At 47.3% G+C, this 55,219-nt stretch overlaps 1 protein-coding gene across 1 annotated transcript; it reads right to left on the reverse strand.

Moving 5' to 3' along the window:
- Positions 1-84: 84 nt before the first annotated feature.
- On the reverse strand, positions 85-28,580 carry GARS1 (glycyl-tRNA synthetase 1). The gene is made up of 17 exons (XM_075727372.1): positions 28,407-28,580; positions 24,670-24,771; positions 21,644-21,746; positions 20,388-20,529; positions 19,285-19,373; positions 17,771-17,847; positions 15,865-16,010; positions 14,687-14,836; positions 12,937-13,099; positions 12,046-12,210; positions 9,273-9,380; positions 8,585-8,730; positions 6,629-6,714; positions 4,288-4,397; positions 2,797-2,890; positions 1,682-1,872; positions 85-307 (listed from the first exon to the last, which is right to left on the reverse strand). Exons 1-17 carry the CDS (start codon positions 28,578-28,580, stop codon positions 182-184), a joined length of 2,172 nt encoding a protein of 723 aa, XP_075583487.1. The 3' UTR covers positions 85-181.
- Positions 28,581-55,219: the final 26,639 nt, after the last annotated feature.

Consider the following 55,219-nt stretch of genomic DNA (forward strand, 5'->3'; position numbering starts at 1 on the left):
TGGACTGCAATTATTTCAGTTTTTAAAGTTAAATTCGGGCAGCAACTGAGGAAAAAAAAACCAAATAGTCCCTGTGTGCACAAACAATGCAGCTTTGAATAATACACGATAAGTTTATTTCATATTAACATGAACAGTAAAAAGTGGACATTTGATGGGATTTTACTTCAGGTCCTTTTCTTTATTCCTCTATCGTGTCCTTTTTGCCAGTCTCTTGTCCCTCAAATTGTGGATACTTTGCCTCAACGTCAGCCCAAGTTAGATGACCGTTCGCCAGGTCACGAATGATGGCCGGAAGCTCAGAGATCTGCAGGCAAAGCCACAAAGACATATGAAACACGAAGCCATCAGAATCAAGTTGCTCTGCTGGATACTTGGGGAACATAGGTAATCTTTACATCTGCAACAGAACAGATCCTGCAGGATCATTTTTGGGGAGAAAAATTATTAACTAGGAGGACATCTTAAATCACAGTCTGTGTCATCTCAGCAGACTCCTCAGTTACTCAGGGTGGCCCATGAGGGAAATGCAACTGTCACGGTGGGCGACCACAGCAAGGTTCGTCCCTGGTAGCGTTACGTTACAGTTTTGGAAGGGAAAGAGAAATAAACAGGCATCCAAAAGATGCTGTACGCCAGGATTTAGCCAGGCCCTACTTACTGTAAGACCAGCATAAAAGAAGCTACCAATTGCCTTTTCTTCCCTCCTCATAGCGCACTGTCATGGTGCAAAGGATCAGCTAGAGAAACCAGAAAATTTGCAGAAATTGAAGGGTAATGAAGTCTCGTCTCTGCTGCTCAGCAGTGGGAGGTCATCCGGGTGATACAGGACAGACAGGTGCCCCGAGGAGCTGCCCCTGCCTGTTACACTGAACCAACCCACAGCCAGCTCAGCAGCCCCACGCAGTACAGGTGCTTTTGTACAGCGCGGAGCTGGAACAACTCAGCCTCGCAGATCAGCACTGACTCCTCCTCCTCCTTCTACAGGAGCCAAACCGTGCTCCTGGTGGGGCCAGGGAAAGAAGGGCACGACAGAGGTGCCGAGACCACGCTCCCACAGCGCTGAGCAGGTTTTGCTCACAGGCGATGAGACCGCCATGGGGAGGTTTGCTATTCCGGTCTCTGTACTGTGCCCATACTAGCAGAGCATGCTTAGGGCAGGTGTGGCTTTTGGGCAATGGTTCACCAGCTTCACTGGTGCTGCACAGGAAATACCGGCAAGACGCAAGTTTTGAGGAGTTATGTCTGCGCTGTGCTCTGCCAGCCAGCCTGTAGTAAGCAAAGATCTTCTGCCTTTTGGTGCCTGTTGGTTCAGAGGAGCCCTGCCTCTGAAACCCAGACACAATCCAGCAAATGCATTTACTCAGCAGCCTTCTCTCAGAAAGAGGCACTCTAAAGAGCAATGCAATCAGCACAAGGCATGGCTTTCAAGTAAGATCAACACCTCTGCATCCCAGGAAAACAAAAGCCTCTCCTCACTTTAGCAGCAGGACCAGCATCTTCTGTTTGACCAGTATCCCTTCCCTGGGGATTTCTCAGAATAGCTGAATTGCCTGTGAGAGCTGGAGGCGGCTCCTGCATAGAGCAGAGTCACTGCTGGATCACAAAGAGCAGCTAATGCTCTCCCCTAGCCTGGAAGAAACAGACTTGGCTCTGTCTGCAGCCAAACCCTGCCCTTTACCTCGGCTCGGATCTGACGCATCGAGTCGCGGTCTCTCAGGGTGGCAGTGTGAGGTGTCCGGTTAACGGTGTCAAAGTCGATCGTGATCCCAAAGGCCACGCCAATCTCATCAGTCCTGGCGTAGCGCCGGCCGATGGACCCGGAGGAATCATCCACCTTGTGAGAGATGCTGTTCCTGGTGAGTGCTTCAGCTGCAAGAAGCAGAGAAGGGGGGGGATCACCAGGACTCGTTACATACTCAGCAGGCAACGTGATCCTAGCAGTGCCCTCCCACATCCTCATGGCACTACCTGGAGTGAGGCACCATGCGTCCTGGTTTCAAGCAGCATCTGGAGACCCTCATTTTGACAGAAGATCCAGTGTTCCAGTCCCTGCCAAGACTACAAGCTCAAACCCACCCCACAGGTACACCGCTACTCTCACAGCTCTCCACATTGCATCACTCGATTCTCACCCGAAGAGCAAAGTCACCGACTTCAACCCATCAATACAGTCCCACAACTCTGCTCTAACTCAAAACCACGCCAGCCTTACACACGTGCAGGGGCACGTCCAGCATGGGGAGGTGAGGTCCGGAGCAGAACTGATGCCGACAGCAAAAACCACTGTCTGACATGCAGTCTGTGTTCCTGTCCTTCATGAATTCACTTTTAGATGGTACCAGTGGGCATTTTGACAGAATGCTTGGAGGCTCAGCAGCTCTGGGACCAATTCAATAAATTAGCTGGCCAACAAGAGCAAAGAAAAAACTTTATTCAAAATAACAACCCCCCCACCAAAAAAAACCCAAAAGCCACACTGCTCCTGACAGCTTCTCCTAAGCAGTGGGAAAGATTTATTTTTGACAGAGAAGGAAAAAAAAAGAAATGTCTTTTACACTGCAAACCAACACAGGGGAGTGCAGGGAGTTGGGTGTTTTGAGGCTAGACTGAAGAGTCTGATAGATACCCAAAGCTGGCTGATACCAACCAACTCAGCTGGTTTAGCTCTATGGCTCTCCCTTTGCACATGACAGCCAGGTGATTCCAATGCTATTTTCTCCCTATAGCACTGAGGAAGAAACCTCTCCTCCCAGTGCACATCCCCACTGGAGCCACAGTGCTTAATACACTTACATAATTCCTTGACAAAAGGCATGAATTCCTGATTCTGGCTTAGAGGAAGAACAGAGCACTTGAACGGTGCTACCACAGCTGGGAAGCTGAAGAACTAAGGAAAAAAAGAAAAAGCACAAATAAGTAACAAGTTTAATGGTTAGGCCAGATTCTTAGAAGGTGAGAATAAGCTCTGACTGAGGTTGGAGGCAGGGTGAGTGTTCCAGGGGAGTAGCTGGCCTTCTGTAAGACATCAGCATTCAGGGCTCCAGCAGTAACACCTCACACCGCTGAAGCAAGATTGATTTTCTCCAGCTGTCCTCCACTCCCCCTTCCCTCCTGACAGCTAAATGTTACCTCCCCCCAAAAGCGGTCTACCAGAGCCCTCCCTGAAGAAAGTGAGCCTCATTTGAATTAAAGAAAAATGAAGGGTAGAGGGCTCTTTCCAGGAGATTCAGTCTTATGCATAGTCTAAAGGGAAGAGTGCTCACAATCATCTCACTCCGTTTGATTCCCATAGAGAGGCCACACACACAGAGCATATGCAGCTCAAAGGTTTTCAGATCCCTCCACAGACACCCTCAGAAAACACAAATGTGCCAAAAGTGGGGGTGGGGAGAGTGGGGGGAATCTTTCCTGGCAATCAGCAAGGCCTGTAAGGGTACAGACATAGTGCAATTGAGACGTACCACAATACAGAGCAGCCCAGGCTACACAGAAAGTAAATGGGTACCAGGAGGATGATAAGTCCAATATTTTAGACTTCATGAGCAGTTTGTGATTGAAAGGCAACTGTGTCCTAACTCTGGGCTCCTCAATCCTGTTCCCCCCTACTCGTAACTGTATCACATCCTGTGGCAACCAGAGCCACTAAGGACCACTGTTATTTTTCTTTTCTATAAACACAGTCTAGCAGCCAGAAACGATGAACAGGAACCAGCATCAAGCTTACAGCCAGCTTCCCACAGGCCACCTGCAATGGTGCAGAGCATCACAGTTTGGGTACTGGCTGGAACAGGCTGGCGGTCTGTATGTAACACACGCTTCCTCCTGGCCCCTGCTACAGCAAAGTTTCAGGCCAAGTTTTTAGGGATGCCCAGAATCAGAGAAGGTTGAATTTCATGGGGGACTGAGGAAACAGTTAGCCTACTGTCTATCTCGCTGCATAGAGCTACGATTCTAGGAAAAGCAAAGAGACGAAATAAAACACTGAAGAGACGCCTTTCTCTGAGTGATGGGACATTGCAAAGTGTGAATCCAGAAGGAGGAATTCCTCACCCCCTTGCCAGTAATACAGCGAGAGCCTCATAAACACACAGCCCCAGAACGCTCTCAATGCACATGTATAAACGACACGTATGCTGGCAAAACCAGCAATTCAACAGCCCACCTGGGTTCTCCCATCTCTGCTGCGTATTGTGCAGTCTTATTTTAGCCCCTCCCCTGGATGTTAGGGAAAGGCAAATGCTTGCAGCTGGTTTTAAGCTGAGGCCCAGCCACAGGAAAGCTCACCGTTCTCTGCTCGTCTCCTTCCCGGATGTGGAATGTGTGTTCAAATACTGTGTACATGATCCTCCCAATACCAAATGAGGGTTCAATTACATTTGGGATGATTTCTTCCACTGGAATACAAAAGAACCCATGTCATCATTAAAGAAGAATTTACACACACACACACACACAAAAAAAAAAAAAAAAAAAAAAAAGAGATGTGTTTGCTGAAGTTGCCTTTCTGCTCAGAAGTTATGATTACATGTTGCTGAGCACATGGAAATAAAAGGTTAAATATTTCTGCTCTAAATACAAATACCTGAAGTAGAGATTTGGACTTAGTCCACGTACAGAATGTATTTAGGCTGTAAATAACAAGTCAGGGCCCCTTCTCTGGCCCTGAGAGCAAACAGCACAGCACAACTTGCATCCACGCAGATAAACCCTCTTCCACTTCACAACAGCGAAGCCTCATCCAAACCGTTCACTGGGAACGGTCCCTGTTCCACACCAAGCCACAAACTATGTCCAGGCATTGTCTGGGAGAGTGCTACTTGGCATGGACCAAAACCGTGCCAGGGAATATGCTAACAATTAAACAGCCTGGATGATGGCAGGGTAATGTTCATTCCCTGTCCCACTTTGGTTTAACATACAGACACAGCCTCAGTATCCAGCATTCTGAGCAGAGAAGCATGGAGCTTCAGATCCGATTCAAATTCCAGCAAAGACTCCCTCTGTATTCTTGAGTCGTTCAGCTGCCTGCTTCAATGCTGCCACCCTCTTTATTGTCCATCCCCCTGCAACGTATCACGAGAGTGGCAAAGAATGAGAGTCAACTAGTTAGTGTTTGCAAAAATCCTCAGAAGACGTGATGTGCTATGCTATTATATACCCATCATTCTCTCCAATCCTTGCCACACGTCTGTCAAAGAGGCTTTTCCCTCCCTCTCCCCTCTGTGTGTGAAAGGAGCTCAGTGGACAGCTGCCCTGCTCAGACAATGCAGCTTTTTAGAAAAAGCTCAGATAGCAACTGGAGAAGAAACAACAATTATAGGCATCAGCTGCTTTTGAAAATCAAGGGTAGAATCCAGCTCTCCAGCACTGCACCCTGATTTGCCTCCCACTCTATGTCTAGAGAGCCAATCCTCCTCAATGAAGCACCTAACCCGGGGTGGGACTTTACCTTCCAAAAGGATGGTCTTGTTTTATTTGTGCACTGACCAACCAGTTTTCAAGACAAGAGAGGGAAACCATAAGCTTTGCCTCCTGCTTGCAGACAGCAGCCGAACTGCCAAATGTACAAACTTAAAGGAAAACCAGCAACTGGGGTTCTACTTGCTGGCCCCCAGCAATACTACAGTCACCAAGTTACAACTCTGATTCCTTCTTTGAAGTTGTGACAAAGCAAAGCCTGGCACAGCAGCAGCATGTGCTGAGTGAAAGACACATGGACATCTCAAAGGCTCAGAGGCTGCAAGAACAAATATATTCTGCACGTGCTACAAGTTGCTCTACTCCTTCCTAGGAGCATTTATCACATTTCCAACCTAGGGCAGGACGATCCACTAGTTAGAGTATGAACTGGGGAAAAATCTACCTCAGTCTCCAGCTCTGTCAAAGACTTCCCAAACGACCTTGGGTGAGGCGCTTACAGAGCTGGCTGGAAAGACAAGACTTCTTTGAGGAACTAAATCCATGCATTTTGGCAAGTTACCTTCTAGCCCCATTTCCCACATCAGGACAAAAGCTCTGTTGGAGACGCAGTCGCTGACCAAAGCTGATGTGATTATCAACTACCAGAGGAACTGACTGGACCTGTCAGCTTAAAGAGTCTGGTCAGCAGGGCAGCCTGGCGAGCTGGCAGATGCCGGAAGACTTGACACCAGGCAGTGGAGTGACATCAGGAGCTCTGAGCACAGAGATCTGCCTGTAGCCCTACCAACAGACTGCCACGACCCATCTGCTGCATTGCAACGGACTTGAAGATGAGAGCTCCCAAAGCTGGTGCACTCTCCCCAGCTCCTCCATCGCTACAGCAGCTGATTCTTAGCACCACGTGGGACCTTACAGATCCTAGAATATGCAACTGAAGCATCATGAATATAATATGCCACCCAAAATCTCTTAAATGGGTTACTGAACAGACAGACGAAAAGCATCAATGGTCACTGAAATCCCACTGCTACGCAAAAGCTTTCCAACTCTCTTACTGTCGAATTTCAAGGAAATAACATTTGGTATTTTTCCTGTGCCACTGTACTATACTAACAGGATAATGCAACTAATAAAGTTCACATTTAAAATGTATCCTGATGTGCCTCTTGTTTTTGATGATCAAACAACAAAGATACAAATTTACCATGTAATGTTTTCTGAAATCTCTTCACAGTAACCATGTCCTTTGTTAATTTAAAAGTTTTCCCTTCAGTTTCCACAGTGAATTCCCTGCAAAGGAAAAAAAAGTCACTTAAAAGCTACAGCAATAAATAAACAAGTTATATTTCCTTAATTGCATTGATTGGTTGACTTTAAGAGTGGGACGACAGAAGCCAGGGCAAATCCCAGAGATCAAAGAAACGTGCCATACCCATTAAAAGAAATTTACGTTAATAATAAAATTACTACAGCTACATTAAAAGCAACCATCTTCATAATCACAGTGAACTTCGTTGTGGTTAGCAGCCTGAAGCAAACTCAATTAGGAAATGGAAGGATCTCAGGATGAAGCATATACACTAAAAGAAAGAAAACGTAGGCACACAAAACAGGCGTTTGCTGCAGACTGTACCTCTTGTCAAGTGCACGGACTTCTCATGAAAACCAAGTTGTGTCAGAAGGTACCGTGCGTTTTGACAGATACCAAACAAAAGGGAAGATACAGCACAGTTATTTTATTGTTTATTTCTAAAGCTTTTGGTATTACGGTCTTCTAAGTACTTTCTCTTGCTCCTTGCTAACCTGCAACCAGCACACGCTCCTTGACGAGGAGAACTCAGGCTGTATTGACCTATCCCACTTACAGGAAGCAAATGTCTCCATTATTATGCATCCTAACAGAAAACTGCTGCTGTAAACCTGAGGGCTTCACATCATGGATTTATCCAAACATGGTCATATGAAAGGCAGGTCTAACCTACTGACACTGTCAATGTGTACTCAAGCAATGGCACCCTCCTTGTTGAAGCATTCAGATCGGCATAATACAAAACCCAACGTGTTTAAGAGACGTGTGTGCTAATCACCTGCATTTAGACCCGATACCAAATGGGCTGAAGTTTATAAAGGCTTTGCTCTGAACACAGCTACAACTGGATGCCGAGTTTCAACACAGTCATGATTTGCAGTCCACTATCAATTCAAACCCGGGATACTGCTTATAACTCATCTATTGAATCATTTCAGTGGGATTCTGGATGAACTAAGTTCACTTTCTTCTGGTTTTGACGTGTGTAAACATCACCATATTCTGCAACAGTCTCTCTCCCCATTTTGAGTGCTACTGTTTTTTCTACACTTTCACATTCCTAGAAATGTAAAAGAAATAAATCTTAGCTCAGGGGGAAAAAAACCAACCAAACAAAAAAGATGTAAGTGTTACCACTCTGGAATGTATTCTTTGCTCCTACACCTTGTACCATGTCAAGCAGGAAATAAGGTTTATTTTTTATTATTGCACCATTAGCCTTCTCATAACATATACAGCTGTTGGCCTGCTTCAACCAAATTTGACAACTGCAGAGATCTCCTACATTTTCAGTTCCTGCTTGTGTTACGAATACAGGCAGACAGGTCGAGGAAAAACATACAATTTGCTGCCCCAGTAAGTCAAAGGCTGTAACAGGTCCTAAAGCGTATCATAAAACACTGGAGGATACTCACACAAGTTTTGATTCTCATTTAACTATTCTGTTCCATCACTCACAAAATTATTTGATTAATTTTAAAATAAGGTTCAAAAACATCTGCCAGCCCTGGTCAACTCTCAAACCAGAGTAGGGAAGCTGGTAAACACTTCCCATGTCACTGAGGCGTCTCTCTTATGGGATGATCCTACTAAAGCCAGAAGCTCATTCCCAGGCAAATAAACAAATATTTGAATACCGTGGTTACAAGTTTATGTGCATATATCAGAGATGTGTTGATGGATGACCAGCAATGACTTGGCAGAAGGCACAGCACTAAAACATTTCTGATGATCCACTCAGCCTACTCTCACGAGGAAGCTGGTTTCAGGCAGCTCAAATTAATCCAGAGGCACGTTGGGAACCCTCATCAGAGGTGTCGGAGAAGGGTACCACACACACAGCCAGCTCACCCTTTCTCACTGAGCAGCTGCTCCATCTCGGTGATGTAACACTCATCACACATGGAAAGGTATTCCATCACCACCTTTGCATCCTTCTTATAAGCTTTGCCAATGGCTCCCTTATTTGCCTCAAACTGAACAATGTTGACTGTTCTGTACGAGGCAGTTAAGGAGTTTGAGACGACAGAATGCAGGGCCTGGTTCTTTTGCTATGTCAAAGCTAATTGCTACACAACACAAAGAATCTCCTCTGCTACTAGATTAAGGAACTTCAAGAGAGGGAAGGAACGATGAAAAATACTGAAGGGCAGAATGTCACAAATTTTGAAAGAATACAACTTTTTTTTTTTTTTTTAAACAAGTACAGCTAGCAGCAGAACCATGCCATGACATGGAGTAACTGGGATAGTAGCCCCACATTCACATTTAAACCATGCTTCACAGTCAAAACAGAACCTAGCATTAAGCTAGGAAAAAAACAAGCACAACAGTAAATCCCCTTTGCCCACCTGAGTAAAGTCACCCACATGCTCAGTTCTTTGCAGGTTACTTCCCAAAGTCATGCTGGTCTGTAGCTCTAAGTTTCCCTCTTTAATTTACAGATGTAACTTAAAACAGAGCTGCACAGCTCTCCAAGACATCTCACCGTCAAATCACTTTAAGTGAAAAGAGAATCTGCTTTATTCTGAAAGGATATAGGTTCTTTGAGAGGCTTCTCAGCTATAAGAGGAACTTTGGTGGCACGAGCATGGCAGGAGAGGTCATAGCAGGAACGATCAGCACAGCCAACAATCTCAATCCAACCCTGAAAAAACAAAAGTGGAAGCTTTCACCAACTCTTTTTTGTCCACTTAACCATCAAATATGTTTATTCACCCTTAAGCCCTCCCTGCTCCCATGACTGTTTCTTCTACATAATTAGCTCTGTTACAATAAGCAGCCCTCACTCACTAGCTGCTCCTTCATTTGAATGATTCCGTTTGTTTCCAGCGGAAGCGATCAGTTACCTAACCAGCGCCTGTGTTCAGGGCCACGTTTTCCACATGGCTTGGCAGAACGCAGCACTGTGCCAATAGCTTGGGGCTGGGGCCAGAGCACACAGTCCTATCACTCACATGCTATAGGCACACGAAGATACCATGCCTTCAGGGCTTTCCTGCTCTGCAAGTATAGAACAGACAGCGGGCAGCCAGCCACATTAGAATGGCCAAAAGCCTGGCTTATGAGCTAGTAAGACACAGATCATATGCAAGGGAAGCACTTCTTTCAACATTTCGGCATGTATGGCGAGGAGGAATCTCAAAACACCATTCAGGCACACGGAATTGATGAAGCCTTCCAACACTTGTAGCAAATACAACCACCACCTGGATTTTCTAAAAGACAATCCCATATAAGAACAGGCACATCAGCTGCTTTCCATTTGCTCTGCCGTATCAGGATGGACATACAGGCAGCCAGATGCTGTGTGCTTTTCCAGCCTGCAGCGATATTGCAAGGTGTCAGGAAAGGTATGTGAACAGAAAGGTATGTGCCGGAAAAACCGTGGTGTTCTAGAACACCTTGGGGAATTTTTACACAAATTAAACCATTAAGGTACTACAGGTACTTCTCAGAAGGTTTGTGTAATAACTTTATAGAATAGATTTTAAACCATTCAGCGCAGTTAACTTCTTACTACCGAGTGCTGCAAGTTGGTACAAACATTTTTGGTCAGAGTTAAGTGACAAACCAAAGCGTGAGTCTTAGCTCACAAGGTGGTTTTGTCATGCCCCTGGGATTGCCGTCTTCACCTCTGGGTTAGGCTGTTGGACATACTGCTCTGTGAGTGTTGTCCTGATCCATGACAAGGTTTGCAAAATTTATTAATCTTATTTACACGGTACGACCCACACACGTCCAGCCTGTTTTGAGTTGGCTGGGAAGAGAGGCTGTGAACTTATGGAAGTCAGCTAGCTACATCGAGAGGAAGCCAGCCACTCCCTTCAATCATTTCTACAGGTCTTTTCTATATGAAGACAAATCACTCATCCAAGCTGCAGGAATTTTTTTTTTTCTCATCTGAAGTTTGGTGGAATTTTACTGGCTGCTGTTGCTCTAACTAGCTGTAATGAAACGTCACTAGTCATAAGCCTGTTTCAGCTCCTTAAAAGAAAAGAAACAGAGAGAGAAAAAAAATAAACCAAAACAAAAAAAAGCCCCACATGGACACAAACCACCAACCACATACAACCTCCTCAGCCCTAGGCTGTAGGAGGTTCTTCCTGCCCATAACTAAGGCTGGCTGAACCATCTGAAGCCTTGACCCGTTCCCTGTGTGGTCACCTTTGGGCTGAGCATGCTACCAGTTTGGCTGTCAAACTGGTCAGGAGCATGGATGGGGTCTACTCATATAAGGGTCACGGCAATGTCAGAGACTAACCCCATAGACCTCAGCAAAATCCCTTCAATCTTTTGATCCTTTATTGGAACTAGACCACACAGAGTTCTCTAGATATTTTCAGGAATCTGCACATACCCTAGACTCCTTGGAAAGGCTAACCAGGCAGAAGAACATGTGCTTCACTACATGAGGGAAAAATAATGAAATAACTTTTTTTTTAAACTCAGATTTGACCTAAAAAGTAGATTCTGTACCCTTAAAGAGGGGAATAACTTCATAATCAATACAGTCTAGTTACTATGCCTTCTAATACATTTTTTTTTTTAAACTATCATTCCAACTCATAAACTTGGCTGAGACTTAACTGAGGAGGCTGAAAGCTCTCCAAGAGAATCTAAAATGAGTCTAAAAGCCTCACCCCTACCTACCTACTGCTGGTTTACCTGAAAGAAAAAACCCACACATTTTTCAAAATTCAGCCAACAATATAAGAGAAAAACAAAGCACCCAACAAGGCGTGAACTGAAAAGCTCTTAGTGACTCAACAGGAAGATAAAAAATCCTTGGGAAATTTTTCTCCCAGCACGAGCTGTCTAAACTGGCGGGAGGGAACTCTCATTTCTCACAGCTTGGAAGTAGGAAAGGAAGAGCAAGCATTCTAGCAGGAAGGAATCTGCCCTGTAATAATGCCTCCAGCAAAACAAATCCTTCCCCACTGCTGTTACAGGGGTTACAGTCTTTGGAAAGCACCAGGACCTTTCCTTTAATTCCAGATGAAATTCAACCAGCACCATGTCCACAGGCAGCTTCAGGCTCCACCAAAGGAGTCTGAAGCATGGACCTACAAACAAGCACAAACAGTTCATAAACTTTGTGCAAGCCCGCTGCAGGGAGCTGACCTGTCCCCTTAGTCCTGGGTTCAGAGTATTTCCACTGCAGTAAGTGTGTTCATAACAACGTGGGGCTGGACAGAAACATCAGACTCATAGCCCTAGTTTTAAAAAACAAGGAATAAAACGGAGCCCCTTCCCGCACTATCAACAGATCCAATAGGGAGTGCCACTTGCTGTTCCACTTTGCCACTTACATACGATGTTTTGGACTCTGCATCCCAGCAGTCACAGGCATAATGAGCCATCTCATTCTCCATATGCTGTCGGAAGCGCAGCTTCTCTGGGGATACACCGACCTTTGTAAGGAAGAGGTAGATTCTGCCAATGAAGTAACCAAGAACGGAGTTATTGATCACACCCTGGAAAAGGAAAAAGCAGGAAGAAAGAAGAAAAACATACAGATATTAATTCCTAAGGAAGCAACATCATGACTTATACTTCTGCAGACAACCAGACATGTTACAGACAGAACTTCTTGCAGCTGCCTGTGATGAAGTACTGTGTCTCCCCTGAAACTACTACATCTTTTTAAATTCACCTAGTGCCACTGGCAGTGTCTCCATCTGAACAAAACAGTAAGTTGTTATTACTCTAGGACTCATCACTGTCTCTGAAGATTACCTACTGGAAAATACCCCGCTGCATCCAACAGCGCAGTCACTGGTATTACAACAGTGCACGGGAATTGCAGTTACGGCTCAGGACCCCACAACAGCTGTACCCTACAGTTCACAGCTGCAATACAACAGGGGGGTGGTGTTCCCATATACTGATGGGGTCAGCAGCTGAATATTAGATTCCCAGTCACTCCCGAGCTTTTGGCAGATATTAGTATTCCTTACTGTTCCTCTCCCATTAGCTAAGTGTGAAGCTCAAACTCTAATCACTGTCCCAGCACCACCTGCAGCCTTTCAATACTGACAACAAGGCCAAGCTTGGAGCTCAGTCACACCGATTCACTGAAGAGAACCAATTCTTAAATCTGGGAGCAAACCCCAGCTGGCACCAACACAACAGTTTGTAATTTAGCCTTGAGAGCAATGTTCGAAAGAGCAAGCTCCACGTGCTTGCAAGAGGAACGTTACCTGCTGGACGGCATCTCCCAGCCGCATTACATGGGCAGACTGCCCGCTGACCTGGGCCTTGGAAGAGTACAGGAGGATGTTGAGATCAGCCACGTTCTGAAATTTAGGGTGATTTTTCTCACTGGGATCCACAAAGTGCTCAATTTCTGCCATGGTGAATTCCCTAACAGAAACACAACCAACCATCTGTATTAAATATTTTCTGTGCTAGCCACAGCCCCTCTAATAAATGATTCCGCTTCAGCCTCTCACAAGCAAGTCAGTAGCTTAAAACCATATGCAAGCCCAGAGCCAAGACAATGTATAGGCTGGAACATGAACCAGTCTCGACACTGGATTTAGTTTCATCTTCCAATTCCTAATGAAACTTTCTACAAATTCATCTAGAGATCTCCAGCCCATGGTTATCACTACTGTGATCCAGAGCACAGACTACTACCTTTGGAAATACTTCCAAAAGTTCTCTGGAGTTTCTCCAGACTGATGTGATGCCCATATGAGAAGTACACATTTCCTACAGGGTCAGTGAAGACTAATCCACTGATTAACTCAGTAGCCTTAACTGGTATTAGAGGTGCCCAAAATAGCTACATGAGGTGATAATTTCATGAAGATAATGATACAGCTACACTGACCAATGGCATACATTCTGTTTTAAGAACTTGTCTTTAATACATCTATACTCACACACTGATTCGCAGCCTTCTTGCTCAAAATCACTTTACATTGAATTAGCTTATTACCAAGAACCTTTAAAAAAGCTCTAGGTAATGATTAACCTTAAATCACAGGCATCAGGATGTAATTCGCTATGATAGCATAATAACAGAGTCTCCAATAGATGTGCCACAAGCGTATAATTTATATTTGACTGAAAATGCATTTCAATGAGAAAAGTTCTCGTTTCCAGACATGCAAGAGAGAACAGGAGGACTGAGAAAATTCCGAAGAGTTCCCTTAGTGTTAACAATGTCATTGCCTCTCAGTGACATTTATGGCACCGTATTAATCAATTGCCAAGTTTACAACGTGTACTGCCTGTGTGTATGACAGAACCACACTGACTGTGCACGGGAGCTCTTGTTCCAAATTAGACAGAAGAGACTTCTGTTCAGAATAGTTCAGTTAAAATACAGATACTATCCTTAATGAAATGCAATAATCACTTTTATCCCGAGACAGAAAGCTTTGAAAGTAATTTTCAGTAACCCTGAGCTTTTCTACTTGACTGATCTTGGGACCCAAACACATGTCCTAGATCAGGTTCTCTCCCAACTTCCTCTCTGTAGTAAGTTGCAGAACCGCAGAATCTGCAGAACTGAGGCAAGGAAATACTGCTGCAAGGTCAGTCACATTTTGATTCCAGATTTCAGTTTTAAAGTAAATCGCATGAACATAATTAAACAAGCAAAGCTGTATGTCCTGTAGACAACGCAGCTACCTTTAATATGATTCATTTAGATTATGATGGAAGCCAAATTTTTTTAGTAAAACTGAGTTTAATCTAGGTGTTTCTAATACAACAGCTATTTCAGAGATCCTACTTCTCACCAGCCAGGCTTAGACAGAATTCCACAGTTAAAACATTAACCGAGTTCTTTGCCTGCAAACCCTCAGACTCACTAGGCACATTATCAAGTCCTCTGGAAGAAAGCACTAACGTGAAACAATCATGTACAAACACTGGAATAAAAAGGAGGTGCTACCTGCTCCCAGGTACCCTTCTGCTGAAAGAGGAAATTTGCAGTACCTCACTCTGATAAGGCCGGAGCGGGGTGAGATTTCATTTCTGAAGGAATTTCCAATCTGGGCAGCAGCAAAAGGCAGTTTGCCTTGGTTAAACTCCAGAAGACGTTTGAAGTTGAGGAATATTCCCTGTGCAGTCTCTGGCCTCAGATAGCTGAAAGGAGAGGGGGGAGAGGAAAATTCAGCAAGATAAAAAGGTGGGGAAAGCAGCAAGAAAAGAAAAATACAGTTACTACAAAGCTTAAAGGTGGTACTTTTTCCTCTCGAGTCTTTTAACTCCAGACACAAAACAATGAAGCAACAGACTGAGGGGAAAAAACACAAACAAAAATCAGCTGCAGCCCGAACACAGCACTCCACAGTTACTCCCCAAAGTAAACTGGATAACTTGGCTGCTTTTGAGATGCAAGCATGGAATGGAAAGAGGTGTCCGAATGAAATACAGAAGCCAGTTACATCACGGAGGTCAGAACATACCCTCCTTGCCTTTCCTATGTAGGCCTGAGCTATAGCAGGCTGGTTACAAATGAGGATTTTGCAGGCAAACCATGACTACACCTCTGCTGTTACACAAACTGTGAAGTGGCTTTAGTGTAAGGCCACTACAACTCCTACAGTGATTTGAGACTTCCACAGAGAATACCACCTACACAGATTATTTCATATACTACACTGGAGAACACATACGACATGTATCTCCGATCCCATCCCAGAACGTATGCAAGAATCATATTCTCTTCAATAGGGGTTTCAGTTTTAGTTTTGGAGACCCCAACTCGAGACAATAGCCTCCACATTCCCATACACTAACTACCAACCCCTAGTAAATGATGCTACCACTGCATCACCCTGCTAAGTAACTTCATCCTGAAACAGGTACACTGAAGCAGGTTCTCTACAGCCATGAAGTCGCTGACAACTGGGGACCCAGCGTTGACTGGCTTTATGGAAACAACTCCAACCAGCAAGGGCATAGACATGATCCACATAGTCTGCAGTTCCTTGTTCCTACCTCTCACAAGAGTACAAGGAATGCCAAGCTGCCAGAGCAGACTGGGACTGAAAGGCAGGGGAAGGCCACTCAAGAAGAAATTGCCTATTTCAATCAAGACTTCATTTTTATTCCAAGCAATGCAGAATATGAAGAAGAGAGAGTGTAAGCAGAATGAGATTAGTACTTACCCAGGCATGTTTCCTCCAGGCCCAATGGAGGTCTTGAACATGAGATTGAAAGAAACAGGAGGGGACAGGTCATTCCCAGTGATAGGTGATTTCACGTTGTAGTTCACAAAAAGATCTGAGAGTTCTTGCTGGCCGTAATTGTCCAACTGATATTAAAACAGAGGAGAATTATTTTAATTACTAGACAAGATAACAGCAATGAATTATGCCATTTTCATCTTTTACTGAGCATGACCCACAGCTCTGAATCACCTGCCCAAAGTATTCCCTTTTAACCTAGATTTTCAAGCAAGCTAAAGTTTAAACCAATGATAGAAGCATACACTGCACATCTGCAAACTCATTTTAGTAATAAAGGTCCACGACTCATACATACCACAGGAAGTCTGAAGTCTAGATAGAAATGAAAGCACTGAGCATAAGAGTGGGTGTAAAGCAGAAGAAAAGTCATTGGGACTGCATCACCACCCACCAGTAGCTTCTTTTGAACAGTTTCAGCTAAAACATGGGGAGCAGTGTGTTGGGAAGGAAAAAAAAAAACCCAGCAATGTGAGAGAAGAAAGCTAAAATTTCTGCAGTGCTTTGTCTGCATTCATTTCTCTTTCTTCTGCTGCACGAAACACAATATTCAAGCTATGCATTAGATGCTCTCTTTTAGAGCTGTTCCGCATTTTAGTTAAATAGAGCAAATCTGCAGCACAAGGATTCTTGGTGAAAGATTTTCCATTTGCTCTGAAAACAATTTGGTAATGACTGGGCACTTTTACAAGTCGGATAATGTCAGCCCCTTCCAGGACCTCACCTCCCCCTTTCTCTGGAGGACGGGAATCAAGCAGTAGAACCACAGATCTAACTGCAACCTAACTGCACAAAAGCCACAATTTCTGGCATTATTTTGTGCGTTTATGTACTAGCCTTTTGCATATGTATATTTAAAAATAGTTTCTAGATTTAAGTACCATAAAGGATCTATACTGAACAGTACAGCAATGATTTAACACTCAAGTTTAAAATCAAATGAGCTGCTTCTCTTTAATTGTCATGATCCTTCATATATCAGAGAAAACTCAAGACAGGAGATAAAAAGAGTTTATTAATAGAGGGATTCCCCTAAAGGACAGTCAAAGTTCAGTGTTGCAGTATGGAAAACCTAGTGACAACTGCTCAGTAATGCAATACATTGAAAAAAAAAGTTGCTCTTTCTGGAAGGAAATATTCACTCTATGCATGGCTCTGGAAGCATTTATCCTAGAAGTCATGAGAAAAAAAACATTAAAAACAAAGAAAAACAAATAAAAAAATAAAGGCAAATGTCTGTACAGCTGCTCAGGAATGTCAGCCTGGAGCACCAACTATTCTCAGAATAAACAAAGGAAAAATCTGTGCAGGGTGCTAGAGACAGAGGAACAAATCTCAAGTGCTTCAAAGTCAAGACAACTTTAAAACATACCAATTCAGTGCTAAGGTGACTCAGAAAAACCCTGACAAAACTTCACATCAGTCTCCGGTCCTTTGTATCATAATCCCACAATGAGGGATTTACAAAGGTAAAGGGGGGGGGATTCAGAAGAAATAGGCTTTTTGCAGGGTGTGAGGTGGAACAGAGCAGATCAGCTCCAAGGACAGAGCTTCAGCCCTACCAATCCAACATTCAAGAGATTCATATAACAGCAATAACTCTCCAAAACAGCAGAAGGAGGGAGATGTGGTTAACCAGCGAGTTTACGGTATTTGTTAACCAATAAGTTTCAGTACGTAGGAGCATGTACAGCCCAACATGTATCTTGGAGGTAAAGACTTCTGAGCATCTTCAGAGACACAGAAGGGACATTGCCTCTGGACTCGGTGCACTTCCTCCGTTACACACACATCCCTGAAGCATTCACCTCCCCAAGCAGGCACCTACCTGTGTTAGAACATTTTCCATTTCTGCCTTTTTCTCTGCTGTGCACTTCTTGTCAGACATCAGCTTTTGCAGGTGAGCTGTAAGCAAGAAAAATATGTAGTGAGTTTATACTGCAACCCCATTACTGATCCCAATCTACAGCTAGATAGATCAGGGGAATCCTCCAGCATGAGCATAAGTGTATGTCTACCAGGTGTCTGGCTAGTGTCATCAGGGCAATTCCACTCATGTCATCAGGGCAATGCTGATCTGCAGCTGAGGAGCTGCACCAGTTTGCTGTACTGGTGTGCCACAGGGAAAACAACAGGTCCTTATCGAGTTTCTTGCCAATATTCATTCCTCTAAACCCAAGCAATGGCTTTGTAGTCCCTTTCTCCTTATTTTCTTTCTATACAGACTGGAAATTCAAAGCAACGTTTGATCTCGAGCCAGCAAGGCTAATTTTATCCAAATGCACTCAGAGACATGTACTGACTTGGTACAGTAGGGTTAGACTGCATTCCACTTTAAAGCACAACACCCTCCATGAGATACAAAGGCAGACAGCGATGCCAAAACTTCCCACTCTCATTTGAAAAAAGCAATGTGACTTTTTAGTGGCAGTAACAGCAGGTGGCTGTTCACCAACGATGGGCTGCAGAAGAGACAGGAACACTCCGGTTTATGATGCTGTTCAGCGTGCAAAGTGGGCAGAGGTTAGATAGGCTTCTTTTGGGTTTTTTTCATAAAACAAAAATTCTAACTGAATATTATGAAAACAGCTTTAATGCCAATATAGATTGTTCTACATACTTAACTTCCAAGGAAATAGCTAGAAAACTAGGGAGCACAATCCACTTAAACCTAAAGCAGTTCCTTCCTTTCACAATGGAGCTGTACATGAAAGTTTTCAAATAGATTTCTTATTTCTAAGATTCCCTCATGTGATTTTTTTGTTGTTGTTGTTGTTTTTTAAACAAGTTTTAATCAATAACCAGAAAGAAGCATGAGGACTTTGCAAACCTAAGAAATGCCTGAAGTCTACTGAGCATTCCCAAAAGTCAGCTGAGTTCTAAGGTATACGAAAGTCATCAGCTGCCATGTAATTGACCTTTGCATCGAGAAAACATGCTCTGTCCCCTTACATCATCATTAAATCATCTCTCTGTTCTAAACAAAAAGCAACTGAAACTCAAGAAAACTAAGACCAGAATGTGGCAGAGAACAGGAACCTTGTTATATAGGGAGTCCTCAGCTTAGACAACACAGTAATCTTTTATGGCCTGACGACACAGGGTTTTATAAAACTGACTCAACTATGTTTTTACCTGCACCTCATTTAAGACACTAACACAACATTTGGGTGGAACTGAGAACTTATGGGATCTTTGGTATGGTATGATTAATGAACTACCAACACAAGTATGAAAGACTGGCTACACCAACTGGCCTTCCTCAAGAAAGATACTCTTCTCCCATGTTTGTACCACTGCAAGAAATCCCCAAGCCCACCTAGCTTTGGAACAAAACCAAACCTTTTAAGAGATGATCAGCACGAAAACATTCCCCATTTTTCACATCTTTCACCATGAAGTCAGCAAATTTGTCTACGTGGCCAGAAGTCCTAGAAAAGATGATACAAAAAAGGAACATGAAAGCTGCCACCGGACAGCCCCAGGTACCAAGAGATCCCAGTGGACAGACCATTATCAAAGAGAAGTCCTTCAAACCATGCGCCCAAACTGCAGGCTCACTCTTGCTTCAGATTATAGATTCGCATCGAGCAGTAACATCCCACAGAAAATCTGATCTGTGAGAAAGCATCAATACATCTAAATCTTAAACCACATCACTAAGATGACACTTAGTGCCTTTAGGAACTGCATCGTGATCAAAGCAAGACAGAGATGCAGTTGTGAGGAGTAACCAGCAGTTCAGGTGGACAGATTCCCACTATTTTATACCAGTGATTCGTGACAGCTTCTGCCCATTATACCGTGACCCAGACACAGTAACACAGTTGACTCAGCTCAGACTCATTCCAAAAGCTCCTGACATATTTAGCAAACCTGTGGGTAGTCTTAGCGGAGATACGTGGAGGTGAAAGGGTCCAGAGTCTGAACTATGCTCTCACCCTGGAACACGGTCCCTCTACCTGGTCTGTGGATAAAAAGAGGGCTTCAATCCCCAGGGCTACAGAAGCTACATTTGCATTCAGAGCTCAGTTAACACACTGCACATTACCATCCCTCCACAGAGAAGGGAAGGATGGTCAATCAACCTGGCCACTGTCCTAAAACGTGACCCACGCGTCCCAGACTTAGGCAAGTCGCCTAATCCTTCTTCTTGTCTTCTTGATCTTTTGGAAAAAGGGATACAGCTATTTCTTACCTAATGGGACTGCTAGGGGACATAAAGACATTACACTCTCAGACATGAGTCCCACTGCTCTCCCTGACTTATGGAACAAAAACCTCTCACACTGACCTGTGCACTGATATCTAATTATTTTGCACTGCAATGGGGTACGAAATTGGGTGACCCAGTCTCAAGATCCCTGTGGGTAATTTTACAGAAGACTGTAAAAAGCAAATATGACCAGAAATTACATGCTGCAGAAAAAAAGACCCATATTTACTTCAGAACCGGCTCTGGTGTGAGCATGGTACAGTCAATCTCCAGGATTTGCTCTTCCTGAATAAAGTGCTGTCTCCATGCCTGGATGATGTTGTTCTTCAAAGCACACCCAACAGGCCCAAAGTCATACAGACCACTGACACCTGTAAAGAGAAAAAGGTAAAAAAATGTGGTAGGTGCGGGATTGCACAAACCTACATTGTTTGGAGGAAACATCCTCCCTTCTCAGTGTTTCCCTCAGTTGGTTTCAGCCATTTCAGGTCATTTTCTGAACATGAAGCATCAGCTTCTCCGTGCTAAACAGAATATGGAACGTGTCTCACTGTAGAGAGTTTTTTACACAAAGACGCATGACATAAAGGCTGAAAGTGAACTCCATGAAGCACCTAGACAGACACTGCCCTATATGCTAACCAATACAGTTCAGTCGCAGAGTGCCCGGGGGCATCAGGTAGTGGTAGAAGCTGAAACTGATAAATACCAGCAACCAACAACTATAAAAGCCACACTCCCTCCCCCAATGGATTATATTTTGTGCAGAGTTTTGTGAAAGCAATCTACCTGAAGGAGGAATCTGAATACAGAAGCAGCGATAATGCATGTGCCAAAGCAATATGTTATTGTCAGCAATAAAGCATATCTGCCAATCACTAGTTTAGGCACAAAGATGAAAAAAAAAAAAAAGCCAATAAAACAACCCAGAGTATTTATTTTAGTACTTCAGGTGAAAGAGCAGTAACCGCACAGGCACTGTGCTGCCTCCCTGAGCTGCTCAAATCTGAAGAGATTTAACAGACGCATTTGTTCACTGTTCAATAAAGTTCATTGACAAAGTTCATTAAGGTGACAGGTTCTAAAGTTCACAGTAGTTTTGAGAATCATCTTGCCAAGGAAAGCTCAGATAGAGATGAATGGTTACGAGGAAATAAGCTGATTGCTCCCTTAAATGCCAAAACACCCTACCCCTCTGCAAAGAGACCATCTTCTACAACACAATGCTCAGAACTTGCATCCTAAAGTCCACTCATATTCAGAAAGCAAAAGGCAAATTTTGAGCCCCTTCCCCACCCAAAGACTTTAGGAAGGGGGAAACTTTTGAAAGGCTTACAGACTCAAGCAGGACAGTTTAAAGCCAACTTTAAAAATTCTTTTATGTTGCATTAATGTAACATCGTGAGAGTACAGCATTTCACACAGCTAGAAAGACCAGAACATTGGCCTAAAGGGATTAAAATGTAAAATTCTTCAAATCTGTACCTCCATAAATAGAAAAGGCTTGATCATAGAAAAACCTCCTTTTGAGGGTGTCTTCCATTTTAACTCTGTCCACAATGTCATCTTTGGGCTGTAAGGCCAGCTCCTGTAATTCAAGCAAACCGAAAACAGTTAATAGCCCCAGTTTCTGGCAGAAGGACAAATCCTCTCCATTCAGCATTATGAGTCAAAAGTCTGTAAAGACCATTTTGAAGCAAAGGTATCCTGCCAACATGCTCATTTTCCGAAGAGGAATGGTCACACTGAGATTCAAGTGCTCAATTACGAACATGATTGTCTGAATGCAGCATTTTAGACACTCAAGGTGGACTCATCTGCCCTAACTTTCGGACAACTAAGTCTGAGCTAGTTTTCCTCAGCTTTCTTTACAATCAGCGAAGAGAAATGGCAATTTCTAAAGCAATTCTTCTGACCCATTTCCACCTCCCGACTATAAAAAGAGCTTAAAGTGACTAGCTTAGACTACAAACATCTAACTCTCGGTATATATGAAGCTTTCAATAAAGCGCTCCTCACCTTGAAGAATTTTTACCATGAAGATTATGAACATCATCATCCTTGTGCTCTGCCAAAGGTGTGTATTTAGCTACTTATACAAAGCATATCTATTTGCAAAATGTAGGCTTTCACAAATATGGCTGCCTCCACTCAGAAAATTTAGTTACAGAGTGCCTAAATGCCCTGACTAGATTCTGTGAACATGTTTTACAGCAGACCGTTTCACCTGAAAACCTATGATTTTTGCAACCAACTCCATTAGTGAAGTCAACAGACTTGGCAGATTTTCTTCAACAAAGACGTTTTGGTAATTAAAGCAGAGTTAAGCCAAGAAGTTCACTAAATTAATTCAGATCCTCCTAAATGGCCAACACTATCATTTTGAACAGCCTTTTGGTAACGAAAAGTATCGTATGACCAATAATTTCAAACTTTTCTTTTTTGAGCATCTATAAAGTCAAATACACATAGTCTAATTTTAAAAGCACTGTACCTCTGCTGCTCCCATGAATGAGCATAAGACTATGCTAAAGAAGGTACTTTGCACGAGAGACGGAAAAAGTCAAAGACAGAGAGCACACATGAGAGCATGCACCAGAACAGTACTTTTAAAGCACAGATAGGGAATCCATTTGTCACTCTCTGCCTAAAATCACAGAATCACATTTCATAATGACCAGGATTTCTTAATAGAAAGGATGGCTTTTGCCCAGAGGTGGACAGGAGGAGAGCAATAGTGACACATCCCAATTCTGAACTGGCAGGGAGAAATGGCCAGCAGCACAGGAGTAACTGGAGTTAGAATTCTGTGGAGCTCCTCTTCTACTACCTAAAAAGAATAGTTAATTAACTGGTGCAGAAGCCAAAGAAACAGTCTCTTCTATCCGGCATATATTCATAAACATAAATATATTCATAAGAGAAGGTGGAAAAGTGCCTGTGTTAGCCTTCAAGGGGAAGAAAGACCCTCTACAGGAGCAGAATCATCTATTGACTTAAGATACAGTTTGAGGACATAAAGCCAAGGAATTTTAAACACTCAACTGCTCTACCCTGTTCAAAGCTTCAAATTCAGAGCCACTCTGCTATCTTTAAGTAGGCATCACAGGGCTTGAAAACTGTACCAGCAGCTGCTAGCTTTAATTCACACTGCTGCCTTCTGCAAAAGTTGCAAGCACTGTGATGCATTGCTGGAAACATTGTCGAGAGAGAAAGACTGTATTGGAGTGCTGCACTCACAAGGGCAGATGCTGCTTTTGCAAGGTCATTCTTGCACCGAGAGGGATACAGCCCACACAAATTGCGTAACTGGCAAGCACGCCTCTAAGCTGCATCCTACCGGCACTCTTCCAACAGAAAGGTGGGGCTCACAGCGATACCAAGACTCCTAACCTGCCTTGCTACATCTCTCTACATCAAGCTTCCAAGGGCTGGGAAAGAGAACTGGGAAAACATTTAGAAACTATTTACTCCAGGAAGACCTACCTATCAATACAGGTTTCATGCAATGGTTTCAAAGCACAGGTCTCTATGCTGAATACTAAGTAAAAATGACATCATCTTACTTGGGTTAAATGTATGTAAACAGGTAGCCACGACACCAGACCTGAGAGCGAATACTAACTGTCCGCCTCACATGACTCTGTAGAACAAATAGGGCCAACTGGTTTCTTTTCAGGTATACTCACATTCTCACAGTAAGTTAGTTGCAAGCAGTGGTGTATTTATTTATTTTTAAGGGTACCACCAAAGCACAACTACAATAATTTTTGTATGAAATGCAAATTACAAAGAACCTTGCAGTTTCCTGGGTGAATCTGCACACCTGGCTGTTTTTATGCTTCAGGAGTTTCTTTTCGTTGTTTCAGTCTGAGAAGGGGAGAAAAGCTTGCGGGATAAGGAAGTGTATTTTTACTTGTTTATTGATCTAGAGACAAAACAAACCTGAAGTTCCATCATTTCATTTGCAGAAAGACTTTTCAGAGCACAATTGCACTTCAAGAAGCAGGCACAATTTCAATACATCCCTCTCTTTAAGGCTGAGGAAAACCATAGGCTATTTGAAACATCTCCAAAAACTTCATTTAAAGTGTAGCAAAGAAAATGGTTTCTAAAGAAACATGTTGTACGCCAGTCTGGGAATTTAAATGCTGCACAAAGAATCTGAAGATGAAACTCACCACAGTGAACAGCAGGTCCTCTCGCTGTGTACAAAAAAGATCTATACAGTAAACAAAGATTAGCAACATATACACTGAATTTCAGCTTTGACTATGAACAACCTGAACTCGTATTTATTTGTTCGCGTACTGTAATTTAATGCTAACGGATACCAGCATAACAGATCAAGAATGAAATTGCCACTAGTTGGAAACTTGCAAACTATTTCAGAAGTGGGCTAAACAATCATAGCAGGGTAGACTGTTTGGACCAAATCAATACCGTAAAAAAAGAGATTTCAAGGCTTTTCAGACAAAACTGTGGAACTCTAATTTAATTTCCAGACTCACCTTCGCTTCTAGGACCCTCTTCCGAGCTTTGAGCTCTGCTACAGCTTTGTCTATATCCACCTGGGGAGCTTTCTCTTCCTTCAGCTTCCTTACCAGTTCTCCCTAGGAGACAAAACACAAGATATAGACTCTTTCTTTGAATGCCATGGACGAGAACTCTCCTTCTTTCAGCTCCCCTGGCAATCCAAAAGGAGGGTTTTGTCCTGCCTCCCCACGCAGGTCTCAAGAGGCCGCTTCAATTGGTAGAAGTGAGAAACACTTACGCATTTACGCATTTGAGAGTTAGCAGAACTAGACATCATTACAGAAATTCAACCCCCCCCGCTACTGTTAAATCCCAGACCTGTTATTAAATCTCAGTGTGCAAACACACTCCTCCATGCACCACTTCACCGCAGATTTCCACAAATCCTAGCTTTCTGTCTTTGAGGATGAACTAAGTGCATTCTCAGATGGTGAATACAGGCTTTGTGCTCTCTTTCTTGATAATAAGGCTTCGCTTCCTTCTACCCCTTCCCTTTTCCTCAAAATTGATGACCATTTTAGACCTCTTTTCCTCTGTCAAATCTGTTCAAAACTGGCCAATAAGCACACAAAATTTTAGAAGAAGGTCTCATAGAAGACAGACATTTTCAGCTTAATGTCTAAGCAAAGCAGGCATTGCATTATCTGTAGAAACAGTTACTGTTTTTAAAACCTGTCCAGTAACTTTGGGACAGAATAGAGTAGGCAATGTAAAAAAAAAAAAAAAAAACACAAAAAACCCCACACCCACCAAAAAAAAACCCCAATGCCTAAATATTTCAGAGCAGCAAAACCCTGCCGTGGGCTTACACCAAGGTCTTGACCCGAGTCAAACCACCATCACCTTGCCATGGCTCCACAAAGGTCTCTCTGCCCTGTGGGGACAACTCTCCCCTCTCATCCCAGGGAAGTGCTCAACCCCTAAATATCCAGCAGCATGCTTTTCTGAACATGATCCTCAGCAGTCATGCCCAGCTTGCTCTTGAAGACAAATTAATTAAAAGTCTTCCTTTCAGTCCACTCTTCTTCAGCCAAAACCACGGTCTATCTTGAATTACTGAGAAGGACAAAGGAGCTGACCCAGGAGGAAAAAAGCACAGAGATGTCAATGCCTTCTCAAGTGGGATGCTCCAAGAATGGGATGCTCCAAGTTCAGCATTTTTCTTACATCTTGCACTTCTCCATTAAACAAAAAGAAGACAAAGAAGAAGAAAAAAAAAAAAAAAAAAGAAAACCAGAACAATCCAAAGCGGTTACAACATTTTCACAATACCAGCTTTTTCAGAAATTCTGAGCTTTTCTGACGTTAATATTACAGGCAACTGAGAAACCAAAGAGAAGAGAATGCACAGGTTGCCATTCAGTAACCAGGTTAGAAAAGGTAAAAGTGCTTCAGAGACTAAGGGGTTCAAAGGCTAATTTTATTAGTAAAAGGAGGAAGACTCAAAAGACTGCTTTAAAACAAACACACACAAAGAAAAGAAAGAAAAATAAGAATCCTGTCAGGCTCCCTAACCCCATCGGCTACAAAGAACAGAACAAATCTGCCGTTTCCTTCCTGTTAACTAGTTATACCAAAACGTGAAAGTTTCACTCTAGGGGTGAGGACTTCAACTGCCATTCCTGGGAAACGTGGCAGAGGGAGGGATCTGATCTTTTTTTTTTTTTTTCTTTTAAAGTAGTAAGTCCAAATTGCCTTTGTTGAGCTAGGGGGTCGGCAGTGGAAAAACATCAAGGTAGCAGCAAAGCAGCTACTGCTGACTCAACAGAGCTATCGCCCTGCTCACTGCTGAGCATCTAAAAGCAGCATACAGCAACTCTTTGTCCTGATCTATAAGTAAAAGAGTACTCAGACATACGCAAGGAGACAAAAAACACAACTGAAGCAAATAACATTTGCTGACAGGACTCAATCTAATTAAAGCTACGAGGTCAAGCCCAACCCAGAGAAGGAGTGCACAGCAGCACTCGATGTGGCAAATTTTGCTGCAGCTTTGTCCCGTAGACCAGTAAAGCAGAGAGGGATCCACCCCTGAATCACGGCAGCTTATTGCATCAGGCACTGCTGCAGGAAGACACGCTGCTCACTTTCCTCTCCATAGGTTCGGAGTCCCTTAGGTTTAATTACACCACTTCTCCGCGAGGCAACAGACGGGGTCCTCTGCATCGTAAGGTATCGACTACCCCAATCTTCGTTGCTCCCTCCTTTTCCTCTTGCGCAAAGATCTCACTGAATTACTACTGTCAGCTGTACAACACAATATGCGTGGTCCCAGCTATACAAATTTACCCACACACCTTTCCTTGGCACCCCACACTGCTGTCCCAATCCCACAGGCACCCAGAAAGAAGGGGTGCATTGATACTTTAAAGGCAAATGACAGCACCCAAGACTGAGGATTTTAAAATAAATTGGCTAGTTCTAGAGATCATCATTTTATTTACAAGAAGCTCTCCTGCCAAGGCATTATGCTGTACAATGATTCATAATAAAAACTCATTGAAGTGCTGGCGCTGGTATAATTAGAGGGCCATAAATCCACTCATTTAATGGGAAAACACAGGCACAAATCTACAACTACCTGGGACACACAAGTAGCTATGTGTGCAGCTAAGGAGCAGGCCATGGGTTCAGCCACTGACAGGAGGCACGCGGGGAACCCACACGCATAGGTCTTGCTGCTAAAGCAGGGAGGAAGGGGAACTTCATGTGCTGCGAGCAGGCTCCACTGCCGGTAACATACACAGCAAGGGCACCAGCGTCGAGATTCACTTCGGAAATAAAAAGACAACCAAATCCTTCTCAGGTGAGAAGGAAGCTAAAGATAATAGCTTCATCTGCAAAGGAGGCAGAAAGAGACTGCGATGCAGTCCCGGCTAACAGGAGACAGCTACGCATCTAGGCACATAAGAACGATGACATGGAAAACGTGCAAAGGAATTACTATGCCTTCCCGCATCAGGCAAATATGCGACTCTAAAGAATATCATCTACCTGCAGCACAAACTCAGCTCTACAGGGAGTCATCATGCGACCGTACTGGCTGAGGAAACGCGTGCAGGCTGTTCTATAAAGACGACGTGAAGCTGCGGGGCCCTAAAAGCATGCCAAAGTCAGCCCCAGCTTGGGCACAGAAGACCCCTCAAGCCCAGGAGCGGGGCGGCAGGCAGACCCACGCCCGGGTCCAGTTCTGCCAGGCCGCCCTAACACGGCCCATGGCTCCGGGGGGGGCACGGGCAGCCTCGGGGGGCCCTGCCCAGGCAGCCGCTGCCCGCCCGGGGCACAGCAGGGCCCGCCCGCGGGGCAGCGGCACCCCCGGGGGGGCCCACGGGCGCCAGAAGCCCCGGCAAACCCACGGGGCCCCTGCAGCGTGGGCGCACCGCGGGGCCCCGGGGCGCCGAGCCGGGGGGGTCCAAGCCGGGCCCGCTGGGGCTGGGGGCTCCGGTGCGTTCGCCGAGAGGGGGGGGACAAAACCCCCGCGGAGCACAGCCCAGGCGAGCCGGCAGGGCGGGGGCGGCGGAGGGACGGACACACGGACACACGGACACCTCCCCACGGACCCGAGGCACCGGCCGGCCGCCGCGGGCCCGCAGCTCCGGGCGCGTCTGTCACACCCCCGAGCCCCTCAGCCGGACCCCCGCCCCGCCCCCCCCGAGCCGCCGCCCGCCCCGCGGGGCTCCCCTCAGCCGCGGGCCGGGCCCGGGCGGGTTACCTGGAGCCGCACCGCCTGCCGCAGGGGCGCCAGCAGCGCCTCGGCTTGCGGGCCGTCCATGGGGGTCGCGGCCGGGGCGGGCCGGGAGCGCGGCGGGGCGGCGGGCGGGCAGGCCGGGCGGCGCAGGCGGCGCAGGAGGGCGGGCAGGGCGCTACGGGGCGGCAGCAGCGGCATGGAGAGGCGCGGCGCGCCGCCCTGCCCCCCCCCGCATGATGAAATCCCGCCCGGCGTAAAAGCGGCCCGCGCCACGCCGACGCACTTTCCGCACGGGCAGCGGCCGCCGTGACGTCAGCGCCGCCCGCCCCGCCGGCAGATTCGGCACGGCGGCAGTTGGCGGCGGCGGGCCGGTAGGGGGCGCGCCGGCGCGCCTGCGTCAGACGCACGGCGCCGCCATCGCGCGTGGGGGTGCGGGGGGCAGCGCGAGCGCCTGTGCCCCGTCCGCGCGCCCCCAGGGCGGCACCGCCTCGCCCCCGGCGACGCGCGTGCCCCCGTGACGTGCAGCTGACCCCGGGGACCACAGCGCAGCCGCGCGGGCCCGGCGGGGCGCGGGCCTGGCTGTGCCGTCAGCCGCAGCGGTTGAGCCCCCCCGCGCGGGCCTGGGCCTGGGCCTGGGCGCTGCTGTGGCGGGTCCGCGGCCTCCCCGCGCTGCGGGGGCCTGGGGCCGGGCTGAGCGCAGCGGCCGAGGCCGCATCCCGCGGTCCCCTGCCCGCAGCGGCGCGGCGGGGGCCCCGGCAGCAGGGACAGCGCCGCGCCGCAGAGGGCAGCCGTGACCGGCGCGGGTGCCACGGGAGAGCCATCGAATCCTTCGGGTCGGAAAAGACCTTGGAGATGGTCCAGTCCAACCATTAACCCAACAGCGCCAACCCACACTAAACCAGTTCAGGGCAGAGCAGCAATTTCGTATTTGCTGGCTTGGGGGTTGGATTATTTTTTAATGGAAGTAAAAACCAGGAATCATTAAGGTTGGAAAGGCCCTCCAAGATCACCAGTCCAACCATCAACCCAACACCCCCATGCCCACTAAACCATGTCCCAAAGTGCCACCTCTGCCCGTTTTTTGAACTCTTCCAGGGATGGGGACTCCACCGCCTCTCTGGGCAGCCCGTTCCAACGCTTGACCACTCTTTCCGTGAAGAAATTTTTCCTAATATCCAATCTAAACCTCCCCTGGCGCAGCTTGAGCCCATTTCCTCTTGTCTTATCCCTTGTTACTTGAGAGCTTCCCATCCCTGGGAATTAAACCCCTCCATGCAGGAGGATCCAAATGCCAGTTACACAACCCAAAATTTAAGACCAATTGAAAAAAAAAAAATTAAGACCAATTAAAAATTTAAGACCAATTTAAAAAAAAATTTCCCCCATTGCCCCCATCCTCCTCCTCCTCCTCTCCCCCTCGCCGCCTGGCGCCGGGAGCATTGGCGCTGATGGGATGTTGGCGTAATTCGGGCTGTTTTATACCTGTCTGTTGATTTGACAGCCTCAGCCTCGGAATGAACGCGCCTGAATATTCATCTGCGTCTTCTGAATGGCGTAGTTGTGTTTCAAATGCTTAATTGTTATTTTTATTTAGCTGCAAATTGCTGTTTTTATTTCGCCGCCGTACCTACTTGGAAACTAGCGCGAGGTTAACGCGGAGCTTTTCTCTGTTCCTGATTAGGTTTTTATTTTTAATTAATCCAGTGTTGATAAGAGCGTAAGGACTCTGCAGCCCTGCTCTAGCTTGTCACGGCGATCTAAAGTGTGCAGGTGGTGGAACCAGCCCCAGAAGAAACTGGATGGCGTGGAGGAATTGGGAGAGGGCAAACCAGCTGGGACCGCGAAAGAAATGTGGGCAGGACCTGGGGAGATGGGAAACCCCGGTGACCGGGAGCAGCTCGGTTCTTCTGTGCCAAACCTGGAGGACCAGGTAGCAGCGCTTGTCCAAAATGCCTTTTTTTTTTCCCCCCTCCTAGATTTCCTCCCTTTCTCCGCAGCAGAGCGGGCTTGGTCCCCAGGGCAGCACCGTGGAGCTGCAGCCGAAGACGGAGACGGGCCAGGCTGGTGCCTTGAGCCTTTTTCCCTCTGGAAAATCCTTCCATGCTGCTGACCGCAGCAACATCTCTCCTTGCAGATGAAACATGCCTGGGACCAGTTCCCAGCGCCATGGCCGGCTGGTACGGGACAACCTCAACACAAGGGCCAAAAAGACCTTCTCCCTGCCCGTTCCCACCTTGCTGGGGGTGCAGCTCTTCCCCCAAAGGACTTTAAAAAGCATCTGGCTGTGAGCACCTGTGGAGCAAGATCGAGCTGTTAAAACCTGGCCTTGTGAATAAACCCTTCATGACAAATGTGATTGCCCATGCTCCGGGCTCGCACGAGGACTGGACTGTACAGTCAACTTGAACTTTGAGAGTCATGTTGTTTTTATAGATAAAGGAATGAAGCAATAAAAGATGAAAAAAGGGAACAAAGAGGATGGTGGACACATTTCCTGAGCAAGGTTAGAGGAGAGTGGGTAGGGAGCACACAATGATATTTAGATATTTAGATTGGGTATTAGGAGAAATTTCTTTACTGAAAGAGTAGTCAAGCATTGGAACAGGCTGCCCAGAGAGGTGGGGGAGTCCCCATCCCTGGAAGTGTTCAAAAAACAGGTAGACATGGCACTTTGGGACATGGTTTAGTAGGCATGGGGGTGTTGGGTTGATGGTTGGACTGACGATCTTAGAGATCCTTTCCAACCTTAGTGATTCCTAGTTTTACTTTCATTAAAAAATAATCCAGCCCCCAAGCCAGGAAATATGAAATGAATTATTACTCTACCCTTAATTGGTTTAGTGGTGGACTTCGCAGTGTTAGGTTAATGGTTGGACTGGATGATCTTAAAGGTCTTTTCCAACCTAAACGATTCTATGATTCTATAAGGAAACCCCGACTGCCCCTTTTGCAATGGTGCTGCTGAAGACTGACAGCGTGGTTTAGGGTCCTCAGACCCAAGGCACGCTGCTGGATCCTTGTGCAGGAAAGGAGAAAAATGAGGCAGTGTTTTGCACCAAACCATAGCTGCAAATGAGAGACCATGAGCAAACTGGACCCCCAGACCTGGGTCACACCCAGGGTCAGCTGGACCCCAGCTCCAAGCCAATTTCAGTGGGAAGGGCTACATGTTTCTGGGAATTGTCAAGGAGCTAATGTCAGAGCTAAAAATAAAGCTTTGTCTCAGTGCAGAGCTGCGTGGAAGGGCTTCGTGCCTCCACTGCCAGCGGACGGTCTGTGGACCAGGGCACAGACTCTGTGCCCGTAGCATCTTCCCCATCCCCTTGGGTGCCGAGGTGCTGCCAAACTGCTCAGGCCCCCTCCAGCGCAGAGGATCTTCGTTGATCTGGTGCTGCAGAGAACCCCGTGCCTCGTGCCGGTTTGCTAAGAGGAGCCAGCGCTGGCTTCATTTTTGGCGCCCCCGTGGATTGGTGAACCACCAGCGCTCTCGGGCACACCATCGCCGCCGGTTAACATCTCATGACTGTCCAGAGCCCAGCTTTTCCCTTCTTTTTAAACCTGATCCCAGCTCTATGCCTCTTTGCGTTCAATAAGCACCTTGGGGGGGCAGTTTGAGGATGCCCGTGCTGGGTCTCTGCTCTGCAGCCCCCCCAAAAGGACTCCACGGGGCTGTCAGCAGGATGGGATCGCAGGGAGCACGTTACTGCATCCTCTTCTGGGGTGGTCTTTGAAAACCCATCTCCATTTCCTTCCCTGGGTATGAGCGGATAAAATGGGACATGTCACCCCTGTGAGGCAGGGGAGCCCCCAGCACAACTTGGGGGGGAGGATTTATTGCATGAGGGAATTTGCAGGAAGAGGCAGAGGAAAGAGGGTTCAGGCATCCCCCCCTGCCTTCAGCCTGCAAACTTCTGGGTGCAGAAACAGAGAGGTGTCAGCATGCCCTGGAAGGTCTGCGGGGTGTTAAGGAGATACGGGGACACCGAAGGGAGAACAGGAATGCGACCGTGTCCCCTGCCTTTCCTCCCCTCTGGGTCCCCATGGGTGCCAGCAGCAGGGTGGGAGCGGCGAGGCCACAAAATGGGAGGCAGGAGGGAGGCTGCAGGAGATGGGAAGGGATGGAGAGGTGGGGAGAGCCCTGCTCCAACCACGGGGGATTTCTTTTAAGGGAGGGAAAGGAGGAAAAAAATCCTCTGCGGAGGCGTAAGGAGGGGGAAAGGAGCCGGGGGGAGCGGAATACAAACACGCAGGAGTACATGGCTCCTTGTTTAGCCTGGCTCGCCGCTTTGCAAATACATTTATGCTCCACTGCGCTTACGTCTCGGTGCATTTTCCTGGCAGATGCACAAGACCCCGCTGGCAGAACCCCCCTCCCCGAAACAGAAGCCGCCCCCCCTGCCTGCAGAGGGATGGGGTGGGGGGGGAAGGGTGTCGGAGGGGTGCGGGCTTTGCTTTGGGGGTTCCCGGCGGGGGCGGGCAGCCGGCGGGCCCGGTGCCGCTAGATGGCAGGCGGCCCCTCCCGCCCCGCTCCCCGCAGCCCGGCCGCGCTTCCCGGCCCCGCCGCGGGGCCTCCCGGCTTTCCAGCATTCCCGCTGGGTTCTTGGGAGGCGCAGCGTGGGCCAGAGTTTCCGTGTCGAGATGCTTTGCAAAACCGAGGGGCACCCGAGCCCCGAGCAAAAGGGTCTTTCGCAATGCGGGGAGACGGCGAGGACGGTCCTCCGAGGCTGCGACGCCTCCAGGCTGCCTTTCCCCAAGACAAAATCCTCCCTTTTCCTTCCCTCCCGCCCCCGGTTTTGGTTTCTTTCTGCTTTTCTGTTTTGTTTTTTTTTGTTGTTGTTGTTTTCCCCCTCCTTCTCCAAAAGGCTGCCTGCTTTTCCCTAGCTCATTTCAAGCATCAAGGTAGCAAAACCAGACAGATGCATCCCGCCGAACACAAGCTGAGCCGCAGCGATGTGCATACAAGGTTCACGATGATTTCCCAGCGCCAGGGGATTTTTAGGCTGGCAGTAAACTAAGCAGGGCCTGAGGCATGCACATACATGGCTTAACCTGGCTTTCCTCTATAGGGCTGCATTTTTTTAGCTTCCAAAACAGGGTGGCTGCATCCAGCCTGCTTCTAGGGAACAGCCCCCAGCTCCTCATTTCCCCCAAGCTGTGTTTGGGGACTGTCTGGGGAGAGCAATAGCTGGCCCCATCCAAACCCATGGCACAGAGCATGTGAATAACCACGGGACAGATGTGTCCCCAGGCCCTGTTTTCATCCTTGGGTGTAAAGCTAGCTGCAACAACCACCTCTGCACCTTTCGGTGCATCCTTTCTCCTATGAACCTTTCACAGTGTGACGTTGCTCTGCCCCTGGGCCCCAGGATGCTGACTGCAGGGCAGGATGCTCTGAGGGTGCGACTGCATTGGGGGGCTTCCACGTGCTTTACTTTTGTCACCCCCGTTCTGGATACAAAGAATTGAACTATGTGGTGGGGGGACACACACTGGATGTTACTGAAACTCGCCCCCTCCTGAGGCAGGGCTTTTTTAAGACTGAAATAGGAAGCACAAACCTCACCCTGAGCTTCCTCTAGGGTTTGGTTCTTCCTAGAGGTTTCTCCTTGCCGGAAATTTCTTTTCTGCACCCCTGGCCCTGATCCAGCCAAATGCTTCAGCACACGTTTAGCTTCAAACTGCCTAACCCCCTGCGCTCCCACAAGTGCCTTCTTGGACGGGTCCCTTTGTCCCTTCTCGCCTTGGGAAAGCTCGCACCCCTCCGTGCTCCTGCTGTGAGCTGATGGATCTCCCCCTCTTGCTGCTGGCAGCAGCAGGCAGGAGTATCAGATCGCTTTGCTGCACATCAGCCGCAAAACTAGCCCCGTACCTATGCAGGGAGAGAGTTATCAAATCTACGGTGTATGCTGTGAGGGCATGTGAATGCTGCACGTGAAGATCTGGGGTCCCCAAGCATGAGGACCCGCAGCCCTGAGAGCTAAGGGCTGCGGCTCAGCCCATCCTCATCCTCTCTGCTCTTCTCGTCAGGAGATGGTCAGGTAACGCTTAAACTGCTGATGGCACCCGTGAATATTTGATACTGGCTGAGATGGCCAAGCAAAATCCCACTTGCTGTCACCTTCAGGGACTCCAAGGCTTGCCCCCATGTCAATGATGTGCCCCAACACCCGTTCTCCAAGGACTGGGACCACCAGTTCATTTTGGCACAGGCCACCAAAACAGTCTGATCCATTTGGTCACACCCACCCGACAGCTTGGACCCAGGCGGTCTCCCAGCTTTGGCTGTGCAAGATCTCTGATAGAAGTTCAGGCTGGTTTCCCGGCACTTCCTCTGCTGTGAATTTAAATTCTGCAAACCCTAATGCAGGGAATTGAAATGCATATTGAGTAAGGGCCTTTTATGGATGCCTTGCAGAGCATATTAAAAATAATTTAAAACTTGCATTCCAGTATTAATGACTCTTGTCTCCAGCACTTTGCAGTGATTCAGTCTTGACTTTTAATTTAAATGCTTTAGTTAAGACAAATTCCTTCAGCCAGAGAAGATGAAGTGCCCCTTCAGGTGTGTGCTGCAGAGGGGCTTTCGACCTCAAGGTTCCCAAATTTCAAAGTGGCTGTAACACTCCTGGAGAGGAGCCTCTGTCCTTCAAGTGGGTGCGTGTGGGTTGTCCTCCAAAGAGCCATTTCTTTGGACTTCCCCTCCAGGCGCCGCTGATTTGAGCACAGGGGGCTGCAGAACAAGCGTTTCGCTGCTCCAGCGTTCAAGGCGATCACAGGGGAAAGATTAATAACCTCCCTCAGCGGCCAGTAACTGCACCCGCATGCAGCACCCAGAAAACGGTGGCACCTCAGCGCTGGTGATGCTCTTACGTGCCACTTCCGACAGCACCGGTGCGTATACATGCGCCAAACAAATCTGAGCCAATTATTGCTGTCGCCAGGTTGAACAGCTCACGCCTCCTTAGTCATGTTTTCTTCTGCCTCTACATCTGATCCCAGCTGGCTTTTTCCTAGCCTTGAAGCTCAGGTCTGAAAGGGCATGTTGGCTTGAAAACATCCCCCAGAGACAATGTGGCATTTTGTAGAAGGAGCAGCAAGAGATGTCACCTTGGGGCTGCCAGGATGAATAGAGCCCAGCTGGGTGCAGGCAGCAGCTTATTTAATATTTGCTGGCTCCATGGTGGCTGACATAGGAGACGGGGGGGGGTCTGCATTGTGGTTTGGTGTAGAAGACCAAGATCTCACATGTTATGGAGACATATTTCAGTGTTATCTGCCTGCTCCGTGACTGGAGCCTTCAACATGGCATGGGAAGGGGTTTGTGTTCGTGTCCCCTTTGCCTCCAAGGAGAGACGAGCCCACAATAAGTGCAAGGCCCCAGATAGGTGGTGCGATGTCAGATCCAGTGCTCAGCCCTCCTGGAGCCAATGCCTACGTGGAAAGCTTGTGTCCCAGCAGTCCTCTCTCTCACTTTTGTGAACAGAGAGACAACTGCATTTGTGAATCCACCCCTTCTCCTGAGCTCTTAAAGGAAATCAATATTTTCCATCCAGTCTCTGGTGGGACAGGATATTGAACAGCAATCAGTGCCTTCACCCCCATGCATGGGCCCAGAACCTGGAGGGTAACTCCAGGGATTTCCAGGCTGTGTGGTGTCAGCGTGGGATAACAGAGTCCTCCCATGCATCGGAGGGGACCTCTGACCGTGAGAGCTAGAGATTAGTGACTGGCCATGACCTATTGCAGTTCTGGCTTAAAAAAAGCCCTCATGCCATCCACTGATTGCATGCTAAAAGATCATTTGATTTTTTACAACTACATCTAAAACGTGAACCCGCTGGGATCCACAGTGCTTCTCTCCACGAGTGGCTCTCCTATAGGTCTCATCAAAGCCACCAATCATTAGACACTTCCCCCGGGACTGAGTTATCCATCCAGGCCATCACACATGCAGTACAGCAGCACTTCGTATGTACATCCTGAGAAGGGTCACAACCACCAGCGCAATTCAGGTGGTGAACAACCATTACCCCATAAAAGGATATAAAGAGAAAATATTTTGCCAGATGCTGCAATCTTTTTTCCTTAAATATTGTTCCTTGTCTGTTTTTGGCTTCTTGGTGACTTCCTTGTCCCACTCATCGCGAAGAAAGCCCCTCGTCTTGTCAACCCAAAAATCAATTTCTTGACAACAGCTGGGATGAGACCCCCCACCTTCACTGTCCTACTCCTCGCAGGGACTCTCTTGAGGCAACGCAAACACTAAATGGACCCAACCTGATCTAGCAGAGAAGCTCCCATGTGGCAGCAGGGAACCCCTAAATTTGAAGATAAGCTCCAAATCTATTTAGGCTGAATCTGCTCAAAATAAGAACTGGTTTAATTTCATATCCAAAGGGGGTCCATGGCTCCTTTCCTCCCAGGCCATAAAAATACTGTTCCATATCTGATTATGCCATTGTCACGTTTTACAGGGCAATTGAGTCAGGCTGTGTTTCCAAGGCTTTTTGTTGTTGTTGTTGATTTTACCTTGTGAGTCACACAGTAATGGGCTTGACTCTCTGGGTCAAACTCTTGGCTGGAAACCATGGGGTTCATCAGACAGCAAAGCAAGTGTTTGCCCATGTGATGTCAAGGAGTTAAAAATCGTGAGCTAAATCTCCAAACCCCAAGCTGAGGCATCCTCCAGACCCAGTATCCTCATATTTGGCTAATTCTCTCAGATTTTCAACCAACACTAAAGCTACAAACTCCAAGGGTAGGCAAGAATGCATTCACGTATGTCTTGACTACTTAGGGAGCATGTGCAGTGCTGTAGTTTGGGTGTACGAACAGGACCTTGCCAAAGACTGCCCAGATTTTCCAAATTGCAGTGCTTTGTGCACGTGGGTAAATCTGAACATAGCCCTTAGGAAACTGGGCCCATCAAATAACTAAACACATCCTACCCTCTTCTCCTCCCCAGGCTCCAGTGCTTGCAGATGACAGCGGCATTACTGCAGGGCCTCCAGCGGGCAGTAAGTTATGATTAAAAATGGTGGTTACTTATAGTAAATGGAGCATTCAGATGGAAAAGTCTGAGTTACTCCTCTAATCATGCCCTAAGGTGGCTGTGTGCTTGGGGACACCCTCCCCATCACTATTGTACCACAGCACTATACATCATCTTCTGAAGTGATTTTGAAATTAAGTGACTTCAGTTTGCTTTTGTTTTGGAGTCAAGGAGTTTTGTTGTTCAAGAAGAAAGCAAGACTCTGGCCTCTTTTTTCTTTTTTTTTTTTTTTTTTTTTTTTTTTATTGAAGGTATCATTTGGAATATTGAAGCAAATAAGAGTGCTGGTGGTAACCTTTGCAGAGACAGTACATGTTGGGTCCCAGCAGTCAGTGCCCTCATGCCTCTCCCATCTCAGAAACACATACCCACAGGCCAGCATGCTGCTTTCCTTCTCTCTCAGGTGCTCAGCAGCAGCAGGTGTTAGGTGGCATGGAAATGTCCTGCAGGTGAAGGACCAGTTGGAGGATGCCATGCCTAAAGCTGAAGAATAGCCACGCAACAACACGTGATGTTTTCCTCCTAGTAATTCTGAGATTTTTTTCTTAAAGTCTGGTGAAAGTTTCCTGAGTGGAGATACAGCTGCATTGCTATAATCTTAGGCTTCTTCAAAACTGAGACCTACACGCAGATCCATGTTTGCTGAAGGATCTCACCTTCCTAATGACCCACGTGAAAGTACTCAACCCAGACGTACTCACCACTTAGGGCAATTCAGAAGCCAGAAGTGAAGTGTTGTAGCTTGAACTCATCTTTAATTATCTGGAGTTTGTTCACACTAAAATCAATCAATCAGAGTGAAATGTCCTACCAGCATAGCCCATAATTCATGACTGTGTTGATTTCTCTCCTAGGCTACAGTGACATCAGTAAATAACAAAAGACTGGATTCTGTCAAAGAAATCAAGGAGGAGATATCAGAGATATTGGGCAAATGCTCTCCAAGGGACATGAAAACTATAACAGGCTGCCATCACCCTGCAAGAAAAATAGAGTGAAGGCACATGAGATTTAACTCATCAAAAATGTGAGTTTAATGCAGATTTATGTTTATAAATTGTAGCATCTGGAGTTTCCAATGAGTGTGACCACATCCTCCTTGAATTCACCAAGCCTTTAAAAGTGAACCACAAAGGAAACAGAGAACTGATGTATTTAGGGAGAAAGAAAAGCTTTTGTTTTCTGTTATTTTACAGAATGCCATTCTGACACAACCCTGCTTCTTCTAGGACCTGTGCTATGTAACCAGATTCTTGTTGTCCCCAAGGACATATCCCAGTCTCCCATCTTTAAGACATATTCCACTCTCCTGTCTTTTAGACATGGTAGTAATATTTTCCTGACGCACCAGAATAGAGAGCAAAAATTAATGTATGTTTGTGGTTTTGTACTGCTAGAGCATCTGAATAGTCTGGCAGAATAAGGAAACCAGATCTCACCTGCTCTTCTGTCTTCAAGCTAGTGACAGACCACATCAGGGCATCTTCTTTGATTTTCCATCTCTCAGCCTCCAACAGCACCTGTCAGCAGCCCATCTGTTGGAGAGAAAACCCATTTGGCTCCACTTTGTAGTTATTTAAGGAAAGGGACCACAAATGCTTACATCATTTGGGAGTCTGAGTGCCGTGGGAAACCATCAGGTTTTGATTCTTAACTCACGCCATGGACAGGTAAGTCACTGAGACCAAACTTGAGCATTACCTGATGGTACAAAGCTGGTGGGATATGTGTTCCCATGGTCCCGTGGCCATGTTTTTTTTTGCCAAATCCAGAGCAGGGGATGCAGTGTTCATGGCGACTGGCAGCCTGTCCATCCTACCGGCCATCGCAGCCAGCACTGCCACATTCCCCGGCACACCAGGACACGTGGGTGCTCTTTCATGGTGGAGAGGTTTGTGGAGGGCATTGCTTTGAGGATAAGGTGATGTTTCTGATCCACTGCCTTAGCAAAAGCCTCAGAAAAAGCAATGAGACAGGATGCCATTGCATTCCCAGGGCATGGCATGGCACCATTTCCACAGCTCCACTTCCCAGATGCCATCTTCAGCAGTGCCATATAGGAACAGTGACCCTAGAAGTGGCCTTTCCCTAGAAGACAGGGTGGTGGAGATAAACACCGAGTCTTTGTGCTGGGGATGACTCTCATGAATGGCAGATGGTGCAAGAAGATGAAGAGCCAGCAGGATCAGCCAGCATTTTTCCTAGATGATGATGAATCCAAGCCAGCAAGCTGCTGGCTTCTGTCTTGCATGGCATCCAGTCCAGGAGACCAGAGACAACTGATGGCAGAGGGTTGGGCCACAAATGTGGGAAGATCTCTGGAGGAGGAAGAGCCTTGAAAGCAGGAAAGTGAAGCTCAGGGAGACGTGCTGAACTCACTCTAGACTGGGTGGGGCAGAACACCAACACATGAATCAGCTACTGAGCAATGAAACGAGGCTAGTCTTGGTCATTTGTAGCTGGCGGCCACTGACTCGCCTCTTTGCCAGTCAGTTCAACACAAGCTGGACAGGGTATGCCTGGCAAAGAGCCTGCTGAAGTTGATTAAATCACCATGCTGTTGCTGCCTGAAACCCTTCCTATACCCCTTTCTGGAGTGGCTTGTGCAGCAGTACACTAGCACCCTTGAGCATCTCCCAGACACCTTCTCATTCCTCCTGGGTAGCTGTAGGACAGCAATGGAGTGTGTGGGACCATTATATTGATCGTTGCTTCTCTACTGTGATCTTTTCTGTCTTGCTCTTCAGGATGTAAGAGCAAGAAGGACTGGAGGAGTGAACCACAGATGAGGAGAACCAAAATCACCAAGGGCTTCTGTGGCTCTCTCACAGCTCCATGGGAACCAGGAAGGATGGATCATGAGGCATGACAGTCTGCTTGCTCATGGGACTGTGGGATATGTGATGCCTCTGAATAAAACAATGTTCCAGGGAATCCCTGGCCATAGTCTGGAGCAATATATCTAGCCTAACATAGTGCTCAAGAGACCTCTCTGTGGTAGGGACAGGGCACCCCACTGGTGCCAGCATATCTCCCAGTGTCCTTGGCCTTCAGACAGATCAGTCATGACTATATGCTCCTCCAAGTCTCTAGGTCTACCCTGGAGGACATGGGTAGAGGTGGAGCAGCAGCCCCATATTCCTAGCCTGCACCAGTGACCAGTGGAGAGGTGGCCAGGAGGAACAGCTAGCTGAATCCATGCAAGCCAGGTAGCTCTGCCTGGCTCCTAATAGGAACCTGGAGAACATCAAGGAACAAGATCTCCCTGCAAGTCCTGCCCTATTGCTCCACAGAGGCTGGCCTGAGCCTCTCACTCAGGCTTACCAGCTCTACCTCATTTTTCTTTGTGTAGGTGAGTTGAGTTGCTCAAGAGTCCAAGTGTGTGGGATGCTCTTCCAGTGAGTTTCATAGGAAGGAGCACAGGCACGGACAGTCCCGTCCTGAATATAATCAGAGAGCTTTATCATGGCTGGTGGTTACAAAAAGTGGGGGAAATATGGCAGTAGGTCAGGAAAGGTTGGGCGAGTGTCCAGCAGAAAAGGGCAAACCCAAGCCAGTTTGCAGGGAATGACAGAGTTAGCTAGAGATTTGGAGTACAGAGAGCAGAAAGGTAGGTGGAGGGCTGCGGGAGATGAGTCTGGGCTGGCTGCAGGGTGTCCCAGTAGGGAGGTTGGCAGAGCAGCAGAGAGATCTTGTGGTCACAGATCTTTCAAACCATAGAAAATCTTACCAAACAATACAACAGAGTCACTTTATATTGGGTTAAAGATCTGGTTCTTGTGGCCCTAGTGTGTAGATCTGGCCCTAAAACTCAAATTACTGCACTGCCTGATGAAGATGGCTTTAGGTACTTTGACAATCGCACATATATTCTACAGCATAATTGGTCTAAAATATGTTTTCCTTGTTCTTCTGGTGCCAGCATCAGAGTCAGACCTCCTAGGTTTTGTAACCTGCTTGTTTACACTGCTTCAAGCCAGATCAGAGTCAGGCCCCTGGATGTGGTGGTGCCTTTCACTGCATTCTTCCTTTAGTCTTTTTTTCTGTCTTTTCCGCCCCATCCCTGACAGGGGAAGCACTGTTCTTTCTGTGCTCCTTGTTTCTGTTTGAAGCAGTCATAGAAAAAGTGACAATTAGGAAATAAAGAACCTTCAGTATCTGCTTTGGCAGGGGCAGCACATCCCACTGCCGAGCAGTGCCGAGTCAAACCAGCGACTGCCTGCTTGGGTTCAGACAGAGATATTACTGCCTTATATTCTTGGATCTGCCCGAGATGGCATGGTGCACTGCCACACTGCAGAACGAGTAATAATCCAACATTAAAGTCAAGGAATACGCATTTATAGTATTCCTGCAAGGAGCAGGGAGTTGGACTCAATGATCCTTATGGGTCCCTTCCAACTTGAGATATTCTATGATTCTATGATTTCAGGACACTCAATTGCAATTTGGAAAATAATGCTGATTAGAAGCAAATGGCAAGGCCAGATAACTTATTATTTGGGAGATCAAGTAACCATCTGGGGCAGGGTAACAGATACAAACTTTGGCCTTCCCAGATTATGGTTCTCTGCCAAAATGATTAAAGGTTGCTAAGCAGTGTCAGTGTATTTCCTCCAAATTGAAGGAGTGTAACAAAAGCAAATGAGTTCACTGCAGTTGAACTGAACTTATATCAAGCCTAAAGATACATAATTGTTGCTAATGATGATCTCTGTTCCTCAAAGCATGCCAGGCACCTGAAAGATTTAATGAAAGCCAAGATCCTTTCTTCATGTCATTTATAGTGCAGAAATCTTCTGGATCAGCCAAGGTGAACCTGCAACCCCCTCTCCAGGTCTTGTCTGGTTGTTGTAAGGCCCTGTGTTCAGGTGCAGGGCTGTTGTTAAATGCTGCCTCAAGCCCCCTTTTCCTTCCCTTCCAAATCCAGAGAAAATGAAACCCAATCTGAGATCGTCCTGTGACTTCTACTTCCTCCACCCCAAATGATAAAATGGAAAATCTTATCAAAGCACAACTTTATGAAAGGGAACGCAGACAAAGAGAGCGGGAAGAAAGAGAAGATAACATTCTAAACCATGAAAAAAGCCTCATTTTCCCAAGGATCCCACACGATAGCCTTTTTCTCATTGTTTTTATAAGCCAGCAACCAGCCCCTTCCTGTCAACTCATCACCTTCACATTTTGGTGGGACCTCCACCCCCTTGCCCAGAGGAGGGTGCTGGGTCTGAAGGTCCCCCGGGAGCTCCTGCTCTCTGCTAGTCCCTCCCATCCCTGCTGGACACCTCTCTCGCCTCCACAGGACACTCTCTGCTGCCTCCAAAGGATCACAAGCCTGGAGAGAACCCAAAACCCAGGATTTGCCACAAAAGGGGGCATTTCCCAAAGAGGCTCTTGGGACTATGGTAGAGTGACCAAAGGAGTCTAGGACTGCACATGGAGGCGACATGGCAAAACAGGGTTGTAGTAGCTGACAGAGGGTCCAGGATAATAGACAAGGACCTGAAATTGTCCCCTGTCACCACTTGCAGGGACACAAAAAGGAGTCTGAGGTGCTCAGCAGGAAACTATCAGTGTCACAGGGACCATCAATGCTTGCTGGAGGTTCACCTGCCCCCTCCGGGTGAGGACCGGCCGGCAGCGGAGACGTTGAGTAACACGGGGCTGGTGCGCGCTCCTTCGCTGCAGCCAGCTCCGTGCAGTTCATCTTTCCAGATTTCCTAGTATTTGTTCTCTTGTTCTGGAAAGAGGAGAGAGCTGCAAGAGGCCCATCTCACAGGGATGTTTAGAGAAAGGAAAGTCCATTGTGTGAAAGAATTTGGTATTTCAGGGTTTGTTTTCCTTCTGACACAGAACAAACTACCACCATGTCAAAACCCTCCATAAGGCAAAACAGAACAAAAAACCCAAAAAAAACAACAAAGAGTGGCGTTCAGTTTGGACATGGTCTGTGGAAGTGTTTCTCTTTGCTTTTTGGCTTTTCGATCTTAGGATACCTACTACTGCAGCTATTTCAGGAAAAGAGGGGGGAAAAAAAAAAAGGGAAAACAAAGTCCATACCAGAGCAGAGAAAGGGAGCCTTTCTGTGTGCCAGGGTCCAGCCCCGCCTCAGTGGGTTTGCTGTGCGGTGGCACCGGGATCAAAGCGGCTCCCCTCTCTCTGCCCTAGGTGGGAAGCAGAGCTGCAGAGGAGACTCTGAGTCTTAAGTGGGAAGACCAGGGAGCGGGCAGCGCAGAGACTCTGCAAGAGACCAGCAGAGTTATTTTGCACCAGCTTTCCTCGAGCAGAAGGACTCCTGCAAAGCAGTCAAGAAATTTTAGAAAGGTTGGACATAAGGGTTGGCTCCCAGCAACAAAACTGGGGGAAAGTCGCTGATCTGTGCGGTGCTTTGGGTCAGACCCTGTGCTCGTCCCTCATGTCCAGAGCTCCCAGCCCAGCTTTCCCAGCCTCCTTGATGGCCCTGGATGGGCTCGAGTCTCTCCTCATGCTTTCAGCCCCTGGGATGGTGATGTTTTGTGCTTGGATGAGTTTTCCCCCGTGGGGCAATCCAGGGTGCCGATGCCTTCAGCGGCAGCAGAGAGCAGCTCGCCACCACCTCTCTCCACAAGCGTTTTCCGAGCGGTTGGCATGGCGCCCGGCTGCCTTTCACTGCTGCCTTTTCATTCGCGTTAATTCACTGCGTTTCCTTTCTTGCTCCTTGCGAGGAACAGAGGGAGAGCTTGTTCCAGCAGACGGGCCCCATCCGCTCCACCCGGCTCTGCTGGAGCGAGGGCTGGAAAAGAGGGATGGAGGCGAAGGGGTATCTCCCACCCCTCCGGGGCCCCGCGTGCCGCCTGCGTGCTGCTTCCCAGCAAATACGGTAAGCGTTCAGCCTAAAAATGTAAGTCTGATCTCATGACACAGGGTGGCCCTGCATTCCTCACCTCTGACATAACCCGCTGGGAGTGTGCTCCGCAGAAAAACACAAACAAGATGTACTCGCGGGCTGGCGGTGGGGGCCAGGCGGCTGGCAGATGTGCTCCAGAGCCCCCACGCAGCCCCCCGGGTGCCGCAGCCCCGCTCCGGCACAGCCCGTCCCCTCCCGGGGAGAGCAAAACCGCAGCCCTTGCTGCGAGGGCAGAGCTGTCCATCGCCTCTTGCGCCAGGCGATGCAGGGGTGCGTGCCCCGGTCTCCCCCCAGCCCCACGCCCCAGGAAGGGGGGCGGTGGGAAGGTAACTTGCTGCGGTTCAGTATTACCCAGGGAGGCAGCTGAGCTCCCCTGGGATTTTGCTTGGCGAATGCCTGAGGGCGTTTTTAAGGCCCTGCGGCGCTTTTGTGGTTTGTTGGTGGTTGTTATTTTTTGCCTTGTTTTTGTTTCTTTCTGCATCTGAGTCTCTCTGGGACGGGCTCTGCTCTGGGTCTGCCGCGGCCGTGGCTGGTGCAACTGCTCTGGCACCGGCTTGCTGTCCCCGTTAGCCTCCCGCTCCTGCCAGCAGCTCCACGGCGATGCTGACAGCCCCGTGTGCTCTGCGTGCATCGTGCCCAGGTGCAAGCTGTGCCCCACAGAGCTTGGCACCCGAAACCTTGGGTGTCGCAGGGCAGTGGTTGTTCCCTGTACCCAGACGGGGCACTGGGATTAAATGATTTTCCAGGGATCGTGGAGAGAATCAGGGCAAGGTAATGATCCCAGTTCCCACTGCCATAAACACGAGGCTGTTTCCTCCCAGCCAAACCCTCTTGCAAGTACAGCCTTGTCCTGAGCAGGGGGGGCAGATCCTGCTCAGCACGGAGCTGACCTCCCATCTCACCCGGCCACACAGCACCACTTGTTTACTTTCTTTTGCAAATACCCTAAACCTTGACAACGACCTATTTTCCCTTCTGTTGCGCAAAGCTGCTTTCCTAGAAAGAGACTTTGTAACACACAGTCCAACCAGCCCTTCGTGTATGTAAAAGCAAACTTTAAATGACCAGCAGGTTTAGCTTAGCTCAAACACACCCAAAACCTACATGCAGATGAGTTGGAAGACTTGGTCAGATGCTACCTGAAACTACCCTGTGAGACTGCCAGCCCAGTTTGCATAGGAATCAGATAAGCAGTAAGTCAGCTTTCAAGTCCACTCCTCAAACTAACTTTTTCTTATTAGCGCTTTTCATCTGTCTGCTCCTGCTCCAGCATTCAACAAAGCTAGGAGAAAGCTTTTCTTTTCTCCAGACATTTCTCCTCTGTTTCTGTCCTTACCTTTCGCTGTCAGTGAAAACATCTGATTTTCTTTTTTTAATTTCACATTTTTAAAAAGGGAATTAAAAAAAAAAAAAATTCTCCCCTTTCCTCCACAATACTTACAAGTTTTCAGGATTACTACTCCTCTGGCAGAGGATGGTCTGGAAGAGAAAACAAGACAAACAATGGTAACAAGAGAAACAATGGTTCCAATTTGCTTCTTCAGAGCACACAACTTTTTTTGATCCCAGAGCAGAAGGAGAATGCCTTTGCTCATGGGTCCAAGCCTCTTTTCAGCCACCCCTTCACCTTGGGGCTCTCCATCCAGGGGGGTGCTCTGGCCATACTCAAGCTGTTGGTGGCATGGGGTTCATTCACCTTCTCCCCACACTGGTGATCTCATACAGCTCCTGCTACGATTTCTCCATCTCTCATCTACAGCCCAGCTTTTTAAGTTAACCCAAAGTCAGTGCTGGTTTATTTTAACGTGCCAGGCTGTAACCTGAAGCTAGAGACAGAAATTCAGCCTAACAAGTTCCCCTTGGCCAGCTGAGAGCACAGGGTAGAGATTAATCCAACAGCAGCAGATGGTCTGGGTTGAACGCTTGCTGCTTGCCCTTGGCTGCTCTTTCCCATCCCTTCGGCACCTGCAGCCTGGCTTGGCATCTAACCGTGCTCTCACCTGGACAGACAAGCTGCTGTATGTGAAAACAAAATGCACAACTTGAAGCCTGATGTGCCGGGGACAGGGTCTGTTTGTGAAGCAGCTCGTGCGCCCACCAACACCTACACATGTGCACACAGGCATTTTCCAGCAGTTGAAGTCATCAGACTTCAAATCACTGCCAGTGGCTCCTAAAGTCTCAGTTATCTTGACCATGCAGGACAAGGATGCTGGTGAGAACTCAGTTTAAGCTGGAGAGGCTCTTCTCCAGGTCTTATCCCCAGTTCAAACCAGCCTGAGATGATACAGTGAGTGGAGATACTGGGGTAGGTAACAGACTGCCTTGCTCCTTGGGAAGCCACATGACTGGTGTTTAGAGGAATGAGTGATCACATAAGTGACCTGGTCTTCCCTGGATGTAAGACGTCAGGTTGACCCTCTGGATGGGTTCTTGTGCCCAAAAAATAGTAAATCTCCTTTTCTCTCTCCCTCTCCCTCCCCTCTCTACCTGCCTGCCTGTTTGCACAAACCTTGTAGGCTTTGGCTCTCCAGGACTGCAAAGGTACCATCAAACGTGGTCAGAAACAATCACCTGGTCCACAAGAGGTGAACAGGAAGCAGACAGAGAAATAGCTTGATCACATCTGCCTGATTTCCTGCCAAAAATGCTAGGGACTACTGGGATGGATGTTAAAAAGCCAGCACCCTCCCAAGGTGCTGAGGAATACTTCGAGTACTTGAGTACCTGTAACAGTCTATGGCAAACCCCCAATTTTCCATGCTTCTACACCAACATGGGCACTGTGGAGGCAGCTAGAAAGTCAGCATGAGTAAAAGACATAATTTTAATTTACCTGGAGAGGTGTAAATCAGATGAGGAGGTGGTGAACATTTCTTCCTGCTGTGGACCTGATAGGACAGTCTATGGGCCATTTAGGAGCTATGAGGAAAGCTTTCCCTGGTGTGAGGGTCATGTAAGACTGACATAAGCCCTGGCATGAAGGTTGGAAATAAAATAGGGACATAACAAGCAGAATGCTGAGCTACAAGAGCAATGCAGATCAGAGCAGGTCCCAGACATTCTTGTAAGTGTTCCTATCCTGGCTTCTGGATCCACGTTAAGAGAGGTGCAAAGCTGGGCTATGGCACTTTCACCCCAATATCAGCTGGAGACACTGAAGAGGAGCAGCCTGGAGGGTAGCCAGATGCCTGTCACAGACGAAAAGGCCACTAAAAAGGCCACATGCAAGAGAGCTGCAAGTATTGCACTTAAAGGTCTAGTGGATATAAGTGCACTAAGGGGCTGTACGGATCCCCTCTTCCATCTCTGCTGGAATGAAAGGGAACAACAAATTTCATGAGTAGTTCTGAAAAGGATCACGTGGGGTTTTTCCTTTACTAAAGGCAAAACTTGGAGAGGGTCACCAAGGCATGGTGACTTCCCTGATGCCTCCTGCCTGGCCTAGCAGAGCTGCCCTGCTCCTCCAATCCTCATCCTCCAGCCCCGGACCCAGGCGGAGGGTCTCACACATGGCTGGAGAAGATGTAATGTGCTTGGAGGAGGGAGCAGCCTAAAAGATGGGTTTGTAGGAATCGTTTGACCTATTTCATCTGACTCCTTTGGGGTGAGATGAGCTGTGCCCTAAAAGGGTTATCCCTGGCTGTAAGGGGTGCATGGGATGAGTAACCCAGGGATTGCAGCTGTGGCCATCTGACTTTGTGAGCTTCCAAGCTGATGGCCTGGTGGAGCATCAGGCAGCCCATGGCAGCACCCCTCAGCATCAGGCCACTTCTGCAGGCCCCTAAGAGCTGAGACAGTCACAGAATCATAGAATAGTTTGTGTTGGAAGGGACCTTTAAAGGTCGTCTAGTCCAACCCCCCTACAATGAGCAGGGACATCTTCAAGTACATCAGGTTGCTCAAAACCCCATCCAACCTGACCTTGAATGTTTCCAGGGATGGGGCCTCCACTACCTCTCTGGGCAACCTGTTCCAGTGCTTCACCACCCTCATTGTAAAACATTTCTTCCTTATATCTAGTCTAAATCTACCCACTTTTAGTTTAAAGCCATTACACCTTGTCCTATCACTACATGCCCTTGTGAAAAGTCCCTCTCCAGCTTTCTTGTAGGCCCCATCAGGTACTGGAAGGCCGCACTAAGGTCTCCCTGCAGCCTTCTCTAGGCTGGACAACCCCAACTCTCTCAGCCTTTCTTCATAGGAGAGGAGTTCCATCCCTCTGATCATTTTTGTGGCCCTCCTCTGGACCCTCTCCAACAGGTCCGTGTCTTTCCTGTGCTGAGGGCCCCAGAGCTGGATGCAGGGCTCCAGGTGGGTTCTCACCAGAGGGGAGTAGAGGGGCAGAATCCCCTCCCTCGAACTGCTGGCCATGCTGCTTTTGATGTGTGGCCAGCTCTTGACTGTCTCTGTGTTCAAGAAGGTGCAATAGACTCCTTATATTTTTACATAGGGACCCAGAGGAAAATGCCACCATCCTGCCTGGGTCCTAGTGGCAGGACACAAAACCACTTTCAGTGTCCACCAGTTTTCCCCTGTGAAACTCTTTCCTGAAAAAATAACATGATCCCTATGTTAACTACATAAGCCCTGCCTGGAAAACGCAAGGAATAAAGGGTCCTTGACTGGAGCTATTCTTTGAGCTTCAGTAGCCCTGCAAATAAGTCTCCTAGGTTTGCAGTCATGTTTTGAATGTGGCATTAGGCTGAGATGATAAGAAATACAAATGGTCTTCAAGAGAGTGTTACCCAGTCACAGTATTTTATTTTTTGCCTGCTTCTAAATGTGCATTGAATGCAAATAAGTAAGGAGCTGGCTGGTGGGCTGATGTCTGTGCTTGCTTATACAGGGATTATTGGGCACCTGGGATTTTCAGTGTCACGACACTGATAGGGATAACAGATACTCAGCATCTTTGGGGATCTTGGCTGTGAGCAGAATCAAGCCCCTCAGCCCTTGGCAATGGACTGCTTCAGCGTCCCCATCACATGCTGAAATAAAGCATCTCTACAGTCAGTCAGCTCTACCGCAGTGGTATCTATTTTTTGTAGTTGATGAGCTGTATATGGTACTGTTGCCCATAATGATGAACAGTCGGTCCCAGCAGTCCATCTGCAGAGACAGGAGCTAAAATTTGGGTGCTATGAACAGACCAGGGCTGGGATGTTGGCAGGTACCTTTACCACTGAGACAGCACTAATCCATTTCCAATTTCACTGGTTTTCTCCACTTTAAAGCTGAAACCCTTGGAGTCAGCAAGTAGGGGAACGGCAATGCTAGAACTGAAAAAAAAAAAAATTAAAAAAGGAAAGAAAAAAACTTTTTTGGGGCACCCAAAAGGCACAGCAACCAGAGGGAAATAAACCACGTCCCAGGGTTATTATCTTGCTGTAATTCCGTGCACAGCTACAGGATAAATAGCCTATTCCTGGAATTGCTCTTTCCATGGTTGCATTTATGGGCTTAGATTTAAGGTCAGATTACCTGACTTAAGAAATTGAGGAGTATCAGCTGATCCACGGTAACTAACCAAGTTCATGCAGGAGTAATGCTGTGCCTCCTAACCTTCTGCCTGAGTTTCTGAAATCATCTCCCTTAAACCAGTAATTCTCAAACCCCAATGCCTGGGCTGTGACCCAACGGTATAAGGAGCATCCTAAAAGACAGCCCCCAAAATATTCAGGCATAAATATAAATATTCAGGAATAGTGTAGCCAGCAGAAGCAGGGAGGTGATTGTGCCCCTGTACTCGGCGCTGGTGAGGCCGCACCTGGAATACTGTGTCCAGTTTTGGGCCCCTCAGCACAAGAAAGACATTGAGGTGCAGGAGCATGTCCAGAGAAGGGCAACGAAGCTGGTGAAGGGTCTGGAGCACAGGCCTTATGAGGAGTGGCTGAGGGAGCTGGGGGTGTTTAGTCTGGAGAAGAGGAGGCTGAGGGGAGACCTTATCGCTCTCTACAACTCCCTGAAAGGAGGCTGTAGTGAGGTGGGTGTTGGTCTCTTCTCCCAAGTAGTTAGTGATAGAACGAGAGGAAATGGGCTTAAGCTGCACCAGGGGAGGTTTAGGTTGGAAATTAGGAAAAATTTCTTCACGGAAAGGGTGGTCAAGCGTTGTAACAGGCTGCCCAGAGAGGTGGTGGAGTCACCATCCCTGGAAGTGTTCAAAAACCAGGTAGATGTGGCACTTTGGGACATGGTTTAGTCTAGTCTACCCTTGATTGGCTTAGAGTAGACTTGGTAGTGTAGGTTATTTGTTAGGTTAATTGGACTGGATGATCTTAAAGGTCTTTTCCAACCTAAACGATTCTATGATTCTATAAGCTAAAAACCTATGCTTGGTCTCCATACCAAGCCTGACGTTTCCTTTCACATTCACTTCAAGGGTGCGAGAGGGAAAACACAGCCCTGTCTGTAGTTGCTGCTGGACAGAAAAGTCCCATTACTGCCTCCTCCATCAGGCAGGAAGGACCTTCAGATTGACGCTGGAAGGTCACATATTTCATTGCTATCGTGTTTTCCATGAAATGGCAGTCCGGTGCTTCCCAAGAGTGAGGACCCAGCCCCTCTGGGCTCACTTAGGAGGTGTCACGGACTGTCTGCCATCTGCAGGTTTCTCTCATGAGGAGAAGCAGCTGGCAAGTTTCTGGTCCTCATACCACTCATGTGTTTTGAAATCTATTCAGCTTTACTACAGAGCAGGAAACCAGCACAGCATCATGAGTCCAGGATGAAAATAGTGGCACTGCAAAGGTCTGGCATTTTTAATTTTTCTCTCCGATTTCCTTTTTCTAAACCCAAAAGTGATGATGATTGGGGTTTTTTCTCCCTAAGCTTTTTTCAGAGCAGTAGGCATGCAGGAATGCGGATGGAATTCAATGAGGTTTGTGCTGTTAGTTGATCCAGGAAAGGACTGATGTGGATAGCAAGGCAATTTTCAAGATAAGCAAGGAGAATTGCATGGATGGTATCATTGTGTTCAAATAGTAATTTGGTTTCTAAGCCTCCTATAAAGTGCTAAAATACTACCCCAGCCATCAGAGGACCTGGGATGTATGATGCAGAGGAGACCTGGAGCCAGCAATCCTGACACCCTCAGCTCGGTTGTGCCACATGTGACGTAGGAGGCTGGAAAACCTCAGGTAATCACTTGGACCACATTCAAACCACTTCCTATGGAGTCTGATAAAGCCTTAAACATCAGTGGCACTGGGGGACGGGCGCGAGCGGTATCATCCAAACCAGCGACAGACGCAGCGTGCTCTGCAGCCAGTACGGAGCTGCACGACCCTGTTCAAACAACCCTTAGATGGTGTTTTCATTTCTTCCCACTGATGGTGTACAGAACTAGGGGTCTGGCAGTCCTGGAAATGCAAAGTCCTGAAGTAACTGTGGCTTTCATGATAACGGTAGGTACCCAAGTCTGGAATGAGCTCCACAGCTGGCAGTTTGAGGAGAACCCTTGGTTTTACAGTGCTGTATCTGGTGGGCAAATTTCTCACAGCCCTACATGATGACCAGTTCTCCCTGATGTTTTCAGCTGGAAAACCGCAAAGAACAAAGCCTCACAGTGCAACAACCTAAGCCATTTGCTACAAAATAAAGCAATTAAGGACCGGAAACACTTTCCAAACAAAGTGCTACACAGACATGACTATGTTGTTCATTTTGTCTGGACCTGAGCCCAGGGCCTGTGACTAGACCGGTCGTATACCCACACCTTCAAAGCCAGAGCCTGGCCTGCACTCGTGTTCTCCTATCGCAGGGTGAGAGCTTTCCTGGAGCCACTGAAAGAGCCTGAACACTTTCTTCTGTAATCTGTCATGACTGTCAGGATGCCAAGAGACATGCCAGACCTAGACCCTGGGCCAAAATAGCTATGTAGACATGCCCAGAAAGGAGAGCTGGCACAAGATATTGTATAAAGTGAGATATGTGAAGCCGCAGGCAAATAGTTTGGTAATCACACGGGTAGGTTAGGCTTGGCAGAGGGCAGAGCACGTCTGCTCATCAAGAAAGGAAGAGGCAAAACTTTATCAGCTTGGAAGAGGGTTGGAGTCCTTCTTAGTCAGAACTCAGGAGAGCTTCAAGGGGTTAAACAGAAAGAATTGCCCCAGAAAGGTTGAGGTGAAGGACTCCATGATGTCCCAGTGAGGCCACAAACACCTCTTCAGAAGAGGTTTTCCCAGAAAAAAAGATTCTGATAATGAATCCCATTTCATGATAAGATTCAGGAGTGACTGGAGGAAGGAGCATGCACCTTGCTCAACGTTTGTGCAGCGGGATCCTCCACATGTCTCTTCACCTCAGTGTTGACCTGGAAAGTTAAACCTCAAAGGATGGGAGAGGACAATTCAGTCCCCGCAGTTGGGGGTAACAATGGCACAGTGAGTCAGCGAAGCAGACCACAGACACAGTGCACAAAAGCGTTGCACCTAATTAGCTCAGGCAAGATGGGCATATATTCCCAAAGAGGTTGTTACCGGTGCTCACGGCCATCCAGTCCCCTGCTGAACACTTTTGATCAAAGTCTTTCCAAGCTGATCTATTTTCAGCCCAACCCACTCAATACCTTGATTGCTACACAGCTCTTTTAGCTGCTCTTAGGTAAACATGCTGTCGCTCCTTGGCATTTTGCCTCGCTAAGCCCAAAAATACAAGTGGCACAGAAAATAAGAGAAGCTGTTCTCCTTCGCCAGGAAAAATTATGCTATTTCTGAAATAAACTGTTTTTAATACACCTCACTGGCCATGCACGTATACAGATATGTATAAATATACTTGAATAGGAGGTCCAGCTCTTGGCATCATATATGCCTGTATGGAGACAGAAACAGAAAGGGGATTATGTACATATAAACTGGACACACCTTCGGTCCACTCTGTGTCTGAATGCATGGTTATGCTCAGATATCAGGGTTTGACTCCCATTAAAGCAGGTTCACATGTACTGGTCCAAGCTCAAACCAGTGCATTATGGTCTGTTCTGCAGAGCTGCTTCTGCTGTGGCTGTCCTTTAGGGAGGGTAACCACCATGATGCCCATGCTGGGATGTGCTTTGCAAACCACAGTGCAAAGGGACTCTGGGGACCCCTCTGAGCTAAAGAGCCATAACTTCACTGCTGGTGGCTGTGCATGCCCCATCAGTGTTGTCCATTCCTGGCTCTCATCCTTGGTTCTCCATGGGCTGAGGTGGCCCCACGCGAGATGAAGCACTGCACAGGGAGCATTTCATGGGTCCTCCCTCAGTCAGCGTCCCTGGGGCTGAACCAGAGCAGGCTTGAGCAGATCAAAATCAGAGCTCAATCCACAGCAGACCTTATTTTTGAGGAATGACAGTGACACTGGCCAGATCTTGAAGTCACATTTTCTGTTTTTCCCTTAGTAAGTAAACACATAGAAGTCAACAACAGATGGAGCATCACATGGAGTTATGCAGGTCAGCACAGATTTCAGAGACCCTGTGAGTCTGAAGAAGAAATAATTTGGAGGGGGGAGCAGCTGGGAGATTATGCTGAGATTGAGAAAGCAAGCAAAAAATACTGGCGTCAACTGCCTCTTCTGTGATATTCAGCTGAAAGTTTTGGTTTTGCGGAAGAAGACAAAGATGGGCAGATAACAAAGCAAGCCAACAGCTCCTGGGTAGGAAATTTTTTTTGTTTTTTTCTTTAGCTGAAGAATAGAGAATGCAAGCAAAAAGGTGTTAAGCTGATAATGAAACGGGCAGGGGTGAAGCAGGCAAATGCAAAACAAGACGAGATTCTGTGTGACAGGAGCAGGCTGAAGCAATGCGACAGAGAAGGAGAGCTTTTTCAGTAGTTTGTATAGTACTGCGGGGAGTCTGGGGTGACAAACGAGGTATTCAGGCAAGTGGAGTGCTGCAGTAATGGGCTGTTATGTGTGGAGGAAGACAGAAGGGAGGAGAGGGAGCAGAGGACACCTATTAATAAAAACCCCACATTCCATTTAAGATTTATTGATAGCTCAGAGCCAGAGAGTCTCTCATGCGTTTGCATCTTTAAGCTAACATTGCCCAAGAGTGGGTAGTGGCGGGGATCTGTTATGAGCCATTGAATTCAAGTGGAGAAGAGCTCCAGCCTTTAATATGCAGAAATGAAAAGACTTTGGTTAATAAAGATTTCAGTCTGAGAAACCTGCGCTGTAATAGCAGAATAGCATTAGTGCTCCTAAAAACACAGCTGGTCATTTTTGAACACGCAATATCATGCATCGAAGATGAAATCACTCAGTTGAGGACCTCAGTATGGTGCCTATGGATGAATTCAATGCTGAACAAAAAATTAATGGTTGCCTTGGGACCAGTGTTCACTATCTAGTGACATTCAAAGAAAGGACAGTCCCATCTGGTCGTGGGGAGAGCTGTGACAGTGCAAAAAGAAAGTGATCTGCATGGACAGACAGCAGGCCATGAGCTCACCCCAAAGGAGGGCCAGAAGGCACTGGTTTCATCTTGGAGGTGGAGGGCTGAGTCAATACAGGAGGGATGCAGAGGTTGCTTCCACTCAGGGTGTTAATGAAACAGGTACTGCAAAGTTCCCGTTAAAAACAATGCTGGGGAGCTGGGGATGGTGAGTCACCAAAATAATCTGAGCTGGAGGAAATTATCACAGGGAGAGGATCCACAAACACAAGCTAAAATTGGGAGTGGGCTTGGTTACAGCTGAGGGTCACCTGCAAGGGGAGAAGATACAGGATATGGGGCTGCCTAATCTAGAGGAGAAAAATGTGACACTAGCAGAGAGCTGGAAAGCTGAGCTCCAGGCGAATTTGTATTAGAAAGGAGGCAGGTTTTTTTAACAGGGGTGGTGACAAATGATTAGGACACACTTAAAGGACAGCAGTATATGCTCTCCCACACCAAACCTTGTGTGCAGCTAGCAG

Source organism: Pelecanus crispus, unplaced genomic scaffold (assembly GCF_030463565.1).
Source record: "Pelecanus crispus isolate bPelCri1 unplaced genomic scaffold, bPelCri1.pri SCAFFOLD_225, whole genome shotgun sequence".
NCBI lineage: Eukaryota > Metazoa > Chordata > Aves > Pelecaniformes > Pelecanidae > Pelecanus > Pelecanus crispus.

Excerpts from the sequence above, each read along its gene's own strand:
- GARS1 (XM_075727372.1), bottom strand. The coding sequence starts at position 28,580 with ATGCCGCTGCTGCCGCCCCGTAGCGCCCTGCCCGCCCTCCTGCGCCGC. Across the intron at positions 24,772-28,406 it reads GGCAGGCGGTGCGGCTCCAG|GGAGAACTGGTAAGGAAGCT; the intron begins GTAACCCGCCCG and ends TTTGTCTCCTAG. Across the intron at positions 21,747-24,669 it reads AGAGGGTCCTAGAAGCGAAG|GAGCTGGCCTTACAGCCCAA; the intron begins GTGAGTCTGGAA and ends CTTGAATTACAG.